Genomic DNA, 72,089 nt, shown 5'->3' with positions numbered 1-72,089 from the left:
TACTGTAAACTTTTTATTGTGGGAGTAGAAAGCAGCAGAGCTGTTTCTTTGTTCTGTTGGACAGCTACAAAACTAAATGTGCCTCTGCTTAGGTTAGTGTTTTCTTTTTTCATTAATTACTGAAAACTAGTGATGGGTAAAGCTGAGTATTGTTACCTAGTAAGTTGATAAGTGCTATTCAAGCCTTGAAACAAACGGGGCTGTCCTGAGCAGCATTCAAAGCTATTCTCCATGGTTGCACTGAAGAAATGCAAGGTAACAAGATCACTGAAAACTTTCAGACTGAAGGATGGTGCAAAACTTACCGACATACTTCGAAGAACATGGAACATGTTCATACAGCCCAGTGTATTGCCATAAATTTTGGATCACAGCAGAGGCAGTACAGTGCACTACAGTGACATGAGAACAGGTTGTCCCACCCAAGAGGGGCCTCCTACAGCTCTCTGGAGTGAGACCTCACTTCAGATGGTTCCTGTGCACTGTGTTGCTCCCCTCTGGTCAGAAATCCCACCTGGTTTCACTCTGCACTTCCAAACCTGAAGATGTACATAAAACCTGCATCATTTCTCCTGTCATTTATCTCCACCCTAAGTATCTTAAACAAATGCTTCTCAACCAGTCAGGCCCATAGCTGTCCCAGCCTAAGGGCTCTTTCAGACAAGTTACAAAGATTCTTCACTGAGTGAAGAGAGGCAAATAAAGCATTCAAACAAACCAGGTGGACTTTAATACCTCCTCAGTTCTAGTTCCTAATGTCTTGGTTGATGACTTCCTCCACCAAAGAGTGGCTCACTTATTGGATCATGAATAATCTCACTCTGAAACAAAAAAGAGACAGAAATAAACATGAGAGTTTCCAATAACTGGTCACCAAGTTGTAGCTCTTACTGACTACTGGTCACTCTTCTAGCTATAACTAGTTCTTTCCACTGGTTTACCCATATTAAGAAGAACTAACTGGCTGATGACCACAGAAAAGTGCCTCTACAATTTTGCTGTGTTTTAGGAAAATGTCTGGAAGCAAACTGCAGTGCACATGCTTCCAGTTAATTACACAGTTTATCCTTAGCCTTTGCCACAACCCACTGGCCCAGTACCCCACGGCACTGATAATTGTCCAGATCTTGCCAATGGATATCTGTTACCATCCTGATAACATCTGTCACAACAAGGCCCTGTGTCTTGAGTAGTTTAGGCAGAAGCATGCAAAATCCCATCATGTTTTTGCACTCTGGAGAATCCCAGATGGGTAGAAACGGGATTTATATTACCCTAACCAAAGTACAGGACAGGGGGTTATACGTGGCCTTCAAGACACTCCCATACAGGTGGTATCCCACCTATTATCCAAAGCAAACGGCATAGAAAAAAAAATAGGAGATTCAGCCTCAGTACAGCCAATATGAATATCAGTGTCCTGTCACTAAAGATAAGAGTGACCACAACAACCTGCCCACTTTTAAAAGTAATTAGATGGCACTTCCAGCAACTTCACATTAACCATTTCAATCCTTTGAAGGGATTGAACCATTGCTCACAATCAAAATAGAAGAAGAAAGTGTGGCTCTCCTTAGGGTTCAATTACTTGATTCGATATCCAATCACTCTCAACACTCAGTGATCTGCAGTATTATATCCAATATCACTTAACCACCCTACTTTCCCTCTTACAGGCAAAGTAATTCTGCTTGTTTGTGTCAGAGTGAACATTTTGACTCATTGATGAAAAACAGAAACAGAAGGCAATTTTTCCTCTTTACCCCTAGAAACAAAGTGAAATTTCTTCAGATTTTCTTTCAGCAGACAGAAATGCCTCACACCTTAAATAGCATCTTTGCAGTTCTATTTTCAAGGCTATTAAACACCCACAACTCCAAATGAAGTTACAGCATCCTCGATAATGCTGCAGATCAAGATCTTGCTGACTCAGTTTTCCCACACAGCTCACACTTACAAACACCCAGCAGTTCAATTACAGGCAGTTGAGTTTTTCTGCAGTGCACATTCTTCACGTGCTTCATACACCTTCTGATATGTTTTTCCCTGCACCTCCAGTGCAGCTGATGGGGACACTACAAACTGATTTAGCAATAGAGTCAGAGGAAGAATTTTCACTCTTCCCAGTCTATCACCATACCACTTCAAAATGCATTATTGTAAAACACCAAAGTCAGCTGGTTTTGTCACCACAGAGAAAAAAGAATATTGCCAAATTCCTAAACATGGACCTAAGTGCTAATGACTGGTTTGGTTCAACAAGCTGGGATGCAAAGACTAAAAGTGTAACTTAAGATCCTTATAACATGATGACAGCAAGTGTTAATCACAAGTACTTCTCCTTCCTGTTATGTCTCACCTTAATTTCTGTTCATGTTTCACCTGTGAGCATGACTAAGTAGAGACTCACACCTCAGCCTGTGATATTGAGAGTTTGCATGTTGGAGTAAAACTGCAAAAATATTTGGCACCATCTGCCTATTTATATATATTCACACTAGGATCACAATCAATGGTCTGTATGAGGTATCCTAGACAGCCTAACACAGTAAATATTCAGAAGGTATTTTGTTTGGAAACAGTCATTTCACTTTCTGCAGAGAAAAAAAGGGAGGATGGATCTGGTGCATTAAGATTATGTAAAATAATAAGAATTTTCAAATGGCAAACATGCATGCCCACATACCAATCTTAGGTGTTTTTTTGGAGTTTACTAATATAAAGTAATCATTTGTGCATCATTAAAAGAGAACAGGATCCAATAACAGCAACAGAAAGCACAAAAATTCTAAGATCTCAATGAGATGCAAGTCTGAATGATTATCAATACAACTGAAATTGTACATGCAAGACTTAAGAATTATTTTTTTAACACTTTGAGACCCTTGGATTTCCACAGACTGAAATTTATTCCAGTGTTAGCCACGTGTTATGAAATTTTTCAAAGCAGGTTTTGTTCAGAACAGAACACCAGATCATAGAACTACCAGAAGAGGAGAGTTAGTGCTCTGTAAAGGTGCTGTGCTGGGCTACAGATTTTCCTTCTTTCAGAAGCAGCAGGAGGCAAGCACAATGGAATATAATTAAGATTATGCACCTAAATGTTTATTTAATGTTGAGAAGTATTGCAGATGCAAATTCAAATACCTATTTCAAAGGAATCTAAGTTTAATTAACCCAGGTTTCAAATTAATGTAGACTAAATAAACACTGTTCAGAAATATGATTCAGAGGACAATACTTTTTTCATTCAGTCTCTAATGGTAGAAAATGTGCTTGCTTTAATAAAAAATTTGTTCTTGTGAATGGGTAAAGTAATTGTGCAGTTATAAAACAAGGTCTGATATCTTTACACGGTGCTATCAAAAGTCAAGTTTTAAAAATAATTATTTTTAATTGGTAGTAGAAGAATGTGACTCCAGGAAGACAAACACTTGTGGCCTACAAACACATATGCCTTATTTTTAAAGGAAGGACTGAAATGGTGACAGCAATAGTTCACTTACATATACACCAGGCTGGATGGGGCTCTGAGCAATCTGGTCTAGTGAAAGGTGTCCCTGTCCATGGCAGGGGGATTTGAACTAAATGATCTTTAAGGTCCCTTCAAAACCAAACCAAGCCATTCTATGATTCTGTGATATGAAAATCAGCAAAGAAAATTATTTAATCGGAAGCAGAGAGCAAACTTTCAAGTCCTACAGCAAGAGTGCTAATTTTTCAATATGCTTTAGATCTTGACAGTGAAAACAAACTGTATTTTGACAGGCAACACTTGGAGGCTCTAATTGCTGGAGAAGCCAGTCTAATTTCCTTGGTGAACAGTGAAATAACAGATTTTTTCGCTCATGGTGTTCAACAATTTGTGCCCACTGGCCAAGATTTGTTCCACTGAACTATACAGGGAGGTGCTACGGCAGCATTCTTGATTTCTTTATCAGTGAGCTGACCCATCATTCGAATAAAAGCAGTTTTGCAAGTAAATTATATCACATTAGATGAGAGATCATTGTGCTGAAAAGCAACTGTACAAGTAGAAGCTTAAGGACACTACTAACTACAGATGGGGCAGGGAAAATACCATTAAACAAAAGGTAAAACCAATGTTTTGATGGCAACATTTGCCACCTCTTTCACTACTGAACCAGAGACAGTTCAAACTTCAAAACGGACTGGCATTCCACTGTTACGCTTCTGGCTCAGGAACTCACTGAGTGGCAGCGTCTCCTAGATAAGACATGGAATGGCACCTCTGATGTATGGATCAAATGCTCTATTTCCCAGAGGAGTTTGAAGCCTTTCCTTCACTAGGAAGGTTTCAACTTTCTTGAAATAGATAACAAGCAAAAATCTTAATGGAGACAAGACAGTGGGCTGATTGAGTTAGCCCTTTATCTACAAAGAGACTACATATTGAGTTACCTGGCATGGCTATGCAATATATCAGCTCCTGGAGGATACTCCCCAAGCCTGAGTCTGGTCCCCAAGCTCTTCCCAAAAGTGGAATCCACACAGAAGGTAAGGAAAATCATCTTAGACTACAAATCTGAAAAAATGTGGGGGTTTTTTTTATATTTTATATCCTGCCCACTTGGCTTTTGTCACCACACTGAGTCACTTCCCCACAGCCTATTTTCAGCAAAGATTCAAAGCCTGGGACTAGGCAACTCAGAATCATTGAATCTGAGTTGCAAAATACCTAACCATCAACCCAGCACTACCAAGTCCACCACTAAATCATGTCCCTAAGTGCCAAATCTACATATCTTCAAAATAACCCCACCACTTCCCTGGGCCCAACACTGAACACAGTGCCTCACCAGTGCCTCACCAGTGCCAATACTGGCAGATTTTAAAATACAGGTTGTAGGCAGATATGGGGACATTTTTAAGCCAGAGACTTTTTCCTGATCAACTTTTTGGTTTTGATTTTCCATCCTATAGTCACATATTTAGGCAACATAAAAACTTGGGGGGTAGTAACTAAGAGATAGATGGGTTATCATTACAGGATGACCTGAGTCATCAGGGAAAATAGCTGTAACCTGACAAAATGTATTTTGGTAAGATCAAGTGTTTGAGCTCCAAGAATGGCAGTTGCTTATATTTATATAAGGGAAGACTTTACTTTGAAAAACAGAGCTCAGAAAAGGATTTAGGGGTCATTATAGATAATCTTCTCAATGTAAGCTGTCTGGGCAATGCTGTTGCAAAAAGGACTAATGAGATTCTTGAATATGGGTGAGGGAGAATAACATGAAGCAGAAATAATGAAGGATTTCAGCATCGCTTGGTAGCAGTGCCAGGACCCTTACTAGGTTAGTGAATCCTGCCCTGGTGTCCGCATTTTAAAGAGGATTTGAAGACATTGGACAGAGTTCAAGTGAGTGTCACAAATGAATTCTCTGGCTTTAACAAAAAAGCCCATGCCTTCTGACGTGATGGGTAAGAAGTTCAACATATTCAGCTCACTGAAGAGAAAGCATAGACATACCTTCATCACACTGTGAAGGTAATTGCTCTTGGGAAAGATATACGTGAGGAGCATTCCAATCTGCCTGACTGAGATCCAATGAATAAAAGCTGAATTTAGAAAAATTCAGCCTTGAAATAAGGGAAAATTTCCCAATAGCAAAGTAATGAAAGACAGAAACAGCTTATCAGGGGAACTAGTGAAACCACTATCCCTTGAAACCTTTTAGACAAAGACAGATAGCTCTGAAGATACCCTTTTAGCCTAGTTTCAGGCCAGATGATTGTGATTGTCCTTCTTAGCTTGGTAAGCTGTGAAACCGTAGTTCCCCTATGCATCCTTTATTTCCTCAGCCCTTGGTGAAACAGGACTGCCTACACTGTAATCAACCTGCTTGCAATGCTTCCATGATGGCTCAAGTGAGCTACAGAGGTTACGACTGTCAAGGACACAGAGTTCAGAGTTCCAGTTGTGGGGCCATGTTGGTCTCATGCTCAGGGAGAAGGGGTGACAGGGGGAAAGTGTTCCTGACTGTGACATGCATGAGACTGAAATCAGAGAGAGGCATCTGGTGGATGAACTATCGCTTTTTCTATCAAGAAAACAATCTCTTTTTCTCTACATCTTGTTTGTTCTAACAGAGGCATCTCCATTGCAGTTCCAAAACCAGCTATGTGGAGCAATAGGCATCCCACAAGAATTTTAAACAAATTAGCCTGTCATACATGGGAGGTGAGACTAAATGACCTTACAGTCCCTGAAGTTGCTTCTTTTTCTTGCATTACCCCAAATATGCTTTTTGCCTTCCCTTCTCAGGTCACTGGACAGAAGCATAAAAAGAGAGAAGCAAAAATACTCACTTGGAATGATCTTTTAACCTGGTGTCCCCTCCTAGTAACTGAGTGAATGCAGTGACTTCCAGGCTACATGAAGGTAAGCAAGACAAGATGAAACCCTGTCAGCTGAGCAAAACTGAGTGAACTCCAGTTTCCTCCCACCCTCATGTCCTGTTCTAACACAGGCAGTCAGCTCTGACAATCAGTGAAGATTTTGATAGCAGGTGTAAAATTTTGTTCTTGGGTAGCAGTAGAGAGTCATTAACCCTTGTGAAGCTAAGAAAGCTTTCATTTACATTAGGGCCAAAACTGTTTTGACATGTTCCGCTGCTTTCTCCAAACTCACCCACAGAGCAGTTGGAAAGTGGAGCATATCACAGACATGGTCAGACCTGATCCCAAAGTATTTGCTGAAGGAATTCACACTAACCAACTGCACTGGTCTAAAAATGTAGGTGTTTTACGGTCCCTCCCTTTGTTTATTCAGAGGCAGGGTCCTCCAGGGGAAACTGCACACTGGAGGGCACTGCAGACAGACAGACACACTCTGCTCTCCACATGTGTCTATCCCACAGCAGGTATCAGCACCTCCGGCACTATCACCTAAAGATATTTGAAACTGAAGGTATATAGCAACCATAAATGCAACACGTGAAGCAGCAAAGAGTTTAGACCAGAAACATCAGTGGAAAAAAACAAGGTTCTTGACTCCAGAGAAAACCCACTCAGCAGCTGAAATTAGAAATATTAATCCCATGGCACTGCTCATAATTAAAGGCTTCATCTACCACCAAACAGCTGTGTAACTACTGCTGGCTGAACCTCAGTGCTTTGAAATGGGATTAGGAGGAAATGAAAAGAAAAGCAAGCATTGCAGGCATTGGTAAGACAAGCAATACCTTTGTGTGTCTTTTATTACATGGACCAAATAATAAAATCAGTGTCATTTTGCAGTTACTCTTTCTGTCAATTCATTACCAACAGAAATGAGAGTAATACAAACAAAACAAAGGAATTCAGGACTACAAGCATGTCAGCATCCTATTACCCAGTAGTCTATGCTTACATTGAGCCTTTATTAACTTCTTTTTGCTGTAACACTTCAGAGACCTGAGCTTGCCATTTGTGCTGGTTTAGAGTTATTTTTCTTTATAGTAGCTGGCATAGAGCAATGTTTTGGATTCAAGTGTTGATAATACAAGTATGTTTTCCTTATTGCTGATCAGCACTTACACAGAGTCAAGGCCTTTTCTGCTCCTCATCCCACCCCACCAGTGAGGAGGATGCGGGTGCACAAGGAGTTGGGAGGGGACACAGCCAGGACAGCTGACCCCAACTGACTCAAGGGATATTCCACACTATATGGTATCACACTCAACATATAAAGCTGGGGGAAGAAGAAGGAAGAGGGGGACATTCAGATCAATGGCATTTTTCTTCCAAATACATTACATGTGATAAATCGTTACATATGATAAAGGTCAGCTTTCCTGAGGATTCCTGAAGACCTGCCTACCCATGGGAAGTGGTAAATGAATTCCTTGTTTTGTTTAGCTTGCGCACGTGGCTTTTGCTTTCCCTATTAAACTGTCTTTGTCTCCACCCACGACTTTTCTCACTTTTACTCTTCTGATTCTTCCCCCATCCCACTGCGGGGGGAGTGAGTGAGCAGCTGTGTGGGGCTTAGTTGCTGGCTGGGGTTACACCAGGACACCACTGAAATCTATTCCATTGAACTGCCACCACAAGAGAATACAATGCCTCAGACAGGATATGCAAATAATTATGCAAAAGATGGTGTTCTCTCCTTGGGTGTCTAAATGGTGCGTGTTGTTTTTCTGGCTGAAGAGTATTTGTAAGTATGGACAAATGACAGGACAGCAACAAGAAAGAGTTATCCTGTGAGAAAGGTGCCATATGGTACACAAATCCAATTAAGAGGGTTTAATTGTTATTTAAAAGCCTACAGACAAGCAGGAATAAAAGGGAGCCCAGTTCAGACAGTCTCTGTATGCTGATTTTGCTCATATTTCTGTCACAGTCGGAACGCAAGATCCATCCCTCCTCCTGCTGGTAGCCTTTAAATACGACTGAAAGAGTGTGGAACAATCCCCAGTTACTCTAAGCAAACACCAGTAAGCCAGTACTGTGCATTGTATCTCCAGAGTCACCAGACTCCTGCAGTGCCTGGGTGCTAGCAGCCAGTCCTTTCTCAGCTGCACTGACAATTTCACTCAGAGAAGCTGGTTCATCTGTAATGCAAATGGAATTTTCATGGTTTAAAATTTTTTTGTGTCTCTTTTCAGAAGTAACCCACACTCCTGACAGAGCCGTAAGGCTGGGGCTGCAAACAGCATTATTTGTCACTAGCCTATTTCTTCTTTTCTTTCTTTTTTTCTCTCCAGATGATTGAAAAGAAATGAACTGGGAGGTCTTTTCAGGCAAGGTGACTGTGTGATCAAGGGGTCACACTGGAGCTGCAATCTGCATTGGTTCCTCACATCCTGGTCACTGTCCTGGTGGAAGTCACACAGATGAGTAGCTGGCTAAGTACTGCCTCCAGCAAGCAAAAATAATGGCACAGAGCTGGCTTGCCAAACTTCAGGCAGTGGAAAACACTGACCTCTGAAAATGTATCCTGGCTGCTCCATCAAGGGTATAACTGAAGTGTCTATTTTTACTTTATTAAATTGGTGTATGGAAATAGTTACATAGTTTAGAATCACAGGCTTTGGTTAAAGCTATGATTGCAAAGTTTTAAGCAGGTCAGAGGATCAATTAAAAAAAATTAAGTCCACAAAATTTAATCCATCTTTACCTTTTTGCTTCAATGTGACTCTTGTTAACTCCCTAAAATTAGATTTTTAATCTCAGATTGGCACCCCATTCTCTGCCACTCAAGTAACACAGTGAGAAGATTATGGCCACTTATGTAGTATCTATTTTTCTATAATCCTTTTAGCACCATAAATGCTAAATATAGCATCCAGTTTAAATTAGCTTTAACCTCAAGTTGACTCCAGTTAACCATGCAGGAACAGTCAGTTAAACAAACAAACAAACAACAAAACAACAAACCACACTCCAAAGCAAGGTAGAAATATTCCCACACTTTTTAAGAAATACATATTCAGTTGTTCAATGCATGTTAACAGATGACCTCAGCAATGGTCAATTGTCAAAAGCTTTTTTGGAAACCTGGGACTTGTGAGCCATTAGGCTCCCACACACAGGTAGATTGGTTACAGTATTCACCCTTACAAACAGCCATCCCAAAAAGCTCAAGAAATTGGGGCTGCTCATGCAGCTCCTTTATTCTGGTTATATTTGCAAATGATTAACAGTGAACATCGAAGCATTTCTGCAAATCAACCTCCCACTACTTTTTCCAGGACAATACTTCTTAATCCTTATGAGACCTTCACAAGAAAAACTGATATATCCCCTAACTAGGGGAGGACCACCACAAGATCATTGTAAATCAGTAGTGAGAAGAGCTAAAACAGCTCAAAACCTAGAACAGAAATTACTTCAGTACAACGACTGCAGGGAACCCTGCCTTTTCCTTGGCAATTGTTTCAGGAAAAAATATGTCCTCAGCATCAAAAGCAGGGGTTTCAGGGGGTCTCCCACACTCAGACAGGGATACCCATAACTGGCCTCAGGGAGTCAATGCCAGCTCCTGCTGACTGCAGCCAGCTTTTCAGGCTGCCGGGGCCAGGGATCACTCCATGATTTTTACTTGGACATTTATAGGTTACATACTTACTCATTAACCTATATGTTCTATTTCTGACTCTACAACAGCACTTATTCTGGACCAACTCTGTTTCTTCCTCAGCCAGTTTGCCTGACGAGTGTAACAGGAAACCAATCACAATAACCAGATCATTCTGAAGAAAACAACCATCAGGTGCAACACCCCTAAAGTTACAGGTTCATCTCAAAACTTAGTACTAGATTTACTGAGGCTGCAAGTTTCTCCATGTCTCCATGTCGTCCTTTTCAACCACCGCAGAGAGAGACAGGAAACCCACCCTCAGCAAGTCTGGTATTTTTTCATATTCCAGGGACAGAATGACTGCCAAACCCTACCCTGGCATGGGAAATGTCGTAGAAATGCAAATTAAAATATATCTGATTGTGTCTGCCTGTCCATTTTGCTTCAGCTTGTTAGGAACAATTAAACAGATGCCTAAAGCTGAGCAGTAAAATGAGTACCCAGGAGTTCTTCCCACAATTTTCCTCCTTCATTTGGAGGACTGCCATACACACAGATTGAGATATTCTCAAATGTTCATTACTGAGGTGCACTCGTCTGTTAAATACAGATTAGAAGAAAAGGATAGATAGAGCTGGTCAAAGGAGAAATAATGAATCAGAAAATGTTCTTGTGTACTACCATGGCCACTACTGAAACACTTGATGAGCTTCTGTTTAAAAAGCTATGAAATCCCAGCAAAATAAACAAACACACTGACAAAATGGAATTGAGGTTCTACATCAAAAGGAGATCCAAAATGGCTGTAAGCAGGAACTCCAGAACCATGGCACCCTCATGCTGCTCCCAGAATGTTTTTCCTTAAGAAGAATCAAATTTCTTTTATTTTCTGGAAAAGTTGTATAGTGGAAGAATAAAAATGTTTTCAACTATGCCTGGCTACAAAATCAAGGAGCAATAAGATAGTAACCAATATAGGACATACCTGGAGGAAATATTTTGAGTCTCAGACTGAGCATCTCAAGGAACCCAGCAGGAGTGCCACTGCCTGAGGGGCACTTGGTCTCACTGAGACATGAGGGGAGAAGCAGCACCATAGAGAGGAGGGGGGATAACAAAGATGAAAGATGGACACAGTGGTAGAATCACATATTTAGAGGAGAAATTTCTTCCTATTTTTTTGCTATATTATATTTGCAAACCTATTCAACTCCTGGCTCTAGCAACCTCTTTCACTCGGACCAAATCCCCTGCAGGTGGACAAACATCCCAAGTAGGTTACACACTCAAGAAAAAGAAGTCACCTGGCTTTCATAAACTAGGCCCTTTGGAACAAAGTCTGTTTACTTTTATTCTGCATAATTTCTAAAACTTGCTCACTGATACTGTTAAAGTGATTAGCAAATTAAGCAATTATCTAAGCTCTCATTTCCTCCTGAAATACAGGTTAGTTAAATCTTCTTAGGCTCTGCCATGATACTACAGGTACTGCAGGACATAGTTAGAGTATGAAATAACATGTCACTCCAGATGAAGGGGGTTGTAAAAATTTTACTCTCCTCTTTATTATTAAGAACAAACAAACAAAAACTCAGACTTCATCATAACATGATCAAACCAAATCTTTGAAATTTGAAGAAAGAAATTAATGTTATCATATGCCTATAATAGTGAAGAATCAGTATGTCTTAACCATGTGTTCCTGGTTAAAATAATACATCCACCAACTATGTGACAGTGGCAGGAATCCCTTGCTGTAGCAAGTGAGTCAGAGAGGTGATGTGCTGCAGAGAGGGGTTGTAATGACTGAAGCACAGCAATGACATCCCATAAGTATGTCCATGTCTATACAGGGGAAACCCTCAAGCTGTGTCAGTGTAATAGCACATACCATGTGAGCCATGCTGGCTCTGCACTGTACTTCCCTGATATTGCAGCCTCTGAGGAAAACAACTTGTTAACAGTTTATCACAGTTCACCACCTGCACAAGCATTTATGGGGAAGATAGAAATAGCTAACACTGGTGTGCAAATGAAAACTCTTCTCCTTCCCAACTCAAATTCTCTTTATTTGGTCCTGTGTTACCATCACCAGAGAACACCAAACTGGCAAATTTCCACCACAGGGGAAAAATAGCTGGCCTTATGCCAAGTCACCACATCCTTTGCCCGCAGCCAGAAAAAGCTGGTGCACACCTGAGGTTGCCCTATGACACTTCCCATCACTGGAGCAGCCTTAGTGGGCCCCGAGGAAACCTCAAACAACCCTTTTTTTCTTAACTAGTTTTTTTCCTGTCATAAAAAAACAAACAATCAAACAAACAAAACAAACAAACAAACAAAAAAAATGGGAGCGTATTGAGAAAAATATTTCTTAATTACTGCACTAAAATTTTAGGCTTACCCAAAGTCCCAGATCTTCCTAATATGCTCAGTAATGCAAGTCCCCTGATGACAGCACTGGACTTTCTTTTTTTTCTTTCTTTTTTACCATGGAATGAGCTTCTGCAAGGTGCTGCTGGGTCCCGCTGGTGGTTCACAGCCTAACTCCACGCTGCCTTCTCCAGAGGCCTGAGGAGGCCCATTCCCACTATGCCCAGTCACAAAAAGCACAAATAACCTTGCACGCAATTTAGACAAATTAATCACATTGAACCCCATCTACTACCCCAAAGAGTTGCTGCAGGAAGGATCAGTGGCAGGAGAAAACACAATAGAGGCAGAAGGATGTGCAGCCATTTGATCTGCTCAGCCTACGACAATGTCACAGCTGGGAATAAAAAAAAAAAAAAATCACTGGGCATCTCTTGGTTTTGCTTTTTCTGAAAAGTCAACATTCCTACCATGTTATTTCTCTCCTGTTACAGGAGAGTCACAGAGCCCGCAACCTCTGTTCACCCAGTGTGTGCACAGAGCACTCTAGGGTGCATATTCAGATGTAACCTGCCAAAGGTGTTAGCAAGCCCTTACCCACAGCCCATCAGGACAGGTTTACAACACCTAATGAAAGGATTTGGGACTAGTATCAACAATGCACAGTAGAGACAGACATTTATCTTGAGGACTGCAGGGCATCCAATGCCCTTGCCACTGTTTGTGACTGTCACTGTTTATTTAGCACAACTGTCCAAGCAGCATTGGCCAAGTGTGCCAAAAGAAAAGCTCTTCTCTCCTACCATGGCACCCCTGGAAGGGAAAGGCATTGACAGTTTCTCTTGCTGTTAGTTTACCAGGCTGTCTCTCCCTCCAGAAGCACACTCATGTAGGGACAGGAGCCAAAGACAGGGAGTTTTACCCACTTAGCTATTCCCAACTCGAGAGTACCTTCCTTCACCAGGAGCGAGCACCATCCTGTCAGTCCTGGAGATATGGTAGATCTCCGAGAGACCTCTCTAACCAGGTCTATCATTACTTCCAAGTAATGATAAATTGCTTCTAGTAAGAGCAAAGTGCTGGAGAGAGAATGGCCTCTGTATCTCTTGCTGAGGGGATCTGGTGTCCTGAGTATCCACTAGTCCATTTAATACAGTGACCTGTCTCCATTTACTAAATTGATTTGGCATCCAAATGTTTGCACTACTGAGTGTATTTAAACTAATGGCTGCTAAAGCAGCTTATGTGACCTTTTAATCTAGCTTTTCCATAGAGTCATTTGTGGAATGACTGTTTGAAAGGGAAACAGACAAGAAATTGGGGCAAAACTTACGCTGACAGACACTGAAAATGGGATGATGTGGCCACAGCACAGGCAGATTTGTGGCTCATTCAATACCATTAGACTGCTTTCCCCACAGCTGAGCTTTTCTACAGGTCACCTAACTGGAGGTACATGCATGCTCCCTGTGAGCAGACCTCAGGCAAGCCCTGAACAGGCTGCACTTCACAAAACTAATTTCATCCTCTGAAGCAGAAAATACAAATTCCCCTTTCTCCCCGAGGAAAGGGGAGGTGGTGGAGGATGTGACCAGTTGAGAGGAGAGGCCCAGCCGGGTGGTTCATTCCCCTGTGCTCTCAAGGGGGTTGACTATCATTAAGCACTGAGGCAAAAAGAGCACTGGTCACTGAGCGACAGCTTCAAGGACCTGCTGCAACGTACAGAGACTGGCTCTGTTCATGGATTACCTGATTTATTGAGCAGGTATAATATTCTGCGTCACTGTATGGTGGAAGTGTCTTTGTGCAGTTTTCCCTTAGAGAAAATAACACTGATCTCTTACAAAACACTCAGATGTGTTATCTATCATCAAATATATCTGTACCATAGTATTTTCCTTTTCGAGTTCTTCCATACCTTTTTGTGGTAATTAAGTATGCCACATCAAAAACGAAATCTGTGCAAAATCATAGTGATCCCCAACAGGTCAGACAACTCATGTTGTTTCACCACAGCTAATCAAAGGACAGCAAGCAGCCTTGCAACAGTAATAATTAGATTTACTTCTCCTGATCTGTTGCACATGACCTTCTGATGTGTGCTGCAGGCTCACCTGCCCACCATGCTGGGGAACCGCAGACAACACAGGACCCAAGTCTAGGCAACCTATGCATCCCATAACTCCTCCAAAGGCCCTCTTCTAGGCATTGCCCCTGCTGTTCTAAATATGATCAACAGATTGACATAAAGTTCATTTTAAAAATGAGCATTGTCTAAGCCTTCTATTCTGACATTGATATATCCTTACCAACGCCGGTACAAACATTGCTTCAAAATTAGAGACAAAAAACCCAGTCTAAGACATTCTCCTTCAAGGGGACTGGTGCTGCCTGCCCCATCAAACATCTCCACCTGCACAGGTCCCCCCATAGAGCCAGGGCTGCTCTCACAATCACATATCCCCTGTGACAGTCCCACTGCACTCACAACAGCCAAACATCACCATCTGAGACCCCCCGCTTAGAGCAGGGATTTGGTGATCCAAGATATAAATATAGGAAAATGAGACAGGAAAGGATACATAACAGAATTATGATTTCTATCTTTATTTTCCTGAAGAAAACCCTATTCTGTCAGTGTGACTCCAAAGGTGAAGAGTCAGTTCCCATCGCCTGTCATAGCAAGAAAAGAAAAAAAATCACCTTTGGATAATCACATCCTGGGGATAATCATGTTAGCTCAGCCTGACAGATGCTGCAGATCAGAGAAGCAGGAGGAGCAGATGCAGCATGATGTGGGAGCCCAGCTCTTCATGAAAGCCACCTACACTCCTGGGTGGTTGGAGCCATGCTCTGGGCAGGGGTCTCTGCTTTTCTGGGCATCCCACTCTCCCACAGCAATGGCAGCACCTGACTGTTGCTGCAGCATCCAAAACTGCAGAAGGAAATGGCATGATCTCCTTAAACCACAAGATCTACCTGGCAGAGGATTTCTGAGTGATTATCATGTATCTCAGGTTGTCCCTGGACTTTGATCACCCAAGAAGCGTGATAATCTCCAAAATACATGCCTTAAAGTGTCTTTACCAGTAGCAGAAATTACAGTGATGGATAAAAAAATGAGCTGTGCTTTCCACACGCTCTTGGATCTGGCATGAATCCCGGGAGCCAACTCATGCCCTCTGCTGGGTCAAGTGCAGAAATTGCATCTCTCCCTTTGCAATTGCCAGCTCAAAAGTATGACACAAGGTCATCTCCAAACACACCACATCAAACATTTGCTGACTAGATACTTGCACTCACGGCTGGGAGATGGAAGGTCATTCAGTGCTGTGCCTCCTCTGAAAAAATAATATTGCTTGGAAGAAAGCTGCTGAATATAGATCATCAGTCCCAGACTGACGGCACGAAGTGGCAGAAAGCAGAGCACTGAGAAGGGAAAGCCACAGGTCTCTGTGATAATATATCTTTGGTTTTAGAAATTTCTTTTATGTTCCCTCTACAGGGGGTAGCTGCTATTTCCTTCAGTCTTTGCTGAAGCTTTAGTAAGAGACATGAACTATTTCTGTAGGATTTTGACTTAGTAGTGGACTATACAATTTCCTGCAGAAATCAGGGTGTCCTCTCTCATCACCCATCCAGACTGTATAAAAAGGAAGATTGAACAAGTAAGACCAGAACCAAAGGGGTGTTTAAATTCAAAGATGGCACCAGAAGGATGCCTGAAAACACAGAAAATATTCTTTGGAAGAAGGCCAAGAGGTACATCTCAGACTCCAGTTACAAAATAGTCAAAACGCCTAAAGCCCTGGCTGGCCCCTCCATTCAGCAACTTGTCTAAGAAGCCCAGCCAGGGCTCAGCTTGTGATTTATTTTAGACTTACAGGACAGAGCTGGCTATAGCAAGTCAGAGGGACGTTCATTATCCGGTCTCTTCAGGCCAATGGCCACTGGCAGCACATCTCACTGCAGCCTAATCGGCTCTAAGCAGCCCAGACAGAGCAGCTGCCATTTGCTTTGTGCTCTTGCATAAATGCTGAGGATTTTACTCTGAAATCTGGATTTAACAAACTGAGAACAAATAAAGATAGCTGATCGTTACACCCAAGCATCTGAGCAGACTGCCCTTAATGGAGAAGAACTCCACCAGAAAGTCGTTTCTTATACTTTTAAGATTTATATATTTGTTTGCTGTTCACCAAATCCATCATTTGAACAATATTAATCTCCTATATTGTGACATGTCTCCACTGACATAATCTTAATGCATTACTGAAGTTACAATAGAAAGAAATAAGGAAAAAAAAAGACAACATCACAAGTGAATTAATATTTGACCCATTGATCATAAACCAGTGTACACATCCTCAGAGAGAAGAAACTTTTGTCGTGATCCTCATGATTCTTGGTATGCCCCAATAACTAAGTTCCTGCTCACTTCAGAAAAGCATGTGGTTTTTACAAGCAAAAGGTGGCATCAGATCTTTGTGCTAAGGAATGAAAAGGCAGAAGTTTCTCCATAGCTAAACTATGAAAATAAAATGTTTTCCCACCAAAAAAAAAAAAAAAAAAAAAAAAAAAAAAAAAAAAAAAAAAAAAAAAAAAAAAAAAAAAAAAAAAAAAAAAAAAAAAAAAAAAAAAAAAAAAGACATGCAGAAATGCTGTGCTGTCAGTAACAATAAAATACTACCTAGAAAATAGTGAGTTATTGTAGAGGGAACCCCATTCCCTGCCAGACTGCATCTCCTGTAGCAACTGGCATATGTGCAAAGTGAAATGAAATTCTATTAAATAATGCTTCTCCATCTGCTTACTCTCTGCTTCTTCTATGCTCTCTTTTTCCTTTGCGGTTAAAAACGCCCCTAAATGCTACGCAGTAGATAACCGGATGTGGGGCTGAGACGAAAAAGAAAAGGGCTTTTTCCCCAAAAAAACCCAAACACACGCTACCTTTGCACCCCCTACTGGGGAAAGAGGCACGAGCAAACAGCCCAGAGATCTCTCCCCCCATCACCCAAATGTAACCACCGAGGACGGGTTTTATCTTAAACGGTTCGTTTCTTTTAACCCCGCGATATCAGTTCGATTCTAATCATAATCTTCATTGACTTAAGCTGCAGTCAGTGAAAAGTTTACACGTAGGATTAGTGCGTAGTAGGAAAGGCTCGTGGAAATCCCTTATTTATCACATTTTTGGAAGGTAACTCAATTCTTTTCTTTTTGTAAGGAAGGAGTCCTCTTGTGCTGAGGAATAAGGCCGTCTTAATACCAAAACAACTCTAGTAGCAATATATTATTAAATAACATGTCAGGAGGACAAACATTTGCTAGCTACTGAAAATCGAGCCTTTGCTATTGACAGACAAAAATGACTGTGGCAGATTTTCTGTAGCAGGGCTGGGAAGCCCTTTTCTGGAACCTTGACTCTCTCTTTTAGGTCAGCAATAGCAGATAACAATATAATGTTTTTATTCTGCTCAGTATTTTTATTAATATATATAGTGATCCAAGGGAAAATTTTCATGTTACTCAGTAGAAACGTGTTAAAAGGATCCAAGAAAGCTACGAAAGAAGTTAGGTATTTGGTTATCCCAGTTTAACTTGTTAGATAGCAATAGACCCGTTTTTGAGAGCATCTCTGCTATTACATTTATAACCGGAAGGTGGCATTAAATGGCCACAAATCTCCTCCAAGTATCTTTAACTGCTGCCTGGCAGACCCTAATAGAGAAGGGTCCTGGGCATTTCACAAAGCACAGATCTGTCATTTAAGATACTGGGGTAAAATCCCTGGAATTAGAGCACTGCAGTCAACAACTAATTTGTGTTACACTAGCAAAAAAACTGTTTTATTTCTTCCCTCCTGTCTGTTCCTCCTCATTCAACTGGCCTCTGGCATATCTACCCTGCCTTTTCTGGAAGGTCACTGAAACCACAGGACTCAGAAGGACCCCATGTCCCCTTGTGTGTACAACATGTGCAATACTCTCATGTGCAGCAGTGCAGCAGAATCTCAGAAACTCAGGGGAATTTCAGTGGAATTGTTTCCCATGATCCTTACCACGTATTCACATCATCTCCTTTGAAAAGGTCACATTAGAGGAACTGGGAGCTGGCTGAATCCTCAGCTGGTTTGCAGCAATTCTGAAGGCCATGCTGCCACCTTGCCAGGTTTTACTGAGAAATAAGTCCTCTCGGTCCCTGGGCCACAGATGGGAGCCCTACCCAAGTGCAGTGGAAAGATATCCAATGCAACTGGGTGCATAGACACAAACTGAAAGCATCTCTCACACGGTTGAAGTCTCAGGAACAAAAATGCACACACAGTCACCTGCACACTGCCACCAAAGAGAGCCCCAGAGTTTCCTCCGCGTGGTTCAGTCGAGCAGGAGGCTCTATTCCCTCCTGCACTGCTCTAGATCTGCACTGTTCCCCTCGGTCCCGGGGCTGATACGCACTCCTGAGTGGTGGGACACCCCAGAGGGGGCACTGCCCTGGCTGCTCCACCAGCTGTCTGTCACGGATGCAGAAGAGCTGTCCCGTGACATAAAAGAGTCAAGGTTAGAGGGATGCTGGAATATCCTGGAAATCTGCTGTTACAGAGTAACCCTCGCCCCTGCACTGCACGCAAAGTGAACAGCAGAATGTACGAGTAGCACTAAGACAGCCACAGGCACAGGTTGCTTGGCTCCAAGCTGCCCCTCGGTGCGGTGGCAAGATTTCCAAGTGGACTGTAACAAACAGCAGAGCAGGGAGAGAAGAGCCAGGGTCCTGCTCCCCTTGGCCTGCCACATTTCCACATCAAGTTGCAGTGACGCCATCCTCTTTGAAGGAGAGGGCTTTGCTGCCAGAGGGCCAGCCGTCCATCAGACAATCCTGCCTAAGACCATGCAAACACAGGGTGCTCTGCCCAGCAAAAGCTGCTGTCTCATCACAGGCTGTGGCATATTGACAGAAAAACAACAAAAAAATGGTTTTTCTTTACTAAGATAGTTCAAGACGGTTATTTAATTTACTGTTTTTAATGAGTTGGTCATTACTCTTTTTTTATTGAAGTCTTGTCTTATTTATTCTGGCGTGTTACTCCAGCCCACTGAAAATAATACATCTGGGAGAAGAAATTGCCTTTTACTAAAAAAAGTACAACTTTAAAAAGAAATAAGTAGGAATCCCAAGTCACTAACAGAAGGATCGACTTCAGGGTATTTCAACTGTAATGCAGGATAAGGTGACAAGGTGAATACTGGGACTTCCTTCTTTCTATGATCATTTCCATGCAAATCCAAAGGAGACTCTTGCAAGGAAGAATCCAGTTGTTGGAATTATTTTGTATTTACACAGAATAAGTAGCAATTCTCTCAATGAGCTTTGACCTTATCTCAAACTATATTTGTAGTTTTGCTTGGGATAGAAATAAAGAGGAAAAATAATATTTTTTCCTGCCCTTCATATAAATAATTCAGAGATTTCTGAGTGTTTGGAAGTTTCTTTGTTTTGAAGAGAGGGAAGGGGCTCTAGTGATGGACATCTAAAGAAGAGATCAGCTTTGTCAACACCCATGTGGCAGCCCAGACAAGATGAATATATGCATGCAGAGTGAAAGCAGAGAAATAAAATTCAGGGTTGGAATAAACCTTGCCACTTGGGTTGCCATTCATCTGGATCAGCACAGCCTCCTGACAGCCCACAAATCTGCATTTCCTTTGCCTGGGACTTGGTAGTGGAAGGACAGAGAGAACAGGCTGAGACCATTTCTCAGCCTGACATGAGCTAGACGTGGTCGAGTCACATCCGGACCTCCAACGTAAGCATGGTATGTGTTGGGGGGTGTTATGTGTGAGCTCTATTACTGCTGCCTCAGAAAACTTAAGGCAAGGAAAGGTTTGCAGTGAACAGACAATGGCAGGTAGCTCTGATCAAGAGCACAGCGATGCTCAGAGTTTGTAGCACATGAAACTGCTGGAAGATTGAGTGCTCGGAGAGACTGAGGGAAATGCAAACAGAGCCCCCGGAGGGGAACCATTTTTCAGCAGGTCACGAGCAAGCCAATAATGATTTCCACTTCATTTGTATGTGTGCTAAACATACTTGGCATTACTTCAGAGACTGGGGTCAAAAGTTCAATGATTATAGATCTTTGCTAAAGGCATTGTGCTAGAAGATGCAGCTGGATAGCTGCTAGGGGAGGGTCAGAACCAGGTTTGCACTAACCTTTACCCCTGCCCTGTCCTAGTAGGGTTTCCCAGCTGAGATCCATTCTATATGCAGCTGGCACACTGAAAAATAGCCACAAAGCTTATCTTGCATGTTACCTCAGTGCCAGGATGCTTCAAAACACCAAACAGGAAGCAGAGCAACTAGGGCCAGCATTCCTTTTGCATCTCCCAATAGCCTTTCCATGCTGCCAGAGTCAGCAAGAGCCTTTCTTTGCTCCAGACTCTTTTCAGCATGTCCTCCAAAAGCATATCTAAGTACAACAGGCACAAAAATTGAGTGATGCACATACAAGCAAGGGGGAAGGACAGCCATCTTCACTATCAGCTGCCAGGGAAAGGTAGGTAATTACAGAAGGTCAAATTAAAGCACTTGAAATTAGCCAGTGCCTAACACAGAGAGTGCAAATACTCCCCCTTGCAATAAGTCAGCATACACACTCTTGATCTCTCTACAGTGGTGCCTTGTACATGTTTTAGCACTCACTGCTTTCTCAACACACAGGAAGCCTTTTTCCAGGTACAAACACAGTACCTGCTCTTAAGAGTATCCTCAAGGGTCTTAAAATGGGACCTAACTGTCTGCTTAATATCATTTCCCCAGGGGAAGTAGTAGCAGGTGGCTGTTCTGAACCCCAGGGCAGCTCTGTGACAAGCAGGTGTCCATGTGAGCACCCCAGCCCCTGGAGCAGCACAGCAGGGTCAGCAGGCAGCTCCCTCACAACCACTGCCACAGCCTCTCTGGAAATGGAGGATGCTGCACCATCAGCTGCTTCACTGCTGGCAGCAAACCCAGTCCCAGCACTAGCTGGTGCGCCTTGAGCCAAGAGAAACACTTCACAAGCCAAGGGTCAGACAGCCAATAACTTAGTTTACTGGAAACACCACCAGCATTTTAACCTCACCCTTTAGGCTTCAGTGGTCCAGTGGACTCACAGTGTCAACATCCCATGCTCAGAGATACACGGTGGAGTTTCCCCCCCACCTCTACACAAGTGGTTCTTACACTCACCCTTATGGTCCCAGTAGAACTTGGCTGTTACTGCTTGGGGATGAACTGAAGAGAAGGTGACTTGCAAGCACAAGTTTCTCTGCCTGAAGAACATAACAGAGCTGCAGGGGGAAAAAAAAGAGGGTCAGGTACACAATCACAATTCTGGGAGTGTCCCTTTGCACCAGCTCTCGATTTCTTCTTGACTCTCTTGCCTTTTTCTGAAACATGCCTGTGTGGCAGAAACTCTCACGACTCACTGAGTTTCAGCACACAGTTTGACTTTCTTTACATTGAACTGGCAGGAAAGGAGGAGATTTCTGTTGGCCCCAGGTGCACTACATTGACTGTGTTTTCCAAGCACAAGTAGCCTCATGGAAAAGAAATCTTCCAGGGAAGCCACAAGTAGACACAAGTGAAATGGAGGACCAGAGGCTTCCATTAACTCACACAGGGCTTAGCTGAACTGGATTCAGGTAATGAATAGTGGCTGATGAAGATATAGGCTCATTTTTCAAGGACTCCTGTGCAACTTCCTTGAACTTAAATAGGAGCTTGCAACGCATGCTCTAAGGGCATAAACCTGATAGACATGCATTGTCAATTTGACTTTTCACGAGGCAGGGAGGGGTAAAGGAAACAAACTCATTTCTTTTTTTAGCAACTCTCCCCCTTCCCCCTCCTTTTTTCATAATTAAATTCACCATAATGACCACTGTAATCTAAATCTAATAAGAAGTCTGAGTTTCTGGTTTCCATTGGCAGCCATTTGCACTGCTCAATTTAGGCAACTCACTAAAGCATACGAACAATACTGCAAGAGAACCTTCTTGAGTCAGTGGGTAAGAAGAAAAGCTTACCTAGACAGTATTAAATCACTAAAATTGATTGCACCCTATTGCTTATGCTCCGATTGCACTGGCTGGAAAGGTATGAGCTGGCTTATTTACACACACACTAGTGAACTCATTCACACACAGCTGATTTCCACCTCGGAGAAGTAAAAATTAATAATAAAAATAATTAAACCTTATCAGCATTTGGAAACCCCAGAGCCCCACTGCCAGATCCTCTGAAAATGCATCAGCCTCCTCAAGAGAGACTGGGGCTGGGTTCCTGCAGAGACTGGCTGTCAGAACTACCACGGCGCCTGGTCGTCACACTCCAGCAACAGATTATTCCCTGGTATCGACCCCCCTGCTCTGGGTTAATCCTTTTAATTGTCTCACCACATCTTTTCCCATTAGGCTGATGTAACTTGTTTAAGCATACACAGATTGATTTATGACAGCACTAGGGATGTTAATCAGATGCCTGCTCTCCAGTTAATGCACGCTTAGTGAGAGATGCAGGACAGCAGTCTCCCACATGGGAGCTCTAGCCTTTTGCCTTCAAATCAAAGGCAGCCTCCCAGTGAGAGCAGAATTACAGTGCTCTAAGAATAGGTGGCTTCCATGGGCGCTATGGGTAAGGCAAGGTCATTGCATCCCGCTCTCAGTTCTCGAGTGCCATCTTCTTTAAATATAGCAGCAATCAAGGAAATGGAAAATCTCTTTAAAAGTTCACTGTTAGAGGAAATTATTGGACCCCATTGAACTCCTAAAACCTTGTCAGGAGGTAAAGGGTTCCCTTCAAATGCAATCTCATTTGTCTCCAATTAGAGATACCTTCCTTCACAGTGTACATTCAACATCCTTTAGCTCACTGCTGCATGTTCCCTCTGTTTCCCTTTTACTCTAGGGATGTGCATTGTGCATAAGCCTGCAGAAAACAGCCTTCTTTTCCATACATGCAGCTTAGGTCATGCAATGCACAGAATATATAAATGTTCAGATACTATGGAAATAGTTAAAAAATAGAGTTCTCAACAGTACCAATAAAAGTTCGAAAAGTCTTCGGAAAAAAATAGGACACCCTACAGATCCAAAGTATTCTCCATTCTATTGCCATGTTCACAATTAAATCAATTGGATATATTCAGTAAGAATGAAGTTCATCTGCAGGTGCCACCATCTCACTGCTTAAGAAAACTGAAATTCTGATTCTGAATCTAACCTACATAACCAAGCATTCTTTGAGATTACAACAGGGACAACACCAGTCCCATCACATTTTGACAGCAAATCCCATGCATTTTCCCACCAGCAAGAGGGCTCAGAGCAGGAGGTCTCTCAACTGAATCTCCCAGGTGATACTCCTGCTACCCAGCTGGTCCTGCCTTGGTCAGCAAATGAACTTCATCTCCTTAGATTCGCAAATCCCTCAGAGAGCTTTCAGTACAACTTCTAAACACAAAGTTACTGGATGTGCTGACAAATCTGAAGAAGAATTTACATTAAAAATTGCAGAAATGATCTCTTGAACTGAGTTCCAGACCCGTGTCAGACTCTTTGAACACAGCAGAGGGGAAGCAGATTTGAATGCAACCAAGAAAAGAGAAGAGCAAATACAAGGTGTCTAAAAGTGACTTAACTGATGGCAGTCCCAGAGGCTTTGGGGAGGACAAACATTCCCACAGCCAAGCAGGGGCACACTTCCAGAACCAAGTAACAACGGAACACCTGCCCTTTCACAGTTTTCTTACCTGACTTCTCCTGCAGCCAGCCCACAGTCAGTGATACCCCTCCATTCCTGCTGTGCAACTTGGAGCCTGCTCACAGCAGCCTTGCAGCCCCTGAGCAGGGCCAGGGCTGCCCTGGGCAGGGAGCAGGAAACAGCCCCGTGGCACTGGCCAGGCCAGGGCACTGCCCAACACTGCCTGTCACTCCTCTGCCAAGCCCAGCTCTCGCCCAGCAAGGGTCTCCAGAAGCGTCAACCAGCCCCAAGGAAGATTTCCCAAAGCCCTGTATTGGCATAGACGTGCTAAGGATGAGACACAGGAAGGAGAAAGGAAACCAGCAGTAACTCCACATGCTTCCAACCCGAGCAGGGAAGCAATAGGAGGTGCCCTGCTCCTGAGAGCCAGTCAGTGCAGTGCAGATGCCCAATGTCAGGTATCTTGTACTTGCAGCATGTTCTTTGAGAACAACCTTCATGCTGAGAGCAACTTCTAATATTTTCAAACAAAGTAAGAAGCTACTGTACAAGCACCTTCAGATGATCCATGAACAAAGATCAAAAAAATTATCTAATGTATTATTAAGTATAGATTATTATTCAACTTTATTAAAAAATACCAAAGGCTGCTTTGATAGATCTAAAAGCACCAGCAGGAGCCACCGCCCTTTGTACCTTGCCAAGAAGAGCCCCCAGCTGGCAAGGGCCACATGGTCCATATACTGCTCTGAAGTTGCACTGACAACAGAGATCTCAGCAAATAATACAAGTGACAAAAAGCACCACAGAATCACTACCTTCACTCTTCCACCTCTACCAACAGTCTTCACCTCTACCAAGATTTCACTCCAACAGCAGCTTCACAACAACACTAGTCCATCCTGACCCCACCCTCCCCAGCAGGAAAAGACTCAATCTTATAAGTTCCTGAGGTACCAGCCATGATGCACACCTGATTTCCCTTCCTAAATTTGTATGCATACTAATCCCACATACCTGCAGGTATCTACAAGGTGGCTTCAGTCTCCACCTGTTTTATCTATGCTGCAGAAAGCAGCATTTCCTCCCCTTGTTCTCACATGTTTTCAATGTTTTGAAATGCCACAGCTATTCAATGTGTTAGGGCACAGTATGAAAGCTATAGAAACATAACTGTTTATGAACTAAAGAATGCAATGAGAAGGGATGGGCAGGATTGGTGATAAACTCTGCTGCAAACAAACCTAACATATAATATATGCACATGAGTAAATATCTAAGGCACTGAGTAATTATCTAGGTTTATCTTTTCTGACTTTCTTAAGCCACATGGAAAAGTAGGATCCACTACAACATTATGCTGCCTTCAGACACTAACACCTATTCTGCCTATTTCATACTTTACTCAGAATTGTCTCCTTTACAGTAATTTTGTAGAAAGGCATTACAAAATTGCCAGATGCCAAAGCTTTTCTTGGCACTGAAATTTCACTTAAATAGTGAAGATACAAGCTGACTTATATCCTGTCACTGGGATAGGTCATTTACAATATATCCTGCAAACATATATTTAATTATTTGCCAAGATATTTGCCTCCCCATTTGAGTAAAACATTCATATTCAGTTCATTCTGCTTGGGACAATGTTGATCACTTTACAGATTACCAACCAAAATATCTGACAGGTTTCTTGAAATATCCTTCTTCTGCAGCCAGCATGAGGAGAATGTCCAGAATGATGGAAATTTAAACTGTCAGCAAATCAGACTGCCAACCTGATATCCCTTTTAAAGCCACAGAAACTATTTGTGAGTCTGTGGGAGACGTGTTTCCTGCTATCATAATTCTGAGAGGCTGTTGAGCAATGAGGAGCTAATGAGGGAGTTGATTTGGACTAGAGCAATGTCCCAAAAATGAGCAGATATGAGTGGCTAGTGGAGAAGCATGTTAAGACCAAGTAGCATCAAAACATTTCTTCAGCTCTTGTTTCCTGCAAAATTGCATCAGAAATGAGTATATGCATGAACTTAAGGGGTTTTGCAGCAAGGATAGATTTTGTATTTTTACAATTGAAAAGCTGAAAAACATGGTAACCTTAGGAAAAAAATATATTTTCGTGGTTGGTTGGAGAATATTTTGACAGGCTTCTGCAAAAGAGCAGATGAAGACACGAGAGGACAAAAATGATGCTAAAGTAGTAGGAAGATAGGCAGTCATTGGGAAGAACAGCATCTTCCCAGGTTTTATAGATGCTTCTTGTATCTCAAAGACGGACACCATTTGTCATCCTCATCTATTCTGGGACTGACATAGCAAATGTTTGAAGGATGTAAAGAAGAGCAAAAGGTGGTTTAAGGTGACACACGCAGTAGACATAGGCTTAGTGGGAACAAAACAGGAAAAGAAATTTTAAACTGAACACCAGGAGACTACTCAAGCCTTGAATTTTATTGGATAGCTAAGTATTCTCTAAGAGAGAAAGTGGAAACTCCATTTGCTGAGCTATTTACAACGACAGACATGAATTTATCAGAGAGAATACCCTGTACTTCTAGAGTTGGAAGACGCCATAATTTAATAGCTCTCTTTTAACTCTAACTGAAGAACTGTCTATTACAACTAATGAGAACATCAACAATTGCTAAAGCTAACATAAGCTTAGACACAAATCCTTGAATCGCTTTCTCTCTTATTGTTCACATCTATTTTTCTGTCTCTCTCTAAGCATTACTGTCAAAGAATGAAGCAGCATGAAGTATAGGTATAACATCAATTAAAAAACAAAGCTGATCATTTACCATTCCTCAAAGAAAAGGGTCAGGACAACCATTTATAAAAAGAGCAGTTTTGCTTATTGAACAAAACTTTTACAGAAATGGATGGGCACACTTTCATGTACAATCCTCATCCCACGGTACACCTGTATCCCACATGAAGTTTTGTCAGAGAATTACAACAATTCTGGCCTCCCCAGAAGGCTGTGCCTCATGGCTATTCCCACTAACACCAAAAGCACCCTTGGCTGAAGGGGCTAAGGCTTGCCCAGCCAATTCTGCCAACTAGCCCAGGAGGAACTCACAGCAGGACCAGGGACACCAAGCCCTACCTGACACACCCCTGCCCAGTGCCATCGCATGGCACCACCAGCCATGAGACTTGCCAGCCCCTGCCAGGACTCCCTCTTTCCCCTGCTCTTCAAAGCTCCTCTGCATGCCTTTGTGTGCCCCTGCCTGTACCCATGTTGTCCATCTGTGCCCGACAGGAAGGGCAGGAACCTCAGCTACCACTGACATACACAAATATGTTAATGGCCAAGGCAAAAAATCCAATGTTTTCTCAACAATTCCACTCATGACAATAATTTATTGACTTCCATTTGCCATCCCAATCATTTTCTACACAAAAATGCTTTTGAAATTAAGTTGAAAATGGACCTTATCTTCTATCTCCTCCCTTTTCCTCTACCACACTTCTAAATATTATAACATACTTGTCCAACTAGGTGAGCCTTTCCTATGTGACAGAATCGGATTATCAGATCTTTTAATCAAAAAAGAAACATATAATTAGTTTAGTCCTAAGGGCTAAAAATTATTGCCATATCCTTAAGAGGACAAGTCTCTATTGCAGACACTAAGTACTCAGGCTATTAAGAATATTAATATTTTGCAGACCTGTGGAACTCTAAGTCTCTGACTCATTATGCTTGGACATCTCACAGCAAAAACTTTTTCTCCCGTGGAAGGCTCCTAAGGATGCACAATTAACTTAAGTCCATTCTTGACAGTCAAGTGCATCACAGCAGTTGTTGCTTCTCTCCCTCTTTCTCTGTAAAATCACAGAGAAAACATCAAAATCAGCATCAAAACAACTGTCATTCCAGAGCTCAAGGACTATCAATTCAGTAGGTAGCAGGACAAGCAAGAGCAGGCTGTACACAAGTCATTTTGTCTGTTTAACTACTCAGATATTTATTTTGATGTTTGGAGAGAAACCCTTCTCATTTTTCAAAATTCCCAATGCAGGTAGGTCTTCCTTTTTAAACTAAAGTGAGTGTTAGAATTGTGACCAACTGGTCATACTAACCCTCATTTTCCCCTCACATTCAATTTAAACTGATGCCTTCATCAGACACGTAGGTTTACATGCTCACATAGGTTATATACTTTCGGGGGGACTTTTTCTGAAATCTTGAAGATCCTAAGTATAATTTCCTTTCCTGGGCCCTGGGCTTCTTTTGGACTCAATAATAAATTCCTCTATTGCTCAACAGTCACCACGAGCTCCTTTTCCTTCATCTACAGCCTCTAGAATAAAGACAATGATAAGAAGTTCTGGTGCAGCCAACTCTGCTCTTTACATAGGCCTAAAATCTTCTCTATCTCCTTGACATTAACAGTGGCTTTTTGAAACCAAATGTTCTGCACTGGAGGACAAATGAAGTACATCACCTCCTCCGCATTCCTCCTCTCAAACTAAATAATTGTCACATCTCTCTGGGTTTTGGGATAAAAGCGTAAAATTTTAAAAGTCATCTCATCTCACCTTGAAGTCCCTTCCCAAACATAATTATAAATTTCTAAGCCAAACACCAGGGAGACTTTTTTTCTTACTTTAATTTACTGTGAGTCCCTCAACTTGGACCACGTTTGAAGGTACATTTTCTCCCCATTAGTTCTGCCTAGTCAAAGAAGCTCACGTAGCGATGACGCATCTCTTGCAGATAAGGGTATCCGCTGATTTGATTTACTAAGGAGGCTAAATTTATTATGCAACATTTTACAAGTATAATTCTGCTTTCTCTTGATGGTAATAAATTCGATATCAACTCCCCTGAGACAAGAGAACCAGTCCTTTTATTATCCAGACATGACCCCCAGAGCCAGATTCCATTTTAGAGACGGGAAATGACCATATCTCTGATTAAAAGGGAAACTTTAATCAAATAAAGTGCCTCATCAAGCGAGAGCCAAGATTCCAATACTCCTGACTGCAGCACAGCAATGATCCAAAGTCATATCTGCCCCCAACCCATTACCACTTACTGCAAACGTGATATCCATCCCAAACAGAAGATGCATCCTTCAGCAGTTCCATTATCATCTGGGTAGCTGCTCCTCCTGTGCTCACAGTCCCATACAGAAATATGTTCTCAGGCAGACCCCAGGGTCTGCTTGAGGAATCAGATAAGGATGGCCTTTGTGATGTATGGTTTGGTTTTTTTCCCAACTAAATCAACCTCACAGGTGACAAATACCTTGAACCATGCAGCCAAGTGCAGCAACCATGGCTTTCAGCTCAGGACCCTTCCAGTAAGACTCTTCTATTCCTTCTGATACCTTTCTTCTATACCTTGAATTTAGCTTTTGAAGCATTTAGGATAATAGCTTATTCAAGTCCCGGGTCAAGAGCTTTATCCCGATTTTCAGTGGTGTATTTCCATAGTTTTACAGCAGGTGTAATAAAGGAATAACAAATAATGATAACAGTGACAGAATGGATGTCTAGGGGTACTGTTATTTTAACTGTGCTTTAAGGTTCCACTTCTGTGCAAGCACCATTGGATCTGTATGCCACTCCATGCAGAGATCCATTTTAAAGTCTTTCTGGCCATGTAGACAGTTTTCTTGCAACAACTGACAGATAAATCATCTCCCTTTCAGCTGTGAAAGCCCGGCTACGCAAGCAAATGAAGGTGCCTGAACTCCACATCTACTCAGGAATTGCTCGGCTGAAAGATCCAGTTATTTCATACAGCTTTCTGAAGAGATCCGCCTTGGATCAGCCCACATGTCATTTCTGCTACAGGAATAATGATATGCTGCTTTATGGTACGAGTACCTTCTTAACACCAAAGCCTCTGCACCGAGTGAGGCCCCTTCGTCCGCAGGGCTTCCAGCTGCCACACTGGCCCGGCAAAATGCGGGCAGAACACAACATCACCGCACTTGGGCATTATTTCCCTGGTGTTTGTCTCAGCGTCAGACACGCTCGCACGCAGGAAGATAGTTGCTCTCCTGCTTTCCAATGAAGCTTCCGTGGTCTCACACACCCCCGAGGAGGGGCAGGGCTCAGCCCAGCCCTGCCTAACCGCGTTCCCGATTAGCCCAAGTCCCCCCGGGCGCCCCCGTGCCCTTCCCTGGCCCGGCTGCGCCGTCGCGGGTGGAGCCGCGCCGCGTGTTGGCGGCGAGCCCCGAGCAGCTCCCGGGTTAGACGGCGGCAGCCACCGGGTCCGGGTGGGCAGGGAGGCGCAGGGTGGTCGGGGAGGGAGCGGCTGTTCCAGGCGGCCCCGGCTCGGGGACAGGGGGTCTTTGCGGCTCGCACCGGACAGGGGCCCAGCCGGTAGTCGCCGACGTCCGCCGGCTGGCCGGGCTCCGGACCGCCCGCCGAGGCAGCGGCGGCACAGGGCCGAGAGCACCCGGGACCGCTGCCCGCAGCACCGGTGGGCGCACGTCGGAGCCAGCCCGCTGCCACCCAGGCCCCGGGGGGAAGCGATGGAGAGAAGGCTCCGGGAGGTTGCAGGAGAGCCGGAGGCGCGTCCAGCGGCCCCCTGACACCCACGGCCATCCCCGCCGTCGGGCCGGCGAGAGTTGCCGTCGGGCCCCGGCTTCGGTGCCGCCGCCCCCCCGTCCCCCCAGGCACACCCCCGGGGGGGAAGGTCCCGGCGGCACCCCCTCCCCGCAGGCCCCCGGCTGTGTCCGGCGCGGTGCAGCGGGGCGGGGCGCGGAGGGCGGGCGGCGGGGCCGGCGCGGTGGCGGGGGCGGGTGGGGTTTCCGTGCGCGGCGCTTATTAGTGTGGTGATGGAGGACCGGCCCCTCGGAGCCGCCTCGCAGCGGCGGCGCGGGCTGGCGGCAGCCGCCGGGAGGTGAGCGGCGGCGGCGGCTCGGGCGGAGGAGGCGGAGGAGGCGGCGGGGCCGCCCCTGCCGTGCCCCATGCGGGCGGCGGGGCGGCGGCGGCGGCGCTGAGGGCGATGTCGGAGGCGGGAGGCGCGGGCGGGGCGCGGGCCGCCGTGGAGCGGCTCTCGGAGGCGGTGGGCGAGCGGCGGCGGCAACTGGGCACCGCCATGGGGGAGGCGCGGCGGCAGCGGCGGCTGCTGCTGATGGTGGTGTGCGTGGCGCTGCTGCTGGACAACATGCTCTACATGGTCATCGTGCCCATCATCCCCGACTACATCGCGGCCATGCGTGGCGGCGGGGGCGCCGCCGGCCCGTCCGCGCCCGCGGGGGGCAACGGGAGCGGCGGCGGCAACCGGAGCCTCCTGCCGGCGCGGTACCCGCCGGCCACGGGAGGCAACGAGGACGTGCAGATCGGGGTGCTCTTCGCCTCCAAAGCCATGCTGCAGCTGCTGGTGAACCCCCTCAGCGGCACCCTCATCGACCGCGTGGGCTACGAGGTGCCGCTGCTGGCCGGGCTGGCCGTCATGTTCCTCTCCACCGCCACCTTCGCCTTTGCCGAGAACTACGCGACGCTGTTCGCGGCGCGCAGCCTGCAGGGGCTGGGATCGGCCTTCGCGGACACCGCCGGCATCGCCCTCATCGCCGACCGCTACGCCGAGGAGCCGGCGCGGAGCCGCGCCCTGGGCACGGCGCTGGCCTGCATCTCCTTCGGCAGCCTGGCCGCACCCCCCTTCGGCGGCGTCCTCTACGAGTTCGCCGGCAAGCGGGTGCCCTTCCTGGTGCTGGCCTGCGTCTGCCTCCTCGACGGGCTGCTGCTGCTGGCCCTGGCACCGCCCGGCGCCACCGGGGCACGGGCCAACATGCCTGTCGGCACCCCCATCCACCGCCTCATGGTCGACCCCTACATCGCCGTGGTGGCAGGGGCCCTGGCCACCTGCAACATTCCCCTGGCCTTCTTGGAGCCCACCATCGCCAACTGGATGAAGGATTCCATGGGGGCCAGCGAGTGGGAGGTGGGCCTCACCTGGCTGCCCGCCTTCTTCCCCCACGTGCTGGGCGTCTACGTCACCGTCCGGCTGGCTGCTGCGTACCCCCACCTTCAGTGGTTCTACGGGGCCCTGGGCATGGCCATCATCGGCGCCAGCTCCTGCTTGGTGCCAGCCTGCAGGAATTTCGGGCAGGTCATCATTCCCCTCTGTGGCATCTGCTTCGGCATCGCCCTGGTGGACACAGCCCTGCTGCCCACCCTGGCTTTCCTGGTGGACGTGCGCCACGTCTCTGTCTACGGCAGCGTCTACGCCATTGCAGACATCTCCTACTCGGTGGCGTACGCCCTGGGGCCCATCGTGGCTGGCCAGATTGTGCACACCATGGGCTTTGCACAGCTCAACCTGGGTATGGGGCTCGCCAATGTGCTTTATGCCCCCGTCCTCCTCTTTCTCAAAAACGTCTGCCAAATGAAACCCTCTCACTCTGAGAGGAACATCCTCCTTGAGGAAGGACCTAAGGGACTCTATGACACCATCAAAATGGAGGAGCGCAAAGGCAAAGGCAAAAGCCTGCAGCTAGCGGGTGAGATGGATGAGAATGGCATGGACTCATACCACAGGGACCTGAAAGGGGTGTCTGAGGAGGACTCATCGGACTATGAGTACAGTTAGATTTCCCCCATGCAGCCCAGCCCCACGAGCAAGGAAGGACATGTGGAGGAGAGAGAGGGAAAGGGGGGGATGACAGTGTTACTGCATTATGTTTCTGTACTGATGTGCAATATATACAGTTTAACCTTTGTCATGATGTAATGGCTTTCTTCTAGATTTATTTTTAATTGGTATTTCTTTCAGCATTCTGGCAAAGTGGAGGGGTTGGGGAATGGGGGGACAATACTGAAGAAAGTTATCGGAGTAATCATTGCCATAAATCTGAGGGGATCCTTCCAAAAAACCCGCCAAAAAGAAAACAAAAAACTCATCAGCCTTTTAGCTGGGGTATAATTGTGCAGAGTGTCCTCAAGCTGAAACTGTGTGTGACATACTGTATATCTCTGTAAAAAATACAAGAAAAGCAAAAAAAGTATGTGTAAAATTTCAAATGGCTTATTCAGGGACTTAAGAAATCTTGTGTACATATACTCAGACTTTCAGTTGGTTTCATATATTTAAGAGCAACAACTGTCACACTGTCACATTTTATTCTTCCTTGAGAATAAACTGAAGTATTGTACTTTTTTTTCTCTCTTGTGCTGCTCTCCAGTAAGTGCAATATGCTGTATTATGTTGAAGTCCAAATTACAAGAATAATACAATCTGAATAAATGGAATTGAAGGGGATCGATTGTCTTTTGTTTTGTTGTTGAGGGCTGCTTGAGGGAGGGAGCTGGTTGTGCTCGTTGTAACCCCTGTGGTAACAATTCCCCATAGCATCTATCGCAGTAGCTACCAAAATTGCACAGAAGAGGACCCCAATACAAAATGTTCTCATTCATTCTTCACAACATATCAGGTCTCAGCAAACAACATCGCACTGCAAACACGCTACCGATTGCCTAAAAACAGCTCCTTGTATTCTTATGCGAATTTAATTTAATGCCCACAATGATGAATTTCAATTTTTGAGTATTTAAAAAATTACATGACCAGCAGTTAAGAGACACAATACTAGAAAATGCCTTTCGTGGTGTTAACGCTGCCCCAATTGCAACGTGTCTGCCTGGGTTGACAGGGATTAAACAAAACAAAAGATGGGTGAAGTACTTCATTCAAACATTTACAAAAAGTGGAAACCTTCGATCTAACCACAACGCAACCAGACTGCATAGTTTTCCTTGCAAATTTCTGTTGATATGAAATAAAATCGTTTATTTTAATACCTAGTTTATTAGGAAACAAAATAAATTACTTGTAATCTCAAGAGAGAAAGAAAAAATTTACAAACGGCCACAGCGCCTGCTTAAGGGCTCCCACCCGTCCCTGGGGATCCGGGCGCCGCGAGGGACCCGCGGACTCACGGCCGGTGGGTTTTCCTGGGCTGCGCGGGACGCGCGGCCCCGCAGCTCCTGCCGGAGCGGGCGAGTCGCTGCTTACGCGGCGCAAAACTCATGAAAACAGCACGACGGCTCTTTGGCACAGGGGTTTGGCGAAGGAGCGATGGCCTCCGCGGTGGGAGGTGAGCCTCGCTTCCCTAAACCGCAGCCGCTTCTTTGCGGTAAGCGGCCACAGCGGTGCCGCCTCCGGTCCGCCGCCCGCGCTCCCGCTACTGCTGCCGGCCCCGGCGCAGCTCCCGCAGAGCCCGGACCCCTCCCGGCACCGCTGCCGCCCCGTCGCAGCTTCCACCCCTCCCGGCCCTGGTGCCGGCAGCCCACCGGCAGTGCCGCCCGCCCCTGTGCGGCCGCGGAGCCTTCAGGAGCCGCAGATGCCCCGCGGCGACACTGCTCGGCAATTGCGACAACCCCCGTGGCAACGCGGGTCAGCGAGCGCAGTGACCCCTCGCAGTCCCCTCGCGGACCCCTTTTCCCCGCCGCACAGGGAGCCTCTCGGCTGACCCCGACGGCGGTGAGAGCACGGGCGAGCCCGGCCCTGCCCGGCTCCCCCCGCCCCCCTCACGGGACACGGCGGGCACGGGGCGAGCTGGCGCCGGTGCAACCGGCGGGCACAGCCTCCCGCACGGGCGGAACAGGCGCGGGGGCAGCGCAGCCACCAACGCCTGTTGCGCGCAGCGGGAGGGGCGGGTAGGGTAGGGCAGGGCAGGGCAGGGCAGGGCCGGGCGGCGCGGGGCGGGGAGGAGCCAGGCAGCGGCGGAGACGAGCCGCCCTCCGCACGCCCCCGCCCAGAGGGGACCTGGCCGCGGAGGAGGCGGCGGTACCTTGGACAGAGCCGCCGCGACTCGAGAGCCCGCCCGGCAGCCGCTCCGGAGCGCCCCGACGAGCAGGTACGGGCGGGCGGGCTGCGCGCCCCGCGCCTCCCGCTGCTCCGACGGCGCGGATGCAGGCGCCGGGAGAGCCAGGGGCTTGGGAGCGGGGAAAGGGGGCGGCGGGTCCCCCGGAGCGGAGCCGAGCGGGCTCCCCTTGCCGAACTCCGCGGCTCTGGCGGCACCCACGGGGCCGCTTCGTTGCCGCCGCCCGCGTGTCCCGCCGCGACGGGCGGTTTGGGAGGGAAGGGGCGCCCCTGGGACTAAGGCTCGGGAAGGGCTCGGGACGCGCTGGCAACCTCCGGCGGAGCGTGGGCGCTCCCCGACGGGTCCAGACCTGCTCGCAGGGAGCTCACGGCCGGCGACAGGGCGGCTCCTGGCTCCTCTCGCAATGTCAGCGGCTGCAGCAGCGCGCACTTCACAGTTGTATTCCTGATAACGCAGACATCCCTCTTAACTGTAAGCAGAGATTCCTGAGAACTTGAAGCTTATTCTCCTGATAACACTGAGAGTGAGGATGACTAGATAGACGGGGGCTGAGTGTATTGCCCAACAATGCTGTATACTGCAAGCTGCCTCCCGAGTCCACAATGAATGGAGAACTCAACTATAAGCACATGGGCTTATTTCAGTCCTCCTCTGCTATCTGCTAGCAGAGAGATCAGTGCCTTTTGTTGTGGATTTGAGTTGCTGCTTTGAGCTGTGGGGAAGGCCACCCGCTCCTCAACCTGCTGTGACTCGCAGCCCCCCTGCTAAGCCTCTCACTCCAGCCCTCCAGCTAAGCCAGCTGTAAATAAAAACAGCTAGGATTATTTTATATTTTTTTTGCCTAATAACTTTGACAATGTGCCTCACAGCCTTCTAGTGAGCAACTTTGAAGTTATCTTGAATTTCTGCAGGATTTTCTCCTGTGTCAGTTTTCTTGTCCTTTATTAGGCAAATACAAAATTGTGTGTGATGTTAAGCTGTCACCACTTGAACCAGAGACAAAGCCTCCGTTCATCCCCATGCCAGAGAAAAGCACAGTGCAGGCTACCACCTCCAAACTCCTTATCACACTGTTTTTACAGATATGTGGATCGGGTCTGTTGGTAGTAGCATTTCCCACAGACACAGTACAGATTTGTAGCAGGTGTGACGCCATATCGCAGTTTGACAAAAAACATAAGGAAAGAAAGAACAAAAGTCCCAATGAGAAGAATACCTGCAGGATTTTCCCTTTAAGGGAGTACAGTTTTAGGGGCTCTAAAGACAAAATGGCTGCTCTGTATTTGAACACAGGTGGGGAGCCAGTCTATAAACAACTGGGCAAGCCACAGTCTTCCAAGAGTTACAGGACACGACCATTATTTGAAGTGCTTTGACCCTGTGTTGCTAGGAATGGAGTGCAGGGCTAAGTGAGACCAGTGCAGCACACGAGAGGGAGCGAAGCAGCACAGTGTGTTAATGTGGCCACTCCATGAGGGAAATCGTCTCTCACCTGGGTTGAAATTGTGAGCAGATGACGGATCAACACGAGTTTGCTGTGTGGCTCATTGCAGGGCCCCGGGGACATCTCTCAACCTTATACAACCTATTTCACAGCACATGGCTCCACTGAAAGCCATTGCAGGACAGGATCGACACCAGGTGTCAGCGACCACATACACATTGGCAGAGCTGGAATAGCCAAGCCAATCCTCAGGAGACGAATAATGCACAGCCATCTCTGCCCATTGCTAAGCAGAACTCTTCATCTCACTTTCTTACACTGTAGGATTTTTAACCAAATTGTTTTTCAAAGCTGTTTTAGAAATATCTCAAGTGTCCTGAATGTATAGTCCCAAGGATTACAGAAAGGAAAGTATTTTCTACATAGTCAACACGTGTTGTATTTCACATACACACAGTGGAAAGTAATTAAATAAATCCAAAAAACCTGTAATCCATCAAGATCTGACTGAACACAAAGAACTTGCTCTGCTTTAGCTGCATTTAGTACTATCATAATTGAATGACAATTGCTTGGTGTGGGCACTGTTATGTCAGAAGAAATACGTGCGTCATATAGCTTATTTTTGTATAGAAAAGCAGTAAGATGCATCTTTAGAAAACAAAACCAGGATAAGCACAATACCAGAGAGACACCAGTGGAAGTATTTGCTCTGTCACAGATTACTTTTGTGACTTTTGGCAGGTTAAGCCATCTCCCTGGATAGTTACATGCTATTTGAGAAGACTGCTGTATGAAGCACAGTGTATGCCACTGCTGCCAGTCCTCTCACAGCCAGCCTGCCAGCTTAGGCAGGCTCATGGGGTCCCCCAGCCCACATCTTCACCCCAAAGCACGGGCACCCACTGAGCTTCTAGGTTGCAGGGGGCAAAGGCACATCTCCATCAAGCTCCTTTCTACAGCTTTTACGTCTTCTAGCACAGCAGTTCACTGTATCCATGGAACCGTGCAGTGACAAATACATTTAAACACTGTGGTGCTTTCATATAAAATGGTAGATAGAAAAATGCAGCCTCACTATTACCTGTGTCAACATAAGTACATTCAAAGAAAAGCCACCTCTTTCCTCCAGCTAACATATAACAGTCATACAACAGTGCACGGATCACGCCACAATAAATTGCAAAGTAAATTACAGTGACAAAATAAACCATGCTGAGAAGGCACCTTTTATGAGCATCAGATAGTTCTGAATATATAAATTTATAGCAAAATGAGACAAACAATGTCAGAGCAATCTCCACAGGGCTCAGTTTAGCTACTTTTGACTGTTGTACTTGTATTTCTCTTCAGTTTTGCATTCTGAAGCTTCTGCGTATGCTTGCGCAGGGAATACTCCCCTCATACATTTTGGTTATAAATAATGGGTACTGACAGGACTTTAAATCTTTTCTATTTCCAGAACTGAGGCGTGAGGCTCCATAAGTGCCCCCAAGTGGCTTCAATTTCTGCCCTCAACAAAAGATACCAAAAGAAATGCAGAAATGCCTGACCTAGAAAAAAACACGCAGAAGAAAGAGAAAGATACATGCAGTAAAGATGAGACAGTAAGTGACTGTTTCGGGAAAACAAAAAGAAAAACAAAAAGAAGAGACTTAACAACTTTTAATACTGTAAATTAACGTAAATTGATATAATAATTGTAACCCAAGCTCTGTTCCAGAGCCTATTTCTTCATTTCAGGGAACACTTCTCATATCCAAATACTCTCTTTCTCTCAACATCCTATGAAGAATTCCAGTAAGTGAAATATTATTATACAACAGCAGATGCATTGCTACCAAGTCAGGGATGGCATGTAATTATTTTTTAATAGTACAGAACTATCAAACTATCACATATGATTCATTTTAAAGCTGCTTTAGGAGATGCCAGATGTGTATGCCTTTAAGAAGTCAACCCCTTGAGTTTAAAGCTTTTTTTCCTAAGCAGAGTCATGAACTGTTCAGTAACCTTATCCAGAAAGGTAAGGCTGAAGCCAGGTATCAAAAAGAAATACTGTTTAGCACATCTGTTTCCATTGACCAAGAAATCAATGACAGAAGAAACATGTCTTGACTAAACATAGCTTGAAACTGTAGAATTGCCATTCTCTTATTTCTGAGATCCAGGGTGCATTACAGGCTAAATTGGATTTGCATTTCCATTAATAACAGGTAATCCTATGACACTTCTTACGAATATCTAAAATCTTCAGTTTCTAGATAGGGAAGCGTAATGCAGCACTGACTTTTCTGTGGATGTCAAAAGGCAGAGCTGGTATTTGAGCTCAGAGGACAGTGAGTCCCTGCCTACTGTTCAGACCATTTTCTCCACCCCCTCCCTCCCTGCATGCACTAGCAGAGAAGTCTGCAGCTAGATTTGCTCTAAGCAGCAGGTGGAACAAGGTGACTGCTAGTCCTTTCTTCCAACCAAAATGACACTCTGGTCCTGCAATCCTGTGAAAATCAATGTCTGTTACACCAAGATGCAGTAAAAAAAAGGTGAAATTTGCCTACTTTAGCAGATAGGCAAAAATCTAATTAGAAAAATAAACCCTCCAAAAGTTTATGGCCTACACCAATCACTAATGGCCAAGCATAGCTGCATTAGATGCTCATTTCTCAAGTGGGAGACACAGCCACCTCCCTGAGGAGCCATGCTTAGAGCATCACAGCCTTTTGCAATTTCCCAGTCTTTTATGAATTATCTCCTTGTTTGATTTTCCTACTGCCCCCATATCTGCTCTGGCTTTTATATTACTAATTACACTTCACTTGGTTAGTTCTACATTAAAAAACAAAGGAAGCTTAATTGCATGAGTAGCATGATACTCTTTTCTTCCCAGATACTGTTGCTCCAAAACAGGATGAGGAAAAGGAAGTATAAACAGAAATGCTTTATCAAGCCATCTAGGGGTGTTCCAGACAGACTGACAGCAAAGGTTTGCCAGGGTAAAACACGGGTTTATTGAGGACTGTACATAGTCAGTACTAATAAACAGGAAGAGCAGTGTGTTTTCTATTTCTGTAGCTTTATAACCACTCATTTTATCAATCAGACAAGTATTATCCCATGGTTTTACTAATCACAAGCTAAATGTACTTCTTTACTAATGAAATACCTTTTATTCAGGCATTATATTACTATGCTGTCATGTATTTGCAGATTTCCTAGAGCCTAGCTGAGACTATATGCTTGCACCATGACTCGTCGTCCTACGATTTCTAGAATTTTTAACAAGGAATATTATCCTTGGTAGTTTTCCACTACTCCCCTAGTCTATCCATTCGAAAGCTTTCAAATAGAGTTACTGGAGAGTACATTTGCAGTAATCAGGCCCTCAGCTGCTAAAACAGAATACATCAATTAAAAAACGGATGCAATATATTAATCAGCAACAAAAGAAAAAAAAAAGAAATAAAAAAGGGGACAGATTAGGAACAAGTAGAATTACTTGCTTATACATATATATTTTTTTAATGACTAGGCAGTGCCAAAACTTCCAGTTCCACCACTGCAACAGACCTTAGGCATGTACCTACAGTGCATGAAACACTTGGTGCCAGAGGAGCAATTTAAGAAGACCAAGGTCATAGTGGAGCAGTTTGGAATTCCAGGAGGCCTGGGAGAATCCTTGCAGAAAATGCTTGAGGAAAGAAGGGAAAAGACGATGAACTGGGTAAGCAAATACAGATGAGAAAAATAATTGCTGTGTTGGATGATGCTCGTTTACAAGCTCTTTCTGTTCTTCTATATGGAATCACTGTTTTCTTTCAGCTGGTCAATGCAAACAGGGGTCACATCAGATTCTGACAAGGGGAATGAATATTTCCAACATACTAGGCTAGATTTTTCAAATTATGTCAAAATCTGTATCATTATTATGTTTTCAGATCAACAGTTTGTTGGCATCAATGAGGACATTCATTCACCTCAGGTACATGCACAGAGGTGTCAGCAAGACCTGTAGGAAGCACTATATTACATCACTTTTGGACGTAATTTCTTCCTTTCCCTTTAATAACAGGATTTAGATTTTTTTATTGAAATGAAAAATGCTTTCTGATAGGGCTATAAAAAGTGCCTTGCATACACATCTACCCAAAGCTCTGATCCACTCAAATTGTTCTGGAATGGAATACTTCAGGATAGGAATTACTCTCTTAAAACTGAACTATTATTTGCCATTCACCGTGACACTATACCAATGTATTTACCCTGAAGTATTTACTTTGTCAAATACACACATACATGTATACATGTATATCTGTCACATAGACCATGCTGAGACCTCAGCCTTTTAAAAAGTCCAGCTTTCTACTTCCCAAGACAGGAAAATTAAATAAGCCGTAACTGAAGTAGATTTTATCACTCCACAAAGTTACAGTTCACCCTACCTGCATTGACTGTGTGGCAGCTGAAAACAAGAACTTTATTGAAGTCTTTCCATCCCAGCAAGGAAAATGGTTTCATGGATCAGTGAAATCCTGCAGGCTTGCTACTCATGTCAGTGAATTGTGGTTCTCCCTGTACTTTTCAGTTGTGTGACGCACAAGAAAACTCCATCAAATTGCTGCTATAATCAGAGAAAAAAGCCTACAGTACTGGCAGTGCTTTTATTTTTAATACAGTGCTTCACTTCTGAATGAAATGCTGCCCAATCTTGTTTTGTTACTTTGATCATAGAACTTCATGGCTTTGGTGTCTAAGATAACCATCATTTAATGTTCCTGATAGCAAACAGTGTTCCACGAAACAGCTGCTCATTTAACCACTTATAGCATGAAAACTACAGAGGAAGGATACGTAAACATTTTCTGAAAATATGTCAATTTTAAATACTGGTTATTAAAATGAAATACCTGATGCTTAACATAAATCAGAAATTGTTTTATTCAGAATTTAACTTGCCAGGAGTATAGTTCTAGTATGTTCTCCTGAAGACTCCAGAGATTGTAGGGGAAGCATCTGTTCTAACAGCAATGAAATATCTCAGAGGAAAACTTTTTCAACTGATGCATGCATTTGTAATTATTTTTGCATAATTTCGTTGTTGTTTATAGTTACCATATGCAAAGCCTGCCCGCTCAAAAAGACCATTTGATCATTTTATGAAAGCCTCCATTTTCCAAATAATGATTTATGTCTGCTCAGACATAAATGAATGCAGTTACTGTACATCTGTGTTTTCAATAAAAATGGTTAGAAATTTAGTAAGTGTGTCTGGGTCAAGCACCAGCAATCTGTATTTGTGTCAGTGGACACAGAGGATTCTCCAGGGGCCTGATCCACATGCCAGTATCTGCAGGACCAAACCATCAGGCTTGGGAAATTCTTTTCCTGCTCTGTCTTGCTACAGGACAGTATCAGTAGAGCATCTTGGCATCACTGACAAATATTTGAAGCCCCTTGAGGAAAGCCATCACCAGTAAAACACTGTCCCATCTCTTAAACATCTCCTAATCACTATGCAAGAGTTAACATGTTGTACTCAAGCATTTTTGGGTTGTAGAGAGAAACAAACAACGAAATACCCAAAGCACCACGATATGGAGCTTGTTTACTTCTTAATGGAACACACTGTAAATTGCCATTGATTGAGAAATAGGATTATGGAATTGTGGCTGACTGCAGCTGAGCTGAGGTCGCGGAGCCCAGGCTGAAAATGCTCAGCAGCTCCATTAATCAGAGCCCATGCCTGACACCAGGAGCACCAAGCACTGTCCCCTCACCCCCGGGCTGCCTTTCCACGTGCTGTTTTGTAGCTTTAAGATTTCGTGTCCCCTTCCCTTAGGTGTTTAACTACTGGCTGGATGACATGTACCTCAACAACCGGCTAGCTCTTCCAGTCAATTCCAGCCCAGCAATTATCTTTGCTCGTCAGTATTTCAAGGATGTAAATGACCAGCTGAGGTAATGTACTACGACTTTGCAGCTTTTGCTAAATGAAAGGATATTTTAAATGTACTGCTTTTGCAAAAAGACAATCAACTTTCATTAAAAAATAAGGGCTGTAGCCATTAAATGATTTCCTACTAGGCCTGCTGACTGAGGGCAGTGTTTCTGGGGTTACTCATGCTAATGTTCAGAAAGGAAAATGTCATTACTATTACATTTATTGCATAAAAAAAATGCCATGAGATTTATATTTTTAAGGAATATTTGCAAAGCTTTTTATTCTATGTAATCCGAGTAAACCACTTTGTGAGGAAAAAAATAAATACTAATTCCTGCCATATAGTTTGAAGGAAAATAATCTTTAACATGCCATCACTATGACTCGTAGCCACCCGGCAAACTGAAAAGGCCACGTTGGCATTACATTATCCCTTTCAGACGCCCAAAAGGGCACCAGAAACACAGGGGATCTAAGAATAAGAATTCAGAAATCATTTTTCCCCAAGAACACTGCTTCCTTCTGGCTCATAATTCCCAGCCCTGAACTGATCCTTCTCCTTTGAGCTACTGTGGGCAATTACTATCATTTAAAAAGAGAAAAGGTAAGCACGTAGCCAAGCACAGAATATACCTCTCCAGACACCCTTAAAACAGGATTCCATTCTTCAGCCTTTGCCAAAACGTTTCCTCCTTTTAAAACAGCAAAACGAACCAAATCTACCTTCATATAGTGCAATTTTCCTCTTTGCTTTTAGCACTCTCTAGCTGCTCATTACTGAAATAATTAACTGCATGTGAATTTATGCTATTATAAAACAGCCAGAACCTTGAAACCAATATGCATTATTTTAACATTTTGTGTAGACAGCTAATGCATCTTTTTACTCTAGTTTAAACATAACTATAAATGCTTCCATTCATTACTGACTAAATTTATTGTGCACAGAGCTTTCAAAAAACCTCCACTTTGCATTTTCTAATGCACGTGCTTTAACAAGGAAATATTTTTCTCAGAGCCTTCCATTCTGACACAGTGCAAATGGACAATGTCAGGAAATAATACACCTGCCCTCAGCTCTGCAAAAAGAATATCTGCTTAGGACAGGAAGTACTCTAATAAATTGGACAGCTTATGAGTATTGATATTGAAACCCATGTAAAGGATTCTATTAAATATTCAGCCTCTGCTCCCATTCTCTAAATAAATGCTTTCAGGCTTCCTCCTGTGGTCTGTTTAACCATTTGAAGGGACTGTCTCTAGGATTTCATATTTCTCTAGTCATGAATTACTTTAGGTTTTGGGTGGGGGCAGGGAACTCTTCTTGCCAAGCCAGAAGACTTTCTCCCCTTATGCTGTGTCATCAATCACTCCTCTGTCTCAGAAACAGCCCAGTGTTGCCCAATGACAAAAGACTGATGTCACTTCTATCTGCCACTTGCAGGTTTGCCGCTAATCTCATTTCAGGAGTGCAAGACTACAAAGCTTTACTGGACACGTAAGTAGCTTGGAAGGAGAGCTGCTGCTTGAGTACCCACAGGGCTTCTGATTCAAAGGTGCTCTCACTACATAATTGGGCTGTATTGCACTCCTCCATCACTTGGAAGGGCTGGGGTTCCAGCATGCTTCGGGGAAGGGCTTCAGCAACTTTTTATGCACTTTATGCCTTTTTACTGCAATGTAACAGGTTGAAGAGGGATCCTTTTTGATGGCAGGTAGTCATCAGTCTAGCAGGCACAGTGCGACCCAAAAGGACAGGCACAATCTGTCTAACAGAGTTGCCGAGAACACCAGAGGAAGTCTGTGCTCTCCACACCCAAAGGGCACCAGCAGTGTGGGTACAAACCCTGCACACCTTTGCTGGCACCCTCTACCTGCCAGGGCGCTGCACCCCCTCCACGTCCTGCACTCTGCATTTAGAACCAATCCTCCCTCCCCACAGAGAAATAACACATTTAGGGGAAGGAAGCCTCACCACAGACAGGCTGGCTCAGTAGCTAGTCAAAGTAAGTTACTTATGCAATTGTTACTTTCTGTATATAAATACTGGGGAAATACAAGATTCTTCAAGTCATGTATGAAGTAACTCATAACAAAATATTTACATAGCAATTCTTAGCCTCACTTAGTATGTTCCAAGTTTACTACTGAAACCACTGCTCCCTGAAGAATAGGAACAGTGGACAGCCAAGCACAACAGAGACCACACCATAGTAGAGAACAAAAAATATGCTTTAACCAATTCTTATTTGGATGAGGAATTCAAACAATAAAGTTCCTGTCATCTATGAATAAGATAAAAGAAAGAAATAAGCTGTTTGATGTTTCACTTGAAAAGTCTGACAGCTACTCAGAAAGAATAGAAGAGCTACTTATTTAAGAACATGTGCTTTAGTCCAAGATATGCCATGCAACTGCATACACCAGCACTGGTGTGCTGTGAGGTACTATTGCATACCGCTGGAGTTGCATCTTTATATGACAGCATCTGAGATGAGATAAAGGAACCACATTGCTCAAACAAAGGATAATTTAAATTCTTACCTATTTTGACCTCACTACTCTAGAGCCAAAGACTCCTGTGATCAGATTTGCTTGTCTTAAATCAATAGCCACTGAAATCCTCACTACTGTATCCTCATTTGTTATTACTGTTTGCTTGTCTCTGTGTAACTATGAGGACACCATAATTGTAACATTTTCAGTTCCTTGTTGTTAAGGACTTGTACCAGCAAGTGTACTGCTATCTTCTCTTGGATCATCCCACATGCAGATGTACAATATTTAAGCCCAAACCCAAGTGTTTAGCTTTAACTGTGCAGATATTCCATGCAGTTTTGTCAGGACTAAGTATTTCAAACAAAGGCTACCTTGCTGATATAAAATAGTTGTAGGATCTTACACAGACATATAAATCAGTACAAGATTTTCTGGCGCCATCAGTTGGAGTTAATAACACCTTTCTTAACTGCTATAAGTAGATTGTCTTCTATATAATCTACCATGCTATCCCACTATTTTCTATTTTGATAGATTCTCTTTAAAGTGTTGTTAAGTATAAAGGGATTTCTGCATTATGCAAAATGTGGGAGAACACCACTAACCCTGTTTTGCTGATAAGGAACAAAAATATTAAGCACCTTTATGAGGAAATAAACAATACAGAAAGTTTGAAAACTGGGAACTAAAGTGCATACCCCTGGTTCAGAACTCCAACAGTTCTAAAGACACGGTTAAACAAGATAAACTAGCATAAGACATTACCCCTTATCAGCTGTATGACAGTAACCTTCCTTGCTTGCTTCTTTGCCTTTGCCCCTCTCTGTAAACTGGAAGTTTAGTCCTCTTTTTCTGAGGGAAAGCCTCTGCACCACAAGATCATCTTCCTCCTGTGGTCTCTGCAGCCTCCCTCAACCAACAGAACCATTATTTCCTGCTGCAGCATCAGTGGGGTATTTTACAAAGCATAATCATAATTGTGATATCACTTTTTTTTTTTTTATGGCCACTAAAGAAGCCTTTTAGAAGTTGTTTTCAAATGCCTTCCAATCAAAAAGGAATAGGTTTTCAGTGCATATTACCCCATAGGTGTAAGTAAGAATTAGCACAAAATCAAGGATCTGTGGAAAACAGAAATTCCCTCCATATTGCCCAAGTGATTCCTGTTCATCAAGCAAGGTCCTCTCACACACTCTCTTAACAACTCTGCACAGCACAGGGCCACTGTGATTTGCAGGGAATTTCATCAGTACCTTTCTTCAAGGTGCTACTTCTTTTTCAGCTGTTCTGCTGACTTCTGTCCTGCCAAGTTTCCGGAATCCCATCTAGGCAGGCTTCCTACGTGCATTCCAAAGCTGCTTGTGACCTGCTATTCTTTCCATTGCCACTAGATGATAATGCAATTGCTTAATGAATATGCATGAAGCTGCCAGGAATGATGTATTTAACTTTGGTATGGGAATTCATCTATTTCCCTTATACTGTAATCTCATTTTATTATTCAATTTGTGTTATACCTGATCTAATTGTAACAGAACAAAGGACAGATTAGATTTCTTTTCCCTTCTGTCTCTCTCTCCCCTCTTTTCCTCTTGCTTTGTTTTTCTCCTTCTTTTTCTACAGCCATGCTTTACCTGCTGATTTTTCTCGTGGACAGCTGTCTGGTCATCCTCTCTGTATGAAGCAATACTATGGACTCTTTTCTTCCTATCGCCTTCCAGGACCTACCAAAGATACCCTTGTGGCCCAGAAAAGCAATGTAATGCCAGAACCAGAACACATCATTGTTGCTTGTAACAATCAGGTAAAAGAGTTTCTTTTTTTTTACCTTTCTATATTTCTTAATTTGCTTAAATTCACTCCAGAAGAGCCTAATCTAATCTCTGTTCAGAAATGCAATTAGCATGCTACGTATGAGCTCGCTTCTTACCAAGCATTTGCAGTCAATATTTCCAAAAGATGCTTCTGCAGCATTTTTGTCCCTGGCCCACATTATGTTCCAAGAACAGCGATGCAGAAAGTAGGAATGTGGCAGAATTCATTTGCTCTCTCTTTCAAACAAAAATGTTTAATACGCGGAGATGAAACCGCAGAGAAAAAGTATCTGCTTAGAGAGCATTTGCTGGAAATGCGCTTCTCTGGGCAGTCAAGTATTGGCACACAATATAATGGCATATATATCACCCTGATATATATGTGCATGGCATATACACCCTGTAGGGGGGCCTAAGCTGTGCCTGAAGAAGTTAGCACAGGTGCACACAGAAATACTGAAGCATTACAGTGAATCTGCCCCAACCAGTAATTGCCAGTGAGCAGCAGAGTATATCAGCTGGGCAGAGTATCTTATAGCCCAGCCTGACTATTTGCAGCACTGGAGTCATGCCTGCAGGCCCTCTTGGAATGAAGGGGTAGATTCCAGTAGTCCCTTTTCCAGGAAGTCCCATTCTTCACCCCAAAAGGAAGTTCTCTCAATTGTCTAGGTTATTTTTAAACAAATAGTACCATGAAAATTATTTCCATATTTTCTGGTTTTATCTCTTCAGGTTTTTTTAAGCTTATTCAAATGGCATATTTTTATTTGAGTCCAATACACAATGGAAGTCTTCTGTAGCAACTGGTATTCCATTGGTGTTAAAACACAGGAGGGGTGAGCCCTGGGCCAGTCCCCAGCAGTTTTGTGCTCCACTGCCTCCAGGCCTGGCTCTCCAGGCAGGACTTCAGCATCTCAACACCTACCCAGGCCACAGCAAAATGTTGGACCACAAAGGGTCTGACTGTTTTTCTGACTTCTGTCATTTTTTTGCAGTTCTTTGTTTTGGATGTTGTCATTAATTTCCGTCGCCTCAGTGAGGGAGATCTTTTCACTCAGTTACAAAAGATAGCCAAAATGGCAGAGAACGAAGAGGAAATGCTGCCTCCAATTGGCCTGCTGACAACAGATGGAAGAACAGAGTGGGCAGAGGCCAGAACGATCCTTATGAAAGGTTAGCAGCCACAACCCCAGCTTTCTCTTCTTCATCATCTTCCTCCTCTTCCTCCTCACCATCACTGCCTTGCTTTGCTGGAAGTGAACGTCACAGCAAATATAGGACTGAATGTGCAACATTCCTGCTGAATTTTTGCAGCAGCAGGAAACTCAATATGTGTAAGTGCTCAGATGTGTGTTACCAGGGAGTAGCAGACACGGCTTGACCCTTTGGCTGTGTATGTTTATGTGTTAATGCCATGTAAAAACTCTCACTCCATTCTCTGTTTTTCATCGCATAAATTACATTACATCAGATTTTGTGATTTGTCTCTTTCTTCATATCCATTTTGTACCAGTAGGAATGAGGCATTCTCTTCGCTTTTGGCAACTGTCAGACATTTTTGATCTTATCTAAAAAAGGCATCTACAAATTAAGCACCTATTGAGTCTAGCTGTGTACTCACTCTAGCCAGTGGAGAAGGTACCACAGCAGATGCAACCAAATCTTAAGTAAGTATGTAGGAAAGACAACACCAGTTATTATCTGGGGACATTTCTCTCTCTCTTCCAACACACAGCATTTAGTTGTCTCAGATTCTGGACTTGAATGTCAACCTTTGAAACAGTAGAAAATAAAGGGTGGGGTTAGTGATCTTTTATTACATCATACCTAATGTATTTTACCAAGAAGCTAAGTGAAGTAAACACCCTCTTTTTGCCATTTTACATACCTGAAGTATTCACTTTTCCCTCCTGAAGATACCGTTAACTCATCTCTTCATCTCCAGTTCAGCAATGCTACAGAAAATATTGCTGTTTTACCAATGCCCTGGAATATAGAAGAGTTGCCAATAGTCTCAAAGTATGTTTACCATCCCAAGGAAGGTTTCCCTTCACTTGTTCAAGTGTTATCTGTGCTTATAAAAACTTAGTATAGATAAACACACACAGATAGAGTCCTGGCCATTATTTCAGCAATATTACGTAACACCGGTCTCATCTTTAGCCCTTCCTCTTCTCTTCCTTCCTTATTTTAATGAAAATTGAGGTAATTATTTGTTTGCATGTCATGCTTCTAAATAAAACAGTGAATGCCTTGAAACCTGCCAAAAAATCACCTTTTAAACCATCAGAAGAAAAACAAAATCAACAAAAACTAGTAGAACCATCTCTAAAGTGTTTTTAGATGGCCTGGCATTTGCTGAAATATTCATTTTAATCAGGAAGCAAACCAACTCAGTTATAGAGCTGAAAAAAAAACAAATTCTGCACTAGCAAATATCACCACATAGCACCACACAGAGCCTTCTCTAATCTAAGTAGGAATCCCATTCTGGACCACTGATATTAGCACAGCTCCTCTATACAGGTGAATGCGTTGCTGTTACACATGGATACAAGATCATGAACAGCCCTGCATAACTAACAGAGGAAGAGAAAACCTGTGAAGCAATGTGAACTGAAAGGGGTCACTCCACAGCTGCTCTGTTCTGGGCAGGCCAAGAGAGGATGCTTTGAGACTGAGAAGACCTATACAGTGCTTTACAGAGGCTGTGAAGGAGATATATCCATGAGCCTGCACGGACCTGAAAATAGATGATAGGTCTTTTAGGTGAGAAGATTTCAAAGATATTGTAATAATCCCAGCCATCACTGATTTATAAACACACTCAGCATTGTAACTGTCTTCAGGATGCAGAACCAACTCACCCTTCCTAAGTAAAGGAGTGAATGCTTACTGCTATAAGGGCTGCAGTCCCATGCATACTGTATCTGAATTTGATTCAGTACTGTCTTTTCTTTTTTAAAACTAAAACCAAAAAACCCAACTAACCAACAGCTGAGTGGCCAATTCAATGCAACTGTGCATTAGAAAGGCAGAAGGACAAGAAAAGTCTTGCAGGGCCTTAGGCTTGTTCTCACACTTCTCTGTTTCAGCTCTTGTCATGGTTCATGAGTTCTTGTGCAATTTATCGCCTGCTTCACAGGATAATTTTTTCAGTGTTTGATCAGCTCTCTAGACATGTCTGTTTCCTTCTGTAAGGCCATCTTTCCCCTACTTTTCTGTTTCTAGCAGAGCTTAATTTTATTCACTCTAATACCTACACTCCAGATACCCTGAAGCCATATGTCAGATAAGGGCTTCGTATCTGTCAAAGACGTGTGGGTAGCAGCCACAATGAAATATATATATATAAACCTATCAAACAACGTAAAGCAGAATGCTGAGCAAGCTGGGAACGGTTTGTAAATCACTATCCAAGCAGTTTTTCCTCGAAGGTGCCTGTCTGCAAACACCAGAAGCTGATGTATACCAGGCAACTTCCATTCACAAGGATCTTTTCAGCCTTTGCATCAACATACCCAGACCATCAATGAAAAAAATTCCACAATTACAGACAGCCCTGCAATGGGAGATACTGAAAGAGCTTTACAGTCAAGAGGACAGGGACGTCTTCTTCCTTATGAAGTTTATGAATGCTTTTGAAGACACTCCATACGGACACCAGTGTTTCACATGTAGGGTGATCATTGGCAGAAACCTCAACATGCCCCATCACATGCAATCTCCTGGCTCAAGTGTTTGTAGGAGCTGGCAGGCACTCCAGGTGCCTTCCCTAGGACTCTGCTTCTGTGGGCAAGGGAAGACAACAATCAGCACTCCACCAGGTCCCCACGCAGCCTGGAAGGAGCCAGGCTGACCATCCCTGCCACTTGGTGCCATGGCTGCTAATGTCCCCTCACAGGAGCTGCCAAACAGCAACAGACAGTACCTTACCATAACCTGCAAAAGGCCTCGGCTCCCCCTCTCCCTTCTCAGTCACTGCTATCACTTTGCTTCTCCTTCTCCTGACACCTTTTAAATTTCTTGCATATTTGAGCTCTTTTTTACTACAAAGCATCTAGAGAATGAACCTGGATGATAACAAGCATCTGTTATTTTTCTAGCTCCTCACTAACCAACATTACTCCTTCTGGGAAGGTGCATTTTTTCTTACTTTGAAAAATGCTGTTCTTTCAGAGGATCAATCTACTTTCCACGTGTGCAAACCTTAAAAACATGCACATATTGAAATGGCTCCACGTATTTCAAATGCAAATCAGAATTAATTTAAAATATTTTTCCATTCTTTCAGCTGAAATCATCTCCTGAATTGAGCACAGACTTGTTGAACTCAGCACAGACTTGAAAGAAGTTTTGATCAATCTGAATTCATATCTCTAGTTAAGAACATCCTGAAACAAAAATCATTTACACCAAAATTTAGCAAAACCAGTAGATGAAAGCTGATCTGTTAAGAATGGAAGGAATTCTAAGCTGGCATTCGAAAGCCCTTTTTTCATTGATCTTGTTAACAACCATTTAACAGCAATTAATAATGTTATATGCTTTTAAATAAAACAAGTTCTTGTTATATGTTCCACACTTTTATCCTTTCAATTAAGAGCTGTATTAAGCGCTCACAATCAGAAATTTCCTATGCTTCAAACTGGTCCTCAGATGCAAACAAACCCTTAAACTTCATAATAATATTTGAGTTAGATAAAGAATCTGAGAAAAAAATCCACATAAATACACCACGAATAAGGAGGAACACGCTGAGGACAAGGCAAAAATAGTCTTAGTAGTCCAACTCTATAAGCAAGGATAAGGAAAATAAACAGAAAGAGATCCAGGAAAAGCTCATTTTATTCAGCAGTACACTAGTGACAGGAGGGAAGTGGAATGTGACAACCCATGGCTTTGGCAAAATCATGTTCAAAAACTAAACCTCACAACCTCATCCCCAGATATTTTCCTCATGTGATAGGCAATATATAGGCAATATAACCTAATGACCAGGGACAGGAGAGAGTAGAGGGTTTTAATACAATAACACAAAAACAATATGAGCCCTGCTGTAGGGTTTCAATGGGAGAACAGCACAAAACCAGTACAAGCCCTGCTGTTCCAGAGCAGAATACTGCAGCAATAGCGTGAGCTCTGAAATTTTCTATTTTCCACCTGTCCTCTCTGTAACTGTTATATATAAAATAAGTAAGCATTGCTGGCTTTAAGAGTAAAATAGATCCATTTTGTAATATAATTACTTCAGGAAATGAAAGGCAGAGAAAGAAAGTGGATATTATTGAATCATACAAAAGATACACAGAGATATTACAAAAGTTAACACATGAATTAATGCCTTGGTATAATGTTTCCTTGCACTGAGATGATCTGCTGTGGAGAGAGCTCTGCAAACACCAGCTCACTGCAGATCTCTGACGCTGTCCAAGGCAGCAGGGCTCCCCAGCCAGTTCTGCACTTAAAGGTAAGAGGATGTGAACATCTCCCTCTTTTATCCCCAGACTCTACTAACCGGGACTCCCTTGACATGATTGAACGGTGCATATGCCTGGTGTGCCTGGACAGCCCCAGTGGGGTGGAACTCAATGACACAAACATGGCATTGCAACTGCTGCACGGAGGAGGCTACCATAGGAACGGGGCCAATCGCTGGTATGACAAACCTATGCAGGTAAAAACCTTACAGTGCACCACGATGTTAACTGCACGTGGCAAAGGACTCCCATTGCCTTGTGGTAGGGACCACTTAGAGTCAAGTGGGAGAAAGAGGGGGAGGTGGTGTCAGCATCTGGCCAGGCAGGGTTGGTGTGAGCAAGGCTGTTCCTTACAGGGCAGGGGAGGCAGACTGGCTGCCTTGCTGGCAGAGTCAGGGCATTCTCCAACACAAAGGCACTTCCACGTTTTCTGAAGCTGCCCTTTGCACTTGAGGGGGTAAGACAGACATAGGGGTAGGTAGACATCTGATATAAAAATGAAAGCAGAATGCAATTTTATTACACTCAATCAAATGAAATAAAAATGCTGGCCTAGCATCCCAGAGCGAAAAAGAAAAGCATGATATTTTTCCTCTGTTTTCTCTTCTTACAGGTTTTCCTGACATCCTAGAAATAGTACAATTTAGCATGTGTTTAAGTCCTCACTTAACAGATTGTTTACTCATTTAATGACATCCTTGTTGAGACTTTCTTGGAAGTATTGACATCTCCAACCTTTTTCCCAGTCAGATTTTGATTGTCATATTTGAAAATGTCTCACTGTTATTTTCACACTTTGCAATAGACCCAGGGTGAAGCAATGTATTAATCTCCAACTGTCAACAATGTTGACACCTCATGAAAAATTGAAAAAAACCCCTGACTGATACATGGCTTGCGTAATGCTTGTTGCTCTTGCCATATCTAAGAACAGTAACATGAAAAGAGAAACCCCTAAAATAATTCACTTCCACTGACTTACCCCAGTGAAAATACATTTCAGTAGCCATTCCTGATTTATGCCACTGCAAATGACATTATTAGCAGACTCCAGTGCTGCATTTTTGAAGAAGAAATCATTTGTCTTTAGTTAGAATCCTGTTATTTGCAGGGTCTCTTGTTGACATGTTTCAAGCAGATGAGAGTAAACAAGATTTCTTTTTGTTTACTATCATAAGGTAGCAGAAAGAAAATAAAATTGCACAGTATATGGGAGAGCTTCATCTGTCCAGATGTATTCAGGCCAGCAGTTTAAAAGTGAAGAGAAATTCTTAGGGAAATAAGATTCCATTTTCTTTCATGCATACACAGATTATGTAGGAAGCCATTCTCACAGTAGAACTTGTTCTTTCTCTCCATGTTCTTCTTCACCTTTGCAGTAAGGTATCAGAAAATGGTCAGGTGAACCTTTTGCATCATGCACACACACTCTGTGAAAACCTCATGGAAAGCAGGAAGGCAGGATGCATGTGTGTGATACAAATGCACAGTGAGCTGAGGGAGAGAAGTCCAGCCAAATATACTTCAAAAGAAGTGTGGGGCAAAATCCAGAAAAAGGACAGGAAACATGTGAGACAAGTTGCAGTATTGTCCTAGACATCTGCTTTTGTTTGAGATGCAGAAATAACCAACTGCATGGGTGTATCACAGAATCAGAGTGCAGCAGGTTGTCACCAGCTATGAAATAAAGAAGGAAGACAAGTAAGAGGGAAATGAAGAAAGCACCTCGAATTAAAAAACGCTTAAAAACAAGCTATGAGAAAGCTACCAAATAAGGATGAGCTTTGTAATAAAATGGGACCTTATGGATTTCCCAGATCTAGACTCTGCATTGCTCCCAAATGTGGAAGGAGAACCCCGGCCTGTCTTTCTGTTGATGGGTTTTCTGTACCATAAAGCACACGCTAAATCAAATTTTCAGACTCCCATAGGAATTGCTAAAATTCACATTCTCACAGGTCTCAGTCCAAAATAGCAGCATGAAAGGGATTCAATGCAATGCCTTTCACAGGACAAGAAAATCTCCTGTGATAGGCCTGTAAGTCACCCACTGACCTATAAGGCAAGGAAGATCCTGATACGAGCAATAAGAAAACCACAGGAGAACAATAACATGTTTGTTAGTTAGGTTTCCATCACGAGTAACTTATACAGGGAATAAATCATGTTCTGGCTATCTTGCTCCTGTTCTTTTCCTTGTTTAGTTTGTGGTAGGAAGAGATGGAGTCTGCGGCACCGTGTGTGAACATTCCCCTTTCGATGGCATCGTGATGGTGCAGTGCACTGAATATTTGCTCAAGCACGTGTGAGTTCCCTTTCAGTACAGCTTTTGTACCCACTCCCGCCCCTGGGGAAGCCTCTGCCAGTGGAAAATTCCCCCTGACGCACTAAGGCCCATAAAACTACTGGAAACCAGTGATTCACCTGCTAAAAAGCAGTGTTTAACAGAGAGATTAATCCTGTGACCTAATGATTTCTGTCTCGCATACTAACAGGAAAGAAAATTCCAAGAAATTAGTCCGAGCTGATTCAGTGAGCGAGCTTCCTGCTCCACGGAGACTAAGATGGAAATGTTCCCCTGAAATTCAGACACATTTGGCATCATCAGCAGAAAAACTTCAAAGGTAGAACAGATGCTTCATTTTTCTCAACAGTGACTGCAAGCTGGGAACTACCCAGCACATTGTGTGCTGGGTAGTTTCCTCCTAGAGGGCTTCCTGCCCTCCTGCCCTCCTGCTCCTCCTCATCTTCCCAACCTGGACATACCTAGCACCTCTTTGTGGGCTGGAGCTACTTCACTCTATTCAGGAATTGCATTTCCATTGTTTTCCTCCCCTGTAAATATTAGGAATGCTAAAATCCACTGGAAAAACGGTTTAGTCCTATTTTCACAGGATGCAAACAATGCAGGTCCTCTGTTTTTGTGGATGTCCTTTATGGGTTTGAGCTGATTCAATCTGAAGCCAGTGCAACAGGGATACATAGAGGGGACAGCAGAATACAACTGGTTTGAATAAACAATTTTAATTCAAGAATGTAATTTGTTTGCATTCATATTGCTCCTACAAAGGCTAGTTCTTCTGACTCTGTTTCCACACTGTAGAAGGTTTACATGATCTTTGGGAGTGGAGATGGCAATAAGAATTTATTTCTTTCAATACTCAGGCCTGTGATCTCTCTGTAGAGAATTAACACAGTGACTGCATGATCAGCTGTAAGTATATCCAGTGTGGTTGCACTAGGCAAGACCTCAAAGTGGATAGAAGCACACATAGGAATGGGAATATTAAGGATGCAGAGTAATTCCTTTTTGTTTTTAAATAAACGTAGTAGTCCTCTAAATTGGAACTTGCAATGAGCTTCCTCAGGTTTTACATGCACCCATTTCTTACTCAAATGAACAGACCTGAGTGCCACAGCTCATGTTAAGGCTGCACAAAACAAGCCTGGTGTAGAACCTGTATGAATAAAAGTTACTGACCAGGAACAAGTTACCAAAGGCCAAGACTGTCTGCAGAGCAGGAGCCCACTCACCTCAAAGTGGGTACAGGCAGGAGAGATCTCTGGGTTTTATTTGCAAATAAAAATGGAACATGATTTTGTTTAGTGGTGAACAAGGTAGTGTTAGGTTAATGGCTGGACTCGATCTTAAGAGTTCTTTTCCAAGCTTAATGATTCTATAAGATTCCTGCATCTCACCCTGGAGTAACTGCTTCTCCTTGTTTTCCAGGATGGTGGAAAATCTGGATTTTATTGCCTACAAGTTTGAGCACTATGGAAAGGAATTTATTAAGAAACAAAAGGTTAGCCCAGATGCCTACATTCAAGTAGCACTTCAGCTGGCATTCTACAGGTAAGGTTAATTCAGATCATTGGAACAAGGTACACAAGGTAGTGGTTTTTTAAAGAGAGTCCATTTTTAACTCAGCATTCAAAAAAATGCCTCCTTCATGGAAATGAGTGATCATGCCTAATGGTTGTAGGACAGGAAAAATAGAAATGGACACCTGGTTCTCAGACTACTCCTTTTCTTTGCTCCCTTTCCCTCTTCTTGCTCATCATCCCTGTGCCCCACACATGCCATTCCCAGCCAGTACCTTCCCCACAGCTGTCCCTGCCCTTGGCATAGAGAAGAGGGTGAGGGGATGTGGCAGGGAGTAGCGGGGTTTTCTGTAGCAGCAGCAGCTATAGGAGTCCAAGTCTCTGGGGCAGAAACACTCCCTTGCCACTGTGGGTGGCTTGGGAAGGACGTGGCAGTAACCCCAAGCTCACCACACACACACCTCCTGCACTGCAGGGTGAAAAGCGTCCACAGGGGAGAATTCTACAGCAGCATATCAGATCAGAGTTCCTACACAGGACAGTAACTACTGCTGCCTCCTTCTTCACAGACATCCCAAGATTTGATAATATCCTCTAATTTCCATGATATTACCAAAGTCAAAAGCTCCTTTCTACATTGCCAGAACTCCAGACTAGAGATCGGTGGCAGGGTTTCCTGCAGAACAGCCTATTACACAAGTAATTCTGACGTGGTCTTTACCTGGCCAAAACCAGAGGTGCCCAATACATTTTCTGTACTCCATTAACATCTGTTAAACATGCATTTTTTGTATATTCCATCAACCAACCTTCAAAAATGACCTAGTCCAAGATTTTTGTCTGGATTCCAGCCATGATATAAATTCCATGTTTGCAAAAAAACCAACTTAGGGGACAGTTACAATCTGAGACCCTCTGCTTCAACTGAAAGACATGCTAGTTCTCCTGAAGCAAGGAATTGTGGCTATATACCTGCACCCAAATTAACACTCTGTTCTAATTGCTATGTGGGTTTTCATTTCAGCTTTTCAGTTTTCTACTTTTTATTCACACGCTGAGTGTATTTTTTCTTATTTTAAATAAAACATATTTCAAGCCCATAAATAAATGATTAATTACACAATTATTTTATGATGCAGTACAAATAAAGCATTCCTTGAGATATTTCAGTAAATTTTAGTTTTACTAGCCTTGTTTTTACACAGCAAGTCATTTTTTACTGGCAATGCATAACTAAAACATATACAGCTGTATGTAGCTTCTCATATTAGAAGGGAGTGAGCATCGATCTTTTTTAAGTTTCTTATAGAATTCTATCAACATTAAGAAGAATACCGTGCAAAACATAAAAGTGTGTCTGTAACAATAAAATGTACCAAGCCTATATTTCTCTTAGTCTTTGTGACTCCTTGAAAATAATTATTCTTTGCTTTTCTTACTTTATTCTTTCAGATGCCACAGGAGACTCGTCCCGACCTATGAAAGTGCTTCCCTGCGCCGATTCGATGAGGGCCGAGTGGACAATATCAGGTCTTCTACCTCAGAAGCATTTGCTTTTGTAAAAGCAATGACTGATGACAAGACAGCTGTATCGGTATGTTGGTCTTCTTTGCCAAAACACTGAGTAAATAATGCATTCATGGTCCCTAGTCTCTCATTTTTTAACTGTTAACTGAGAACATAAAGGCATAGGGCAGGGTAGCAAGCATCACAGGATTTTGCTTTTTGTACAAACCAACCATTAAGCTAAATATAAATACTCCCTTTTTTTTATTTAAGCATCCAAAAGATTCAGAGCTGCCTAAACAGGACATTATAAGAAACAAAACATCTGATTTTAGATTTAGTACTGTCTTATGAATGTTCTGTCATCAGATCCAAATTCAATTCCCTGGAGAGATCTAGGCTGAACATGCAAAGTTCAGGATCATTATACTGCCACACCAGGGGAATTGCCTGGCAGGTCCCCTGCAGTAGTTAGTTCTGCTGCAGACTGCAATGTGTGATGTAATTCCCATGCTTTGATTTCTAGATAAGGTGGATATGTCCTGGCTGATCTTTTTTGTTTTAGAGTTGTGTTTCTACGAAATAGAATTAGTTTTATAGGATTCTCAAGGGAGCTGAACCTGAATAATGAAAAACTTCATCAAGCTAATCAAACAACTCTCCAAACTGTCCTGATACCATACTGCAAAAAGAAAAATTAAAATTTCCACCATCTGTTTCCAGAAGCATGAGTACTGTACAGAGGAGATGGGAATGCAAAGAGGTACAGCTGAGAGTATAGCTGCACAAACAGCATTGTGCACTGTCCCCCCATCATCCCTGGAGAGCCTCCCTCAATGTCTCTCTCTGTGCCGCTTCCACCCACTGCACTTCGCTGCCGTACGGGGAATTTCCAGGTGGCTCTTTAGATGCAAAACACTGCCACAATATAGGTTATTTTTCACAGTAAGCCCACTCCAGTGGCAACAGCCCACATGGCTGTTCTTTAGAATTCAGCATAGCATTGCTAGAGTCATTGCTGGAGTGTAGATTAAGTGTAAATTAATGAAATATTATAAACCAAGCTCTAATGTCCCAGAGGATGATGAAAATTTGCCCAGAGAAGTGCTCTGTTCGTCCGCTGCCTCTTCAGTCTCCTTAAGGTTACCATGCCCAGAATTTAGCTCCTGATGAACAAGACTCAAATTCCATGGTAAAATGATAAGTCAAAAAACCCTGTAGTAATTCCCTGTGCTGAGTGGGTAATTCACAGCAGATTAGGAGCATGCTATTACACATAATAGTGACTACTGTACAGAGGACAAGAAGAGGCTGTTGTTATTTGCTATCAGTGTCCTGTCTGACAAGATTCTTGGTTCTTGATCATATTTCATTAGAAGCTACTGTTGTGCACACCTTCCTCTCCACACGTGTGCTCAGCACATCCCCAGCCCCAACACACCTTGCAGCAGCCTGACCGCACTCCTGGGAGGAGCCAGCCTGCTCCTTAACGGGTTGTTTTAACAGATCCTCCTTGTTCCTTCCAATAGCCTCTTCCTTCCTTCCGTATTCCAACACTTAGTAACTTTTGCAGGTCTCCCAGCGCTTCAGCATTTCTCAGGATTTCACCACCCAAATCCGAGGCTGTGCTCCCCTTTCACAGCACCCCAACTTGTACTGCTTCATGCAAGCAAGCCAAGGAATGCCATGCATACCTAGATTGACCTCAGTCTCAGCCCCCATATCTTTCCACTGCATGCCTTGGCAGTAACAAATAGGGAGAATAATGGTTTCATCCCCCCTGGAAAACCTGCCATCATAATGCAAACCAATCCACTGATAGTTTTCCTGGCTTCTTGTCCACTGAGAGATACAAGGGACATTTATACTGGTCTGGGATTGTTCTTTCAAACAGACATTTAAAATCTTTGTTTTGATGTGAAAATTATATATATAATATATATATGATATATATATTATATATATAATATTATCACAGAAATAAAATATATAATTATCACAGAAACATTAGAAACAAAATTAGTTTAATACAACCCTATTCCAAGGTGATTTCTTTAGACCTACAAATTGTCTCTGAATGTTAAGGAGTTATTTCTATTTTTTGGACAAAGATCTGCATCACTTGCTTTAAGTAGCCTTGAACTACCCAAAATATTTTTTTGTTAATAGCCATTAATTAAAATAACATTGAAAACCATTTTCCTCCTGATGCTAATAAAAATTATCCTCAAACCATAGCTTGAACAGTCACCAAAGATTGATTGAATCAGATTGATTCTTTAGCAGGAGAAATATCTCATGCATTTGACACTTGCTGTAAAAGCAGCAGCTACTGACACTAGAGAGATTGCTTGAATAGCTGTAAATTAATCAGATTTAAAGACTGCCTTTGGTAATTTAATCTGTACAAGGGAACTAAGTCCTAGCTCTAGCCCTGTGAAAAAATATCAGACTCTGTATTTTGAAGGTCCCTGATGGTGACCTTGACTTGCTTCTAAAATGAATTCTTTGTTCAAAAGATCATTCATCGTCCATAGGAGCTGAAGGTCTCCTGTTTATCTGGAGACCCAGACATTTCTGGCTGTTTCAGGGTCTCCCCTAGTTGCAGTGTGAGACTTGATGTACAGCAGGGCAGCACTTCTTAGGATGCTTCCCTTTATATAAAAGGCTGCCATTTGACAGGAGTCAAAATTTACTAGCTTGTTATCTGAAATGCGAGGCATCTGTGGAGGGTAGAGCAGCCTTGGAAAATTCTAGATGCCCTTTCACACATGGAAGTAATTTTTCAACTGGCTAGTAAAATATCAATAATGGCTTTCATTAATATCACTGTCATTGTCTAGATAAACCACTCTGGAGAAGATACACTGCCTGTCTTTTCTGAAAACACTGAATTACACTAAACAATAATTTTCCTTATTTCAAATGGAGTGATTCAATTAGTAATAATCTATATCCCCAGAATCAATGGAAGGAGTCCACAAAAGGAACTACAAACCACCACCAATAAACCTGTTCAACCCTTGCACAACAAGGCACCGTTGCTGATCAGGACATTCATCCCTATGGCTTTTCATTTATAATGAGCACTTACACCTGAGGCAGGAGCAAAGGACATTTGAGAGTGCTTGTGGTTTGGCTGTTGGTTAGTTGATGGAAGATGCTATTTCTTTGAGAATTTATTCAATAATACATATATTTTGATTACCTCAACAGGATTCTGAGAAGATGCAGAGATTTAAGGACGCAATTACAGCTCAGACTAATTACTCTATTCTGGTGAGTAAAACCTTCTGCCTGTCAGAATAAGAACTAGTTGGCTTTTTCAAGAAAAGTATGAAGATACAATCACTAACTATTTTAGCACTAGAAAAATGTAGGCATCTCCAAATAGGAAAGTATCTGCCATGTCATCCTTATGAACATTTCCAATGGCCCAAATAGCCACATTCAACTACCCTCACCTTAAAAAATACTTCCTCAAAAGCAAGATAACAAAATTCTGCATCAGACATAAGTGGAAAGACCATGCTCTCTGGCATTAGCTCTCTTATCTAGCACTGTCATGGAATATGACACTCCGTGTCCAACCTACTCCCAGTGAATGTGCATCTGTGAAACACTTGTGATTTATGTCTGTGTCATTGTTAGGAGTCCCAGCCACAAACTGGGATTGCACTAACCTTGGTGTTGTGCAAATTAAAAATTCAAAAACGGCCTCCATCTTAAAGAGCTTGCAATCAAAATTTCATAAAGGGATTTTTTTTTATAAATACTGAAGAGTTTGGAAGGGAGAACAGTAGCCAGGTGAAAGAAATCTTTCTTCTTCGTGCTCTGTGATCAACATGAAATGTTAGCCATGAAGACAGCCAAGCAAAATGGCAGTGAGGTGTTCAGTGGGGTATGACAAGCAGAAAGCCTTATCAGAGATGAGAAGTATGCAAGGCTTAAAGCACCCAACTTAACTATGTAACACGCATGAAAAATAAAGTTCCAACTGCAAAATTCAATTCCCCCAAATTTACGGGTATTTAGACCCATAAACTATATCATTGCAGATAATCTCAAGACAGTTGTAACACATCAGGAACATTTTTTTCCCCCTAAAACTAACCATCTATGCATTTTCTTATATTTCTCTTCACTAGAGGAGAGAGGTCCCTATCTGTGATCTGATCCTGAGATGGACTGGTATTCTGGAAAGTGTATTCTGGTATTCCAAAGTGCCATTTCTAATAAAGGTCATTAACAATGAGGGAATGATTATAGCAAGTTCTGTTTTAAAGACCTGAATGCAGTGTCTAATTAAAGGAAGAGATGTCCTCCAGTGAAGAAATCAGTTTAGTATCAAATACAACTCATTTTCTCTTGATTAAAAATGAGACAATTCAGCCTGAGTAATGCTGTACATCCCACTGTGCCAAGACAAAGCACAGACTTATTCTATAAACAACTTAGTAATAACACTCATGAAATTAATAAATGTTAATAACCAGCTATGATAAGTGAATTTGCTACCTATGGTTTTGCCTCAGACCTTTGCCTAATAAGCCCACATTGTTGAATGCTGTTTAGATATTCATAATATGCAAGAAATCATTCACTTTCAGAGGTGGTTTCAAAGGGAAACTCAGAGCACTGGACAAGCAAAGTGTTGCTCTCAGGCAGGAACTGTGCCTAAAACTGTGAAACAAAAGAAGCAGGGAAGAAAAACAATTCTGTGTTTCAAGCCTTGTGCTGAGAACCCACATCTTAGAAACTGATACTCCATGTAATCCGTACAGAGAGGGGAAGTCTCACTTCAGGGCAACTGTCTCACCTGAACCATCTCAGGGTAACTTCACAATGAGCACAACATACTCTAGGTCTACTAGGTCACAACCAATGGAATTTCTGTACATCTCTTAAAAAACCAACCAAAAAAAAAAAATCTCCCCTCCAAGCTCCAAATCATTTGAGATCCAGAAACTGTTATAAAATTCAGCCTCCGGTGCAGCTCATGGGAAAATTTTAAAACTGCAGTTGGAAAAATAATTTAAATTTAAAAAGCTCTCCAGGTATTTCTACTCACCAAGCTTCCCCTTCTTTCTCAGAATAGCAAAATGTAATTGTTGTGCCTTTAAACTCTGGGTAAGACTTAGATGGTCTGACTAAATTGTGTGTAACAGACTGAAATGTAATAGCTCCTAAGAAAAACAAAAAAAAAAATCTACTTCATAAAACAAAAAGCAATTTACTGATTTTATTTCCCCTTGTTAAGGCTTACTAGTAGCATTGCTATCTTAAATGTGGAGCTCTAAAATTCAATTTAGCACAGTTTTTTCCTATGCGTTGACTCACAGTTTATTTCGTTAGCCTGTCTCGGCCTCTCCTCAGACATGACATTGATCTATGTTGCAAAAATGTCATTGCTAACAGCCTTATAAATCTTGTGTGATAGCAAAATATTTCCTTTGATTATCAAGTTGGTTTCCCTGTATGGGAAAAAGAACGTAAGCACAGCCCTGATGTATGCCACCTTCCTGCAAGCATCCTTGCTCTGTCTGGGCTGATGAACAAATAGTCTGGGCTGATGAACAAATAGTCTGGGCTGATGAACAAATAGCCCCCTTACCAATGGGTGCTAGTCCTTAATAAGCCAAAAAGACTGCACTCCCAACCCCCTGCTTCAGGTGCTTACCAATGGTTAAAGCTATTCTCCTTGTAAGAGGAAAAGCAAACTTGTGCTTTTCTTTAATTTATTTTTTTTAATCTTTAAGAGGAAAACCAAGCTTGTGCTCTCTTTTAAATCCTGCCTTTTCTCAGGCTGCTTGTTTCCCTTGTTACAAGGGGCCTGTGGCACAGGGATATCAGTTCTGCTCTCAGTGTAGTACAATGTCCCTGGTTCAGCATTCTCTTCCTGTATGACTTCTGCCTGGATCAGGGATGAGCTACAGCTCAGTCCACAAAATCAGTGCTTTCACCAGCAAGAACAAACCTGGACTGAAGGATTTTAAACGCAGATATTATCTGAGGCAATTCCTACCTGACCAAATTTTGATTTGGTTTCCTAAGAAAACAAAACCCTGTAACTATCCTGTCTGCCAGTCTCCACTGCTCATTTTTGATCCCGTCAGCCATCTTCAATCACATTTGCTAGCAAGGCAAAGATCCTAAAGGGAATAAATCCCTTAAGTCTGGAGCATTAGGGAGCTGGGCAGAGCAGAGACCCAAGCAGGGCAAGCTGATGGCAGAAAGCCTCAGTGCAGGCTCAGCAGCAGTTCTTGTACCTGGCCAGCCAGCCACCAATGTGCCACTGAGGCCAACATTCAGCCCCCACATGTGCTTCCTATCACTTTGCCTGAGATCCTCAGACAGGAGAGGGAATTGGGGACATTCAAGAGCAGGGTCAGGGGGCAAGCATGGCTGGTTCTGCGTTGGGGATCATGGTGAGCAGAGACAGGGGCAAGCAGGACAGCAAGTAGAGACTGCTGAGGGCCTCTTGCTTGTCAAGAACTTTATTCTCCTTTGTTAAACCCTGTTTAATTTAATCTTGGACTCCTGGTACCACAACTGTGGTACCATCCAACTATGCTGTCCTACACTTACTGTTTCCAATTGCCTCACTGGAGTGAGGGCTCAAGTAATGAGATATTCCAGCTCTGCAATGAAGCCAACACAGGGAGTGGGGAAAGAAATTGGATATTTTGGCAGTGAATTAAATAGCAATGGCATTCTATATCCCCAACTCCAGTCTTCTCAATCAGTGGGATATGCTAGTGGATCTGTGAAGGATCACTGGCAAATCTATCTCTTATTCTATCTCTTATTCTGCTATATTTTTTGTGGACACCTACCAGATCTTTGGATCTAGATTCTATGGAATGACATATGCTTTAACTGCCAGAGTGAGATGTAGGTACCAAGGCAATGAAAGCTTAATTTGTTCCAATTTGGAGGTGTTTTGGAGCCTTCTATCTTAAAATATAACCCTCATGATGCGCAGAAAATTCCAAAACATGCTCAGAAATTTCCGGTGTCCCATATGCTCCCCTCAGCACCCTTGGAAGCCCAGCCCATGATATTCAGCTCTGAGAGATGATAAACACCCAGATAACATCAGCACATAATACATCCCAAGACCGTTTCCATTCTAATTTTTACATCTTCAGAGCACCACATGAATTTCTAGTTACTGATCCTCTGCAAAGTACATACTCAGAGTAATATCTGAACATTACAGGCTTTACATCACTCTAACCAAGTTCATCAACTCTGACCAGAAAACTAGGCAGTAACAGCCCAGAAAATGCCTCCAAACTCAGTTAAATGCTGGTGTCTTATCACCCTGTACACAGGCTATTACTGGAATGGCAATAGACAATCACCTGCTGGGGCTCAGAGAGGTGGCACGGGAACACTTCAAGGAACTGCCAGAGATATTTACAGATGAGACATATTTGACAAGCAATCGATTCATCCTCTCAACCAGCCAGGTGAGTTTCTCCTGCTCACTGGTCTTGCTAAGCAAAGGCTAATTCATTTGTGTTCTGCCAGACCTTGTGGCTCACCATGAAAACAATGTAAAAAAGTAAAACAAACAAAAGTGGTGTCATCGAGAACCATCAAGAAGTCTGCAAATTGCTCCACATTTTTAGTCCAGTTTTAGTCCATCAGCACACTAAATCAGCAACATAAGCACAGTAAAGACCGAATGGAGTTATCACTTCATTTGCAACATTCCAGAGCCCTTCCTGGAAATTCTGGAAATGCACATAAACAAACTCAGAAAAAATTCACAGAAAGGCTCAGAGTTCCCTCAATTTCCATTGTACTTATGTTCCCATTCCCTTTCTTCTCCTCCTTCTCCCAAGCTCACAGCTCTAGTGCGAAGTGACAGTACAGCCACAAGCCAGGTGGGCTCCCACTCTGAGAAACAAAAAGCCGAGAGCCATGAGGACATTTTACTCTTAAAAGTAGCTGTGTTTGAAATCTTTGAGAGCCTTTGGTTATTCACTGTAAGACTACAACCCATGCAGACATACAACTTAGATTTACAGACATTTCAGACGTACAGATATTTATGGATTTACAGTTATTTGCACATTCAAAGATACTCTAAGAGTCAACACCTCCTACATTTAATGTTCTGAATAAGGAAACATCCTTATGGCATACAGCCTAAAAATTAAGTGTTTCATTGCATGTAGTAGTAGTCCTAATGAAAGAAGGAATCTTTCATTAATGTATGAATTCATTAACTGAAACACTAACCCAACTGCACAGACTGGAACTATACAACAAAAGAGAGTTATAATATCATGCTACAGCATAAAACCTTCATAAGTAATTTGATCTTGGCATAATGTTTGTAGGCTTTCAGACATGAGTGAATGTAACCAACACACTACTACATAAATTCTCTGAGAAACTATCCATGAGCAAAGAGTGCTTCTGAATAGCTTTATGGCCTTCGGCTGTTGCACAGCAAATTTATCTGACAATTCTATGGCTCTATTAGCAGGACTAATGGCTTGTTCTACACCATTAAAAAGCCAAATGTCTTTTGTGAAGGCTCATGTACACAAAGTCTGAAACATATAGGTTTCTAACACATCTTTTATTTTCTGCAGTAGAAAGTGTTTCACTGCCTTATTATGCCATGATTAAACTGTAGTGTGATAGAATTAGAGCATCTAGATGCATTAAAATATTTTTATACATCATCCCAATTATAAACTATTATTAGAAATGGACAATACTAATATCTATAATTTAATGCAGTCTTCGCATTACAAGTTTAACATAACCCTAGGATAACCTTAAGAAATTAAAAACCTTAGACAAGTTTTAGTTACCATGATTTTATGTATGAGAATTACATAAATCTCCTATCTGTAACAAAGCTTATAGCTTTTTAATAGCTATATAAATTAAGCAAAGAAATGCAGTCTAGCTACTTCAAACGATGCCAGTTTTTAAGTGATAGCAAACAAACAGAGCAACCAAATTCTATTCCGAGATCAGCTTTTACCGTCCAAGGTAAATCAGCTCCAGGTCTGGACTTCTGAAGCCAGTGATACTCCACAAGGGGAAATTCACCACATTACCAGCATTTGTAGCATTTGTTTATCCTTCTCCTCATTCCTAACCAGCTGATTTCAGGTCTCCTGATTAATCAGAGATCACTCCTTCCCTTCTCCCTGCAACCAGGTTCCAACTACTATGGAAATGTTCTGCTGCTATGGGCCTGTGGTGCCCAATGGATATGGGGCATGTTATAACCCTCAGCCAGAGCACATATTATTCTGCATCTCAAGCTTTAAAGAATGTAAAGAAACCTCCTCAGTCACGTTTGCAAAAGCTGTGGAAGAAAGTCTCCTAGCAATGAGAGATCTGTGCAACAAATGCAATTCTGCTGTGGCAAAGCCACCTGCTAAACAAGATGCAGCCACACAGCTGCAGAGTGCCAGCAAACACTAAGAAGATGTGGGAATTATTCTCCTGATCCACCTTATGAAGAAACATGACATAGTTGTTCAAAGGCAAGATCGTACTAGTAATAGAACAGTGTACAACCAAAGTGTCATTTGTTTCTCATTGTTGCCAATATTTACAACTCTGTGTACTAAATCTACTATTTCTTGCTTAGGAGTCAGCAAAAAAGGTTTGGTCTCCCTGGCTGAAATGAAGGAGGAAGTAATACAAGTATGTGTTGTACTACCATTTCTAACATAATTAACTTGTGCCATATTATCATCTAAAAAACTGAGTAAGTTTGTATATGACATGAATTAAATACTAAGGCACACCAATTAATTAATATCCCCTTGCAAGTAGTTCTAAAATAGTCACATCTATTCCTGAAAGATTTGCATGTAAAGAAAAAAAAAAATTCCCCTATTGGGAATTTTGAGAGTAACACTGTAAATAATACGCTGATGCCATTATATCTTGAACATTTGCATGATGGATATTTAATACCACCAGTCTATTAACTATAAAAGAAAAATTGATTGTTTTTAAGAGTGGCCACTGTGCATTTCCACAGAGATTAAAAACATAACACTAGTGTTTACATGTTACCCCAATTCAAAAATGCTGCAGAAATAATTTAGCCTTTATTCTGGTTTGCACTGGCCTCAAGCACAGTCCTATTCTGAAAGTAGCATATTGGAGACATGATCCATTACAGAGAACTGGGAGAATTTTGTCCGTAATGAATTGACTTAATTATTTCTTTCTATCAGTGAGCAAAATCCAGTCTGACAGAGCAGCAAAGCATAAGTACCATTCAGTCCTACTTAGGACCTTTTCTGTTTGCATGGGAATGAATGTAGTCACTGTGACTAGCAGGAGAGTATATGCAACCAAACAAAATCAAAGAGCAATAACTAGAATGAAGAGGCAAATTTGCAATATAAGGAAGTCTTCAAGCTGGAGCTATAAATACCAGTTTTAGAGTATTGGTACTCATATCATCTTTGCATCATCCCATGTGAAGGGATTTATAGTTTATATTTTTAATAGCATAACTAGAGTATCATATCCTGCAATATACAGTAAATTCAATTAGGAAAATAATAGAGTATCTAGTAATTTCTGTATTATGTGAGTGTTATCCTGAGGGTTTTCTCATTATCTCTTTCATTCCCTACAAATTCTTCCAAGGACTGATATTTTCAGTCACTTTCTCTCAAGCCAAAGTATGTTGCCTTACTTATAAGTATTCAGTCATCATTGTTAGAATACACCTTACTCACTGACTAAAGACACTTACCTACCAACTCCAGCGCAGATCCCTTGCTACACAAGCTGGAACACACTCTGAGGCCTGGCCAGGGATTGCTTACTTGCCTGTGGAGAGGTGGAGATATTTTTTCTTCTTTTGTAGACTGAACTAATCCCACGCTTAAGCACTCTCAAGCCTAAAAGCAGAAGAAGAGATTTATTACAATAAACTAGAGATGCAGACGTATTTCTGTTTAAGAACTCTAGATACACACTCAGTAGATTCTATATGTCTGTGCCTATTTTACTGCCTCTTTGGAGTTGCATGCATGCAATTAAGCAGTCTGCTGGATAAAGGATATTCATAACCCCATAAGTAAAGCACAGTGGGCCTGATAATCAATTGGAGAAAAGTCAGTTATGTTGGAGTAAATCAGCTATGATGACTTACAGACATTAAGAGCTGGGCTCATTTCTTTAAAGTTATTATGTTTCACTTTAAAATATGATTCATTACTTCGTAAGCTTTGGTTCAAATCAAAGATAAAAATCTATTTTTAGATTATATAAATAATATTATGGCATAAAATCTTCCCCAAAGTTATCATAAAATGGTTTAGGTTGGAAGGGACCTTAAAGATCATCTCGTTCTCACTTCCCTGCCATTAGACCAGGTTGCTCAGAGCCCCATCCAGCCTGGCCTTGAACACTTCAAGGGATGAGGCATCCACAACTTCTCTGGGCAATCTGTTCCAGGGCCTCACCACCTTCACATTAAAGTGCTTTCCTAACGTCTAATCTCCTCTAATCTAAAAGTTAGGAGGTAAAAATAAATAAAAATCAAGAAAACTGCCAGTTGAACCAAATATTCACTTAAAGAATACGCTGTTCAAAATATAACTTTTAATTGTTCCTATACTATAATTATGAACATTTCTTTAGAACATTCTTGGTAATTTTTCTTTGTCACATTTCACTACAAAGGCATTCTTCATTTTTAACATAAATGTAGCACTACATCTTTTCATAGAATTTTATGCTTAAAATTATAATATTTGAAATGTATAACAATACTGTAAATATTTATTTGATAATTTATTCATTTTCTTCTAATTAAATACATAATTTTATTTTGTATTCCTACTTATATAGGTACTGATAGTTGTTTGTAAGTATTACCTGTCTCTTATTTTACTTTTTTGCCTGGAATTTTAACAGCAGCTTAGACACTGTACTCAACACAGTCACTGTGAGAATTCAGGCTGCAACTACACCCACCCCTGAAACGTTATTCCAGTTTATCATTAAGAGCCCCTTACTTGTCTACAGGTGCCATAACAGGTGTTTTAGATTCTCCAACTCTGCAAAATACTGGTAGTGGAAGATACTGACACCATATTTTTACTTGAGGTCCAGTGACCACCCATCCTTCCCATTTATTTAGCTAACCATTCCAGACTTGTATCTTAGTGATCTGGTTTTAGTATTCAGCCTGAACACCTGAAAGGAGCAGCTTTGATGAACTCACTCCCTCCAGAGGAAGCCATTTGTGCACATGCTTTTCCTTAGCCACTACCCCTGCTAAAAGCACTACCTGCAAAGTACTTGACTTCGTGCAAGAACCTTCAGACTCAGTTCAGGTCTGTTTAAATTGGAGAGTCCTGGTTAAATTACAGATGGATAAAATTCACAGGGCATCACAAACTTCTCTGTTTGACAGCAGGAGCTTCCTAAGGGACTGTGCTGCTTCTCAGTTAACAGAACCCCATACACCTGTGTGGGATGATCTCATACTGCAGCTGCATCTGTGAAGGATTTCAGGAAATAGGTAGCTTTTTTACATTCTTATTTAAAATTATTTGTATTATACAAATGAAGTTACTTTCTGAAGTTTAAAAATACACACTTCTATGCACTTATGGAAGTCAAATGTGAAGCTTTTAAAATGTTTCTAACCAGAAAACTGCGGAATAGATTGTTCAGTATAAAAAGAGAGAAAATTTTGATTGACAAACCAAGTGTAATTACATTAATGTAACAAGTGGCAATGATTTAATGAGCCTCTTGGTGGGACCCGGGACACACAGCCCCCCTGCAAGAGAACTTGGAGAAGGTAATTGTTTTGCTCTCTCCGTGGGCGTACACCACCGTTCACGCAGTGCTGGGATGTAGGAAATTAAAAAGCCAATTTTTTTCGTGAAATTTTGTATTCACAGCGAGCAAAAGCAAAAGACGCTTGAGTTCAAAACAGGAGTATTTCAAGGGTGTAAAAGCCCGACCTCGCTCCTTTGACAGGAGTGCTGCCAGAGTCTCTGTGCCACGTGTAACTTGGCAGGACGTGGCTGTGACAACACAGCGTATGAGTTGCAGACGACATAGAAATATTTTAGCGATACTTTTATTTTTATAAAAAAAAAGTATAGATTTATGACAAATGTAAATGTGTGTTTATAGCACATGTTGTTCCTGTTCTGTTCTGTCTCTATCGAAATATATTTATCTGTCTATATCGATATATACGCGCCGAAGCGTACGCTGGTAACGCGAGTTCAGCTCGCTCGCAGACGGAGCTTCGCACCGCAAATAAAAGCCACTAGATGAAAGACCTTTGTCGAGTTTTTCTGCCGGGCAGCCCTGGAGCCCCCGAGCCCCCCTGGCCCCGACACAGGGACCCTCAGGGGCGGGGGAGCCTCTGGGACCGCACCCACGGCGGCTCCCGGCGGGTTCCTGCCGCTCCCTCGCGTCCTGGCACCAGTCACAGATTCCAGGTAGCCGTGCCGTAGGGAGGGGTCTCGTAGCGCACGGCGAGCAGGCTGCGAAGGGGCTCTGGCAATTGTGCCAGAGCGAGAGGAGGAAAGAGCTGCTCCTCAAACACGCCTCAGAAAGCACAAACACCTCCATCTTTTGTGTTTGCTAAAATAAGCTCCCATTACAGTGTGTATATATTTTTTCTTTTCCAGTTGCACAAACTCATTAAAAACGCAGTCTGAAATAAACTCATAAAGATGAAAACGTTTAACCCCCAAATTTATCCACAAAGCAAAGTACTTGAGAGTAAAAAGTAACATTTGTTGCTTACAACTCAGCTATTATTTGCAGCAACCAACACAACGCAGGCAGCAGGTACCCCCAGGGTCGGAGCAGCTGTGCCACGTTTTGGAGCTCCGGCATCGGCAGGTGAGCTCCGCTCGGAGCGGGGCCGAGCCGGCTGTGCTGCTCCGGGCACTGCTGCGGGTGTGGGGCGGCTCCACGGCAGCTCCAGCAGAAGAGCAGCGCCTCGGGGCATCGCTGAGCTAGCGAGCGCTGCAGAACTCTGCTGTCCGTACCTCAGGTTGCAGCGATGCATCACACACAGAGGAGGGTTGTAGCTCTTTTTTTTTCTAATTCACCTCGTTGAGTACTGGTGTGGTCTGTTTCCTGTTTATTAGGGAACGAGCAACACTTTTCCGCTGTTGCTTTCCAGTCGTAAGAGGGCACATAATAAAAATTTCTGCCTACCAAAACGAATCTAAGGTTACAAGACAAGTCAAATTGTATGTGTGTGATCTCAGGTATTCAAATAAGTAAAATTTTGTCATTATAAAGGCTTTAGATCACATAGAGGTACCAAAAAAACTATATATATATATAAATATATATATACACACATACACAGTATCAGATAAATCACTATTTGCTTGACACTGGAAACTTGAGAGCATGTGTTAATGCAATGTATGCACCACTGGCAACTCATTCAAGTTCTCTAACTGGGGTTGGTAGATCATTGCAATGTACCTGACACGGACTGAGAGAGACCAGGCCCTCACCTGGGGAAACTGATAGGGTGGGCTTTATGATTTAGAGCCCACAGTATAGAGATGTTACCCCTCTCATCCATTTTACAAGTGTAAATTAATTGTCAGAGATTGCCATTAAAGCTTCCTAGAAAGCAGCAAGAGCTG

The 72,089-nt window shown here is 42.9% G+C and overlaps 2 protein-coding genes across 4 annotated transcripts; both read left to right on the top strand.

Moving 5' to 3' along the window:
* The first annotated feature begins 30,690 nt into the window (after positions 1–30,690).
* SLC18A3 (solute carrier family 18 member A3) lies at positions 30,691–33,368 on the top strand. Its single transcript, XM_027720660.2, has one exon. The coding sequence runs from the start codon at positions 31,113–31,115 to the stop codon at positions 32,697–32,699; it is 1,587 nt and encodes a 528-aa protein (XP_027576461.1). The 5' UTR covers positions 30,691–31,112; the 3' UTR covers positions 32,700–33,368.
* A 732-nt stretch (positions 33,369–34,100) lies between these two features.
* Positions 34,101–66,997, top strand: CHAT (choline O-acetyltransferase). Of its 3 annotated transcripts, none has more exons than XM_039379729.1 (16): positions 34,101–34,203; positions 37,839–37,983; positions 39,264–39,359; positions 39,906–40,097; positions 42,213–42,331; positions 43,759–43,812; positions 46,437–46,617; positions 47,623–47,800; positions 52,135–52,304; positions 54,312–54,412; positions 54,603–54,731; positions 55,838–55,960; positions 57,382–57,523; positions 60,652–60,714; positions 64,773–64,910; positions 66,628–66,997. In XM_039379729.1, the coding sequence occupies exons 2-16, from the start codon at positions 37,921–37,923 to the stop codon at positions 66,895–66,897; spliced, it is 2,019 nt and encodes a 672-aa protein (XP_039235663.1). In that variant the 5' UTR covers positions 34,101–34,203; positions 37,839–37,920; the 3' UTR covers positions 66,898–66,997. The 3 variants fall into 3 exon arrangements, with proteins under 3 accessions (XP_039235663.1, XP_039235662.1, XP_027576482.1); XM_039379728.1 differs by lacking the exon at positions 34,101–34,203 and adding an exon at positions 34,804–34,965; XM_027720681.2 differs by lacking the exons at positions 34,101–34,203; positions 39,264–39,359 and adding an exon at positions 34,805–34,965.
* Positions 66,998–72,089: the final 5,092 nt, after the last annotated feature.

This window comes from Pipra filicauda, unplaced genomic scaffold, assembly GCF_003945595.2.
Source record: "Pipra filicauda isolate LSUMZ 115617 unplaced genomic scaffold, ASM394559v2 scaffold173_size1550139_pilon, whole genome shotgun sequence".
Taxonomy (NCBI): Eukaryota; Metazoa; Chordata; class Aves; order Passeriformes; family Pipridae; genus Pipra; species Pipra filicauda.
The sequence above is the reverse complement of the archived record's forward strand: the minus strand, read 5'-3'. Positions and strand labels throughout refer to the sequence as shown.

Bases quoted from the DNA above. Each gene is read 5' to 3' on its own strand.
- SLC18A3 (XM_027720660.2), top strand. From the start codon at position 31,113: ATGTCGGAGGCGGGAGGCGCGGGCGGGGCGCGGGCCGCCGTGGAGCGG.
- CHAT (XM_039379729.1), top strand. From the start codon at position 37,921: ATGCCTGACCTAGAAAAAAACACGCAGAAGAAAGAGAAAGATACATGC. The intron at 40,098-42,212 runs GTAAGCAAATAC...CCCTTCCCTTAG, and splicing joins GGGAAAAGACGATGAACTGG to GTGTTTAACTACTGGCTGGA. The intron at 43,813-46,436 runs GTAAGTAGCTTG...CTTTTTCTACAG, and splicing joins TACAAAGCTTTACTGGACAC to CCATGCTTTACCTGCTGATT.